This window comes from Phlebotomus argentipes, unplaced genomic scaffold, assembly GCF_947086385.1.
Source record: "Phlebotomus argentipes unplaced genomic scaffold, Phlebotomus argentipes genome assembly contig_54, whole genome shotgun sequence".
In the NCBI taxonomy this organism is placed as follows: domain Eukaryota; kingdom Metazoa; phylum Arthropoda; class Insecta; order Diptera; family Psychodidae; genus Phlebotomus; species Phlebotomus argentipes.
The window spans coordinates 10,315-72,014 of record NW_026776152.1 but is presented as its reverse complement, the minus strand read 5'-3'; the positions used below and the strand labels follow the sequence as shown (position 1 = coordinate 72,014).

Below are 61,700 nucleotides of genomic sequence, written 5' to 3'. Positions count from 1 at the left end.
ATGCGAGTGAAATTCATTCCGTCTTTTTTGCTGTTTCCTCAAGACTCGCGCGGTTAAGAGGAAATATGGTAAATATTTGGCACTTTTTACCTCAGCGCGCTCTGTTACTAATGAATTCCACTGTGTTCACACCTAAATCACTGTCCATCAGCAGCTATGAGAGGTGCCATTTTCAATGCCCGCGGGAACTGAAAGTGGCAGTGAAAATTTTGTATGCAATTGAAAGTTTTTTCTCTCTTCTTTTTATCTCCCACAAGTTGCGTGAATGGAAAAAATTTGAGGCTGTGCAGAAATACTTGATTAGCATCGCAAGAGATGATGAATCAGTGAAAATTTATAACACTTTGTTGAATGTTGATTTTATTTTCCATTTGATTTCATAGTGAGTTCAGCAATCAATTAAACTGTTCTCAAATGATACGCACTCGCGGGATTTTTTTGCTGTATTTTCTTTTCCATTCGCCAGAAGATGAAACAAAGAGCTGAAGAAGGAGCGAATTAAACTGAGATGTGAATGGAAATGAGACTCATTTGAATTTCATTGAAATGAAGACATTTTGTGCAAATTGGGCGAATAATTTGCTCCCTCTAATTATAAAGACAACAGCCATTTTAATATTCATCAATCACGACCACCTATGAAAGTTTTTTGCTGTGAAAGAAGTGCCTTTTCGCGTTGAAACGCGATGGCTTTTCCCGCCAAGAGATTCCAATGAAATTGTTCAGTGATTATCGTGATTATAGACAGTCGTTGTTCAATGAATTTGTGAGCAAAGAGTCGAAAGTTGGAAAGTAAATGTTTTGTAATCGTTTTTAGGGGGAAATTTTGAAGGGTTTATTATATATATAGCGAAAATAGTTTCAATCTTTGAACCACATTTTTCTACCATTACGAATCTCATCAGTGATAATTTGCTGAAGGAAAAACAACTGTGACCTTAACGGTTTCATTAACTCGAAGGAAATCTCTACGATTTTCCACCATTTAAAGTGTCTGACTCATGCTTTTTTTGGTTTTGCGCGCGCGTGCAAGAAAAGCAACGCAGTGAGTCAGAGAATGGCGCGAAAAGTTCTCACAATTCATTTCCATCTCCCCCCAAGAAAAAAGATATGTTTCATTGCAATGGGTTGTTATTTTCTAAGCTGGAGAAAACTCTCTTTGTCTTCCACATTTAACCCTATTCCCATGCAAAGCGCCTCGCTGCTGCAGATAATGAGATTTTTATATAAAAAACACAATGATCCTAAACACCATCATCTTCAGGCGGTGGCGGCGGCGAGAGAAAAGACACGATGCTCAGTGGAGCCAATAAATGCAAATGAGCTCCGAAGCGATCACTCTTATTTTCATCTTCAATCCCAGAAGCATGAATAATTCACCCGCGAAACACGATTAAGAGACGCGCAATTTCTTCCAAATTTCCGTTCGTTCTGCCCAAAAATCATGTGACTTCTCTCGACATTCAATCCTCGAGCATAACATGTTTACACCAGGCGATTGTGCGGTTATACAAGACGCCAAAATTGATTCACTAGCCTAGAGAGGGAATTTATGATCGTGTGAAGTTGTTCATATGTGGAAAAAGGAACGCGCCATTAGTCAGCGGAAAAGCTTTTGCAAATCTCGAAAGAGATATTTCAGTGAATTATTTCACAAAACACCCCAAAATTTCCCATGAAAAGCACTCAAGGCCTCCCAGAGTCTGCAGAGAGCCGAGATCTCTCATTGTCTAGCCACGAAAAAGTGGCACCAAACAGTCCCAGATGGTCACGATCGTCGAGTCGTGCCTCTTGATTATAATTAAGCGATTGGCGCAATAGCACGCCAAATTGCTGTGCGCTCAGACGAATATTCTTGAGCCTTCCGCGAGTCAGAAGAGGGCAGAAAAGTGAATCTGATGGGAAGAAAATGAGAAAGTTACCCAGAGGAGTTTCACTTTGATGAATGGGAAGATTCACGCAATGCCATTCAATTGAATCCCACCAGAGCGATGCTGAGAAAGTCTTATGTTGGTCAGGCACCGAAGAAGAAGAAAAAGGAGGGAAAATTGGGAGCGTCTCAAGACGCGCAACTATAGAGAAAGAAATCCTCCAGGAAGTGCGGCGCAACGTGTGACGCAATTTCACTCTCCGCTTCACACAATGCAATTGACTAACACCCTTCCCTTCCTGGGCTGTCTTGCAGGCCATGCTCAGAGGCATCATCGCACTCAGCGTCCTCGCCGGCCTGGTGACGCTGGGCGCCGGACATGGGCGCATGATTGAGCCGCCGAGTCGAGCGTCCGCCTGGCGATACGGATTCAACACGCCGCCCAATTACAACGACCACGAACTCTTCTGCGGCGGCTTCTCGCGCCAGTGGCAGCGCAACGACGGCAAGTGCGGCGTCTGCGGCGATGCCTACGATCTGCCAGAGCCGCGCGACAACGAGCTGGGCGGAAAGTACGGCCAGGGCGTCATCGTGAGACGCTACAATCCCGGCTCGGATTTCCTCATTCGCATCGAACTCACCGCCAGTCACTGGGGCTTCTTCGAGTTCAGACTGTGTCCCGATGCGGCCGGCAAGCAAGACTGCCTGGACGAGAACGTCCTGGAGATTCTCAGCGGTTCGCCAGCTGTGCTGAACATCGACGATCCCGCCACGCGCTTCTATCCCAGGAATGGAAGCAGAGTCTATGAGATCCGCGCTAGACTGCCAGAAGGTGAATATATTTCAAATCCAATAATTGCCTATTATGTCGCGATGAATGGAAGACTTTGTCATTCCTCATGTTCCTCGCGAGCTGGACAAAGAGCCATTCTTTCTCAAATTCTTCCCAAGATTTTTGGCACCGTTATTTTAGTTTTGGTCATTTTGCTTTTCAAGCCTTGTCTCCTGAAATTTACGTTTCCTTCTTGTCAAGAATATCACTCAGATACACTCTGAACACTCTGAATTAGTCTTATGAATCCAAAGCTAAGTCAGAGCTTCTCGATAAATCTTAAGATTAAGAGCTTTGAGAGAGTTGAACGCCTGAGAGTATGCAGAACTAATTGCGCGGGCTTTTTTCCCTCTCGGCAGACTTGAAGTGCGAGAGCTGCCTTCTTCAGTGGATTTACGTGGCGGGAAACAACTGGGGCATGTGCGAGAACGGCACGGGCACCGTGGGCTGTGGCCCGCAGGAGCAGTTCCGGGCGTGCGCGGACATCAGCATCGGCTACGGAGCGCCGCCGCCGTCGCTGCGCCCCATCCGACCGGGCACGAAGACGACGCCCAAGACCAAGATCTCAGAGGCCACGCGCCTCCCGCCGTCAGGAGCTGCCGACGAGCCACTGCCCGAGGGCCCCAAGTACATTGGCGCCCTCATTGCCATCGTGTCGCTCCTGCTGGTGCTGTGCTGCCTGGCGGTGGTGTATCTGTACCACTATCACGGCCAGAGGATCAAGCACCTCATGCGGTGGCAGCGCACGAAGGCGCCTGCTGCACCGTCTCACCTCACCTCCGTGGAGTCCGTGCCAGTGCCGCCGCCCAGGACGAAGCGACAGAGCCAGAGCGGCGCCGAGATCGACGCGCGCGAATCGAGCATCCTCACGGGGAGCAACTCCCCGCCGCCGGGGCCGCGCAGCGGGGGCACGAGGCTGCTCAAAGTGTCCCCCGAGTGTGCCTAAGACATTCCAATTCCTCCCAGCAAGAAGACTCAACAGCCACTTGTCCAGCGAGTGCGCTTGTGTAATAACTAAGTGAACGACAAATATCATTTTAATTACTTCCACAAATATTAATTACAATGGAATTTGTAGGTGGCGAAACTTCCCTCCATTTCTCTTCCACGATAGAAAGAGAGAGAGAAAAATGAGATTTTCCCTTAACAAATTGGTCGAGTGTTGAGCAGAAATTGTCTAAAGAAAGTCATTTTGTGATTTTATTTATTTTATTTTCTGTATGAATAAACTATTTCTCAGAATAGCAAACGCTCTTATCTGTCTTGGGGGCCCTCTCTTCATCATCCTCAGCTGGCAAATGTCACATTTCGCACTTACGTAGCTGCCGAACAAGTATTCAAATGTGATCATCGTAACTCTTTTTGTCTAGTCTTTGGATGTTTTCAGTCAATATAATTTCAGCGCTTTGGAAACTCACGTTTTTTCCCCCCTTGAACGAAAGCATTTTCCCCACGTGAATTCATCAACAGCGAGAGCAGATTTTCCAATTGCATTTGTGGAAAATCCTGAAGAATGGATTTATGCTGGAATCTGTTTATGTTCCAGTATTGGAATCTCTGGTAAGTATTTGTGCACGACATTTATTAATTATAGTTTGCTAGCGTTGCTTTACGGAAGGCGGGGCAAAACAATCATTTTACGCCGCATTCATAGCAAATTAGCCATAGGGGAAGGCCAGGCGGTTTGAGAGTAATGTGAAACACAGAAGGAATATTATCTTATGTAAAGATTACAAAGATGATGTCAAAGGAAGTCCAGGAAGTTCCTTGAAAGCAGCGGAACAAAGAGAAATCCACTTCAATATTTGTCTATGCAAATGTACTCTTCGGAGTACACTCACTGTCCCCTAAATCGATCACACCTGATCATTTGATCACTATGAACTTTGATAACTTCATGCACAATCGCCATCCACTCTGTCACTGGGAGAGAATCCGTTGGCCGAAGAGCGCGATGATGATTGAGTGCAAATGGCGCGAAATACCAGATCGCCGCTTGGAGTGCAGCCCAATCCATCTCTGGTCACTGCTGCTCCCACCACATCGCGAAGATGCTTCTTTTGCATTCCGGAAAGTTGTCCTACCTGGCCAGCGCGATCACCACGACTGCGTCACAGCGCGAGTGTGTTCAGTCGTCGTGGTGATCGCGTCGCACGCTCGTGTTGGTCTCTCGCCTTGGCTTTCGGAACTGTGGTCTTCCCCGTGCGCGTGTCGGTCCGAATCAGGAGGTGTGGAGAGGTGGTGGACACCAGAAGCATGACCCAAGAGATTTCGCTTCCTCCCAAAATACCCAATTAGTCTGCTCCAGTCGCTCCGGCCGTGAGCATGCTTTTCTGAGTGCCCCTCCGCAGTGCCGAGCTGCGTCGCAAGTCTCAAGTGGATAACAGGTTTTTCCTCTTCTCAAGTGCTTCTGTGCTCCCCACAAAGAAGTGTGGAAGAATAGCTCGTTGTACATTTTGGATAGAGAGACAAATATTCCGCATTTCAACCACAAGCACAGCCATTTAGAGACACTCGTGAAATTCGCACTGGAGATCGCTATGAACTCACTGTGGTGCTTTGCTATCTTCCTCACTGCCGCCACATCAAGTTCATCTGGCCAGGAAGTGCCCAGCACGCCGTGTCCCTCCACATTTCGCTACCAGTTCGATGGCGGCTCCGGCGAGTGGATCGGCATCGGCAGAATCGCCAACCCGCCCGTCGGCGAGGACATCATGCTGTTCGTCACGCTGTCCGTGGGCACGCAGCTCACGTCCTCCTACGTGGGCGAGGTGAAGATCCTGGGCCAGCCCAGCGAGATCGCCAATCGGATATACAGCAACCAGCCGCTGAACTTCGAGGTGCGCTTCCCCATCCAGAATCCCTTGCCCGAGGTGTCCTCGATCACGGTGAACGAGAATGTGATCTGCCGAGCGGAATACAGTGAGAAATCCCCTGTCCAGCCTCCCCGTTCCCCTCTCAACCGACTGCCTTCTCTCCCCCCGCAGCCACACAGTACGAGTTCACGACGAAGATCCGACTGCAGTACACCTTCAAGCCACAAGGAGGACCGGTGCACCTGAGCCAGACTCGTCCCAGCTACAGCCAAAACCAACAGCCCAACTACAACCAAAACCAGGCGGGCATCAATGCGGGCCTAGATCTCGGCGGTCTAGACTTCGGATTGGGCAGTCAGCTGCCCTTCTCAGACGTCTCGCTGGGTCCTTTCCAGCTTGGCGGAGACAATTCCCAATTCTCCTCACCGGAAGTGCAGCAGCCGCCGCAGCAGCAACACCATCACCATCAACAGGCGCCGCAGCCGATTCCTCAGCCACAGCCAAGACCCACACGACCGACACAGCCTCCACAGAGGCCACGACCTCAAAACACACCGTCGTCCATTGATAACAAAGACAGGTGAGTGCCACGCCCACTCGAAAGGCCCGCCCAGAGCGCGAAAAGATGAATGAACTGAAGTGGCACGCGACTGGGAAATGCCCAAATGCTAATGTCTGCACTTCAACTTCACTTTGCAAATGGGTTTTCTAGTGTTTCGGGTTTAAAGGTGGGAAATTAGAGCAACTTTCGCTAATTTCGGCTCACAGTTTATTCTATCCTTTTCTAAGCGCTTTCCTGAGTTGAAACCTATTTAAACTGTATGAAATTCTTTCGCAGTGGCAGTTCTTCGGTCGTGTGCGGGAAACCAGATCCTCTGGCCACGTTCACGCCGCTCATTGTGGGCGGAACGGCGCTCCAGCGAGGAACCTGGCCCTGGCTCGTGGCTGTGCACGTGTACAAGGAGCACACGCTGGCCTTCCAGTGCGGTGCCACGCTGATTTCCCAAAAAGTGGTCATTGGAGCGGCGCACTGCTTCGCCGACCGCAATGGCCAGAAGCTGAAGACGGAGAACGTCGTCCTCATCCTCGGGCAGTACAATCTCAAGAGGCCCCAGGAAGAAGGTGAGAGAATTACCACACAAACGCACACACTCTCTCAAGTTGCGTGATTCACTGTTTTGTTGACCGATATCGCGGGGAATTCCAAAGGCACTTAAGTATCGGAGCAGTAGAGAATTGTCGCTTGTCAATTTTACCATTGAAGTTGAAGCTGAAGGGTTTTGCTTGCAAAAACAAAACGGTTCGGCATGTGAACTTTCCACAACAGTCGAGAGGGCCAACAAAGTTATTTTTGGGGAAATTCGCCAGCACTTCATTAAAGTTGTAATCATCATGTTGATGTATTCATACAAAACGAGTCTCTTTGGATCAATCTCTGTATAGATAGAGAGACTTAATATTCAACACCAGGTGAACTAGAAAAAAAAAGAATCTATCGCAAAAATTTCCTGGGGTTTCCAACTATGGCTTATAATGAGAATCAATTTAATGTGACATTTTTCCGGTATAATATTGATTACATTCTCATGGGGTGATCTTATAAATAGGCCCAAGAAGAGGGCAATTTTTGTGTGTGAGCGAAAGAGAATAGCAGTAAATTCTGTGTGTAAACATGGCACAGATGGCAAATTTCACCTGAAGAATTTCTCTCTCTCGGCAGGCTCGCAAATCGTCTATCCGGAGAGCATCAACAACCATCCGCAGTACATGAGCGCCCACAAGATCGACTCGGACATCTCGGTGGTGGTGATCGCGCGCCAGGTGGAGTTCACGCAGTTCATCCGGCCCGTGTGCCTGTGGAGCGGGCCACAGACGCAGGACGCGATCGTGGGGCGCGTGGGCGTGGTGGTGGGCTGGGGCCGCGACGAGCACGGCAACGTGAACACGCCGGAGCCCAAGAAGGCCGAGGTGCCCGTGGTGTCGGACGCCACGTGCCTGCGCAGCAACGAGGCCTTCTCCAAGATCACCACGGACCGCACCTTCTGCGGCGGCTGGCGGAACGGCTCCGAGGGCCCGTGCAACGGCGACTCCGGCGGAGGGCTGATCTTCGATGTGAACGGGCGCTGGACGCTGCGCGGCATCGTGTCGGCCTCCCTCTCGGACATGCTCACCAGCTCGTGCAATCTCAAGGAATACGTGGTGTTCACGGATGTGGCCAAATACTCAGATTGGATCAGGTCGTTCTTATAGCGGCCGCGGCCATCCTCAAGTCACGTCGATACAAAGACAATCTCTTAGAAGGAATAAATTTTTTTTTGATTAAGTATTAAACTCTCTGCGAGTGTTTTGGGATCATCTCTCTTGACACGATTGACGCGCGCTGTTTGCAAAAACCTCAATTGATGTCCCGGAGTGTGAAGTGGAATTTCGGAGAGAAAGACTTCAACGCGCGCTTAGGTGACGAACCCCATCATTTTCTGCCAAATTTAGCAATTCCGTTTTGGGACAAAAAGCAATGTTGGAAATTTGATTTGAGAAATATTGCGATGATCGCAAAAAGAAGTGCTACAAGTTTTCATAGAAAATCCGCGCTATCCAAGCAAAAACACACGAGTGGAAGCAATGCAGATCAGCTTGTGAGCTTCAATGATTTCTGCACGCATTCGGGAATATGACAAAGTCGGTGAGATGAACTGAAGTTGTAAGAAACATTGAAGAATTTCACTAACCAAAACACAGTGAACAATTGTAATTGGATTTTTAGGAATTTGCAATACTTCTTTACTGCATTATCATACTTAAAGTTGAAGTGATTAAAGTTATCGACACTTACCGAGTCTTATCGATAATAATTGCGTGCAATTAACTTGTTTTTAATACATTTTCAGGGGAAAAATAAGACTAACATGGATTAGTATTACTTAATTAGTCTTCAGACTGTCGAATTTAACTATTTTTCCCTTAAAATTATGCTACAATTTAGTGAAAATTCACTGTCGATAACTTGAATCCAGAAAGAAGCAAATGTGAAACTCCTTTACATTCATTTCCTGGTAAATTTTCTTATTTAGAAATGATTTTAAATTTTCCCTCAAAGATTTAAGACTCCTAGAAGAAATTTATTCATTCAGTTTTACGATTTTTATGATTTACACTTCCTCTCAACCTATTTTCACAGCGATGCTTTTCTTTCCGATCACAAAAGTTGAGGCCAATACGAGAATCAGTCAGGAAACTTCTCAGCTCAGGAAATACACTCAAATACTATCGATTGGCTTTGTGTTAATATTTTTTCAAAGACTTTATCAGACAATGTCGAAATGTGCCGCATATTAGCAAAGCAATATCGCTTCCACAGGCACAGAAGTATATAAAGCCCGAGGTGTGATCGTGGTTGTGGCATGCGACCAGGCGATGTTTGAGTGTCTCTTGGAAGAAGAGGAGATTGTCATTAGTATTTCCCCCACTGTCACCTTCTCCACTTCCAGACACTCGTCACGCACCAACTGGACAAGTTCTCATCAGTGATTTCTGCACCTCCGGCGGCTGCGCATGGACTTCTGCCCGCTCGAGACACCATTTTCCGGCTGTGCGACGCATCGCGGATCAGTCCGTGGCAAAATATATTCCCCGTGTTTCGTTATTAATCATCAATTCAGTGCCGTGACAGAAACTATGAATAGAAAGAGAAGACACTTTGTGGCTGAAGCGAAAAATTCCCTGTGATTCAAAAGCACAATCAATTAAATTCCATTAGAGACAAGATGATCACATCACTCAAACGCCTTCGCGTGCAAGTGGACATTTTCCTTGTGGTGATTTGTGCGCTTCCCGTGGTCAGGACTCAAGGCAGCTCACCCTGTCCGAATCTCTTCCAGTATCAGCACAACGGATACGAGGCTGAGGGCGCCCTGGAGGTGCCCGCGCCGCCCATCGGCACCAAACTCGAGCTCCACGTCTTCCTCACCGTTCCTGTGCAGTTGCCATCGGTAGCTTTTCGATTCTGTCGCACTCTGGCATTCCTCATTTTCCCCAGAACCAGTTTCCCATCTTTCCATCTTCTCTCTTTTCCCCACTTTGTGAACGCGATTCCTAGGCATAGGGGAGCGCGGGGGCCACTGAGCCCCGAAATTTAACACCACACTTTGGCGGGGTTTTCCCAGAACTCCAGTGGAAGGAATTTCAATTGCCCCAATCAAAGAGAAAACAGTGAAAATTTATTGTGCTTCAAAGCACATTGTGTTACCGAGTTATTCCAATAAGATTTCTAGCGATGATCTGAGCAAATTAATCTGAGCACAGATTTTTTAAGTCATTTTTCTACTTAATTGTGGGGTTAAAAGAGTTCCAAACGAAAAGTCATGAATTAAGACATAATGACCAGCTTTTATGCCCTAAAAGAGCATTAAAATTTCCTTGAGTTGCTCAAAAATTGGCGGTTTTTCTTGCTCAGTTGCTATTAAATCAACATTTTTAGCTTCCTTGAGAGAAGGATCGCTCTTTTCTCACTTGAGCCACTCTAGATCCAGCAGTGTGATCAACTGAGCAAATTAACACATATATTGAATGTCTTCGCGCCTTTTATAGCTTGTAATACACATCTGCCCCACGCTTCTCTATGACAAAATATGTTCATAAAGAAGCGCAGAGAGACGCATTTATTGCCAAAATACCATCAGCGCCGACCAGTTGGCGCGAAAACGATACCGGAATGATTGGTGTCCCTCCCAGAGATCGTCAGAAGCGTGCCAAAAGCGTCACCAAACGCTTTTTTCCCCCGCCGTCACAGTCTCAATACAGTGACGCACTCGAGAGAAGCCGCGAAGAATCAACAGCGGCGTCTGTGGCATTCACACGCCGTCTTTGAAAGTGCTAATAAAGCTCATGTTTTCTCTTGGGGATTCCCGCAATTGGTGTTTGAAGACAGTTCTTCATCGCTGCGTTTTCTCGTGCAAAATTGCACTTTGCTTTTCGATTAAGTGATCTTATCTGACCGACGATGGCAGCTTCGCGATCATTGGCGAAAAAATAAGCAAAACTTTTCACATCGTGTTGTGTTTATGGGTGGAAGAAAAAATCACCGCGAAGGCTTGGCACGTTTTTTCTGCTTGTATTTTGCGCGACGGTTGAACATGAAAATGATGCCACAATTCATATCCTGAAGATGGGCTAATTTTAGAACAGTTCGCAGAAAATTCAAGTATCAAGATGATCAAGACATGATCATTCAAGAATTAACACTGTATTTACCAAGAAGCTTTCATTCATCAGCTTCTTCAGCTGTTGGAACTTCCCTTCAGCTCTTTCTTCTGACGTGAATCACTGCACGCGTAGAATTTCCGCGATTGTCACCAATTCAAGAGTGCATTCGTCAGTGTAAAAGAATCACGGACGAGTGACGTATTTTCCCATTCATGCTTAAAGTTCATCTCAAAGAAATAAATATAATAAATTGTGAATTTAGTGCGCATTTTCGACAGCGCTGATGTCACTTATTATTGGCTAAATTGTGTCTTTTCTTCTCTCTAGAGTTATGTGGGTGCTTTGGAGCTGCGTGACGCGCAAGAAGTGGCTTTGGATCGCCTGAAGAAGAGCCTCCCGGTGCGATATCGCGTCAAGTTTCCAATCTCAAATCCCGTTCCGCGCCTCGTGTCGATCACATACAATGGCAACGTGATCTGCCAAGGAGATCGCTCAAGATTCCCCAACAGAGGCTCTTACGTTACCAACATTCGCCTGGATCACACGCTCACGACGAGGCTCACGAACGAGCCTTACGATGACTATCCAGCCCGACCCGGCGGCGGTGGCTCTTATCCTCAGCAGGACAACTACTACAATGACTACCAGAACTACTCGAATCCGTTCTTCGGCCAGAACGACGCCTACAATCCCTACGGCGGCAACAATTTCATCCCTCAGCAGAGTCAGACTTCCACACAAGCGCCCTACTATCCGCCCTACCAGGAGCCCCACACGCAGGCTCCACCGCCGCCGCCGCCGACGCAGCGACCATCGAGGCCGTCAAATCCATTCCTGCCCGCCGCGAATCCCGCCCACACGCCCGTCAACCGCTATGGAGACGACGGCGTCGGCGTATGCGGCAAGATTGAGAGCCGCTTCACCATCACGCCCCTGATATTCGGCGGCGAGGAGTTCCCCAAAGGCTCCTGGCCGTGGCTCGTGGCCATTCACGTGTACAAAGGCGCCCAATTCTCCTTCGTCTGCGGCGGCACTCTCGTGTCGCACAACGTGATCGTGAGCGCGGCTCATTGCTTCATGGATGGCCGCGGCACAAACTACGAGGCGGCCGATGTGATTGTCTTCGTGGGGAAGCACGATCTGAGGAGACTCAAAGAAGACGGTGAGTTGGGAATGTTTGCACTAAATCAAGTGATTCAGATTGCAATGCGCGATGACGATTGGGTTTATCTTTCATCTCTCTGTGCAACTTTGACGAGTGATTGATTGATTGGACTGCTAATGATTTAGTAGCCAATTCAGATGAGAAGTAAATGTCGTCGAATGTTTCCACAACATTCTGATTATTCTAAATTTAGCACAATTAGCACGCAGAACTGGAATACCAGCGATGCTTCTTCGCTTCTTGAAATTAGTTGGGGAAAAACAGAAATGGACTTTTTTCTGTGCCTCGATAACATCTTTCACTATTTTCTTGCTCCAATCCTCGACGAAATAATCAATTTAGCGATCGCAGCGAGTCAAGTGTTAAAACACTTCGTGAAGGTGTTGTTATGAAGACAAGCGTTATGAGATGAAGATTAAACAAGCATTTGAATAAATTTTAGCCTCTCTGACATTGATTTTCTCCTCTGCAGGAGCCACAATTTCCGAGGTGCAGGACCTGAATATCCACCCGGAGTTCCTGAGCGATCCGCGAGGCTCCTTCGACGCCGACATCGCCGTGCTGGTGCTGAAGGAGAGCGTGGAGTACAGCGCCTACATCCGGCCCGTGTGCCTCTGGAGTCTGCCCACGGGCGAGGAGCACTTCGTGGGGAAGACGGGCGTGGTGGTGGGCTGGGGACGCGACGAGAAGGGCAACCTCGTGACGTACCTGCCCAAGAGGACGCAAATCCCGCTTGTGTCCACGCAGGAGTGCATCAACTCACGCGACGATTTCGCCACACTCACGTCGGCGCGCACCATTTGCGGCGGCTGGCGGGACGGTGTGAATGGGCCGTGCACGGGAGACTCGGGCGGCGGCCTGATCATGTACGAGAACGGCCGATGGCAGTTGCGCGGCGTGATCTCGATTGCCATCAAGCATCCCGTGACGGGCGTGTGTGATCTGCGCGAGTACGTGGTGTTCACGGACGCGGCCAAGTTCACGAGCTGGATCCGCTCCTTCATGACGCGGTAGCCAAAGCTGGGAGTAACTCTCGAGGCGGACAGAGTGACTGTCTTTCTGTCGATACTCAGGTGTAAATTCAAGGGAAAAAAGCCTTGCGACTTTGTTACTTTACATTTATATTCACTGTATATTGCAAAACTCTTATAGGACAATAAAATCATATATATCATACTGAAATGCTCTTTGCAACTCATCCTCGGCCGTGGTGGTGTCTACTGGCCAGGACCAGACAGGGATTTGTCCATGAATTTCTTCTTGGCGAAGCACAACCACCACTTACTTGGCTTTCCGTCGTCCCCGCAGAACACCTTCTCGCACACGCGATGCCCAGTCTCTTGGCGGATTTGGAGGAAGTACTGGCGCATCAGATCCGCCTCCTGGCTCGTCGCCGGACGCGCGTACACGGAATTCAGCGGGAAGCCCGCCTCACCCGGAATGTCAAACTTCGAAATGGCCAGCGAGTACATCTCCTGGTGGCCCTGGTTCTTGTTCGAGCACCTCTGCAGCTTCTTCAGGCACTCCGTGATGTAGAGAGTCACGTAGATCAACACCCGGTCCACCTCTGACTTGATCTCGAACGTCCGGAAGAAGATGTTGGCTTTGAAGTAGTACAGCGCCTCATCAATGATGTCCTGCTCACTGTTGGTGCCCGGCGCGGGGCCCCTGTGTTGCGTCCTCAGTGGCAACAGGGCCATGTTGCCCAGGGACTGGGAGTAGTCGCGCAATTGTGAGTGGTAAGCCTGAGAGAGAGATAAGAGAGCCTCCATTGACACACCCTCGCAAACAAGGTGAAATTCACCGGGAAATTTTCAGTTTATCCAGCCAAATTCACTGTGTTTCACTCACCGGCATCTTGACTGTGCGTTCTGTGATAGAAAAAGCGTGCTAATTACTGTATCTTAAGTAGATTTCAGTGATTTTCTGGAGCGCAGAATGAATGAATCAACTGCGGGGGGTCAACAACTCTATTGTGGGACAATTTGGGTGGATTTGGGACACTCCAAAGTGAGGTTATGAGAAATTGTCATTTTTCCGTCAAAATTGCTGAAGCGAATGGGAGTTTGTTGAAGTTTGTTTACTAAAGATTAGAAGGAATCTTCCTGAGAAATCCTTCATTTTACACTTTTGTACGACAAAATAGTGCCTTGTCTGTTCATTCACAATGTTCAACAATTTATTTGGCAAGAAACCAACGGTAAAAGGTGAGTTTTTCACGTTTTTCATGGTGGTAATAAATCTCTTTCCTGAAGATGAGTCATGTTTTGAGTCATTGGTTGATCTTGAATCTCTGCGTGTGAAAAATCTGTCTTGCAGAGCAACAGCGCGAGAATGACAGGGCGCTGAGGAAGGCCGGGAGAGACATTGAGCGGGAGAGAAAGAAGCTGGAAATGGAGGAGAAGAAGCTGGAGATGGAGATCAAGAAGAATGCTCAGGCGGGGAATAAGGAAGCCTGCACTCTGCTGGCCAAGCAACTCATCCAGCTGCGGAAGCAGAAGAATCGCACGTACGCTGCCAACAGCAAGATCACCAGCGTCGGCTTCCAGAACAAGACAATCGGCGCGAATATCGCTCTGTCCGGCGCCATGGCGACCACGGCCAAGACGATGGGCGACATGAACAAGGTGATGCGTCCGGAGAAGCTGGCCGGCGACATGAGGGCCTTCCAGCAGGCGAACATGAAGATGGAGATGACGGACGAGATGAGTGAGTTGATGGCGCAGAGATTGTCCGGATTCTTTGGTGCTGAAAGTCTTCTTTTTTGCAGTTAACGACACGATGGACGATATTTTGGCGGAATCTGGAGACGAAGAGGAATCCGATCAGATTGTCAACAAGGTTCTGGATGAGATTGGCATCGAAATGTCCGGCAAGATGTCAGAGGCTCCATCGGCAATCTCAGGCACCATTGGCGAATCCTCCAGAGCAACGACTGAGCGCGATATTGAAGCCCAACTGGCGAAATTGCGATCCGCTTAACTTCAAGCATTCCGCGTCCTGCTTCTGTACATAAAATCCTCGTCCAGCAAATGCACAAATTCACACCGCGAGTCAAAGAAAAAGAAAAGATCATGTCTGTGAGTCAAATTTGTATTGTTATTTAAGAGAAGGGATAGAATTTTACCTTGAGATTTTGATATTTACAATGTAGACAACAAAGAATGTTAGTCAATATGAAATTACCAATGTTTTTTCTCTATAGAAATCTCCTATAAATTATGCAATTATCCAAATTTCTCTCTTCTCATTCTGCAAATATTATATTTAAATAAGAGTTCTACTCTACAAAACTTTGTTAAATCTTATTATTCACTTCGCTATCGCTTCTACAAAGTCAACACTAACCAATTAATTGTAGATAACAAATTCATTTCCATCTAAAACGCAACTCTCTCTCTGCCAACCTATCAAAGAATGTCTTCTGTAAGTTCTCTCACAAAATTGCTACATTATTGAATCTCAACGTATTTCTGCCACAGTCAGGACAACATTTAAACAAGGGAATCAATCATCATTTGGCTACTTTGCTCTCTCTCTTCGTTCTCTTTCTCTTCTGCAAAAGGACGGAAACTGTTTCACTGAAAATCGCTCGAAAAAAGTCTTCCGCACATTATTTAAAAATCTTTCGCAAAAATATTTTCGATTGATCAGGAAAACAGACACAATTTTCCATTAATTTTTTTTTTCTCTTCAACACAATTTCCTGAGAAGCTTAAACATAGAAACGGATTCAATTGAATGACATATTGCTCAAAATTGCACACAGAAAGGATATAAATGAGAACTTTTTGCTAAACATTATGCACAATTTCCTGCATTTTTGTATTTACATTAGGACACAACCAGTACTCTCAGGCTTTGGCAAATCGTTGAAAGATAACACAGAAGAATTGGCTGGATTGGATTGAGTGGATTCCTCACGATCGCTGCTAATTGACTCAGTCTGCGCCGCTGTGCTTCTGTCCACGCTGTTGCTCTTCACCAGCATGTGATCGAACGTCTGGTGATCCACTTTAATTGACGATTGAGTCTGCAAAAACACCGAAAGTCAGACTGAAATCCTCACAAAATCACCCTTCAAATGCTCACATTCTTTGTTGCCGGATCGACTTTGTCAGAACTGGGAATTTGAGTCATTGGGAAGCTCTGTGTTGGACTGTAGGAGACGAACTGCAGTGGCGGAATGGATTCCTTCTGCAGCACAAACTTGTCCAGTTGATAGATTTGCGGCTGAAGCGTGATGGCGAAAGATCTGTAGCCCAGACTGAAAGAGGAAGCAAAGTCAGCTTAGGAAATCACTGGAAGAAGCAAATGATCTCTCACCACTCTTGGAAGCTCCATCGCATGATGTCCTTCAGGCCGTTGCGCAGCTGTCGACAGAGCTGCAGAGATCCCGTCCGGACGGCGGCATTTGTGATGCGACAAATCGATGCTGCGTCCAGCAACAGAATCGACAGCAGGAGAGAAAACTCCAGACATCCCGCCTCAGTGAAGATCTGCAGCAAATACCGCATCTTCACCTCCAGCTTGTGTGACACAGTCTTGAGCTTTGGCTCCTCCTCAACACTGGGCAGCTGTGGATTCGCAAAGGCCTGATGCTCGATGTCCGGCGTGAAGGCATTGGAGTTCTCGTCGCCCCAGAACGACACCTGCTCCGACGTGACGCTCATATTCTCCATCATTGGCACTAATTTCGCCTCAGCCTCGGAAATGCTGGGCAATTTGGGCTTCCGCCCTTCGACGTTATTGTTGCTGGCGCTCGGCTTCGCCTCCACACTCACAGTGGCGGTCTTCAGGAGCAACTTCGAGCCACTGTCGCGACGATGCACCTTCAGATGTCCCTCATCGCACGACATGGGCATCTCCAGAGACGTCTGCTGGCCAGGAAGACTTGTGTATCCCGAATCGCTAGCACCCAAATTCGTCTCAATCTTGAGCGATTGCAGCGAGTAACTCGGACTCTCTTGCGTCTGATTGGACTTGTCAGCATCGGGATTGAGTTTCAACTCCAGACTCGGCTTTGGCCACTCCAGATCCTCGTGTAGTTGCTTCAGCGCCGCCACGAAGTCCTCAATGCGCGCCGCTCTGTCCTTCTCACGCGACAACCAGCCCACCAAGTGGAAGTCCAGCGCAGCACTCATGTAGCCCAACTCCTCCAGCTTCCGCTCCTGCAGCAATCGCCTGGCGTGCCGCTGCAGGATCACGTCGATGAAGAAGTCCTCCGCCGTGGACGAGTCCTTCTCCTTCTGCGTGTGCGGCATGCTTTTCTTCCTCTTCTGCACCGTCACCGAAGACGGCGGCGTCTTCTCCTTTGTACTGTTCGGCGATGTGTTCAGATTCGGCTCTCCGGGCTGCTGTTTGGGATTCATCGTGGTGGAGAAGCTTCGACCGCGCGCCATTGAGCCCATAATCAGGCTCAAATCCTCCGCATTGGGACTCACGGGAGTCGTCGGTGAGCTGAGGCCCAACTTCTGGCCCATCACGAATGACGTTCGCGGCGATTCCACATCATTTGGATCTGCAGAGATGAAGAAAACACATCAAAGACTGTGTTTTTCGCATTCTTTGGGCTGCAAACTCACCAATTGCTCGCAGGAAGCGCACCAGATCTCGCGCCAACTCCCACTTACTCTGCTCCAAGGCCGTGTCCAGCAGCAAAGTCGCGTATTGCCGACTAATTGATGACGGCTCTAAATTCTGCAACAAACAGTTTTACTACTTTCAACCAAGCGAAATATTTATGACCATCTTATGAAATAATCATTCACAAAACTGCAAATGCTGCAAAACAAGCATCGAAAATTTTGAGAGGATTTTTTGCAATCACTTTTAAAAAACAAATAAATTACGCACTTATTGAGATTATGCGAGAGTTTTAACATTTTTACGAAATTAATAGCCACACAAGAGCCAAAAAAACAACCACATTTCCTGACGCATAACTCAAAAATTATAACTCATAAAATTTCACATTAAATAATTGGCAATGAAGGTTACATAAAAAAAAATATCTTCTCTTCTTGAAGGTCATGCGCACGATGCATTAACAAGAAAAGTAGATCTCCACGATTTACACACAAACACACACAATAATTTGAAGATCATTAAATTCATTGCAACCATTTCGTTATGGTTTTACGTAAAGAAAGAAAAAAAATGTGAATTCAATGAACAAGAGTGGTAATTTTGTTGAAATATATCGCAAATAATAGCAAAACGGCCATGAAATGGGTCAATTTGGCAGTCAGTGAAGCGCCAAAAAGGGACTCACTTGCAGGATGATGAGATAACTGGCCGCCGTCTCGAGTTGCTTCGATGCCAGACACTGTTGAAAGAGATCTTTTGGCTTTCCAGCAGTGGCAAAGAGATACGGCCAGAGGGCAATTTCCGTCTTGCGAGCACACTGAACAACAGTCTGGAAACAGAGAAGTGCAATTTGTGGTTGAGAAAATCACACCAATTTGCGCCCATTTTTGGGACAATCCATCAAAATATAGCCTCGAATTATTCGTGTGAAAATTACAACTTTTGGCAATCCTTCAAGCGTCATTAAAAATGTATGAAGGCCTATAATTTACCAAAATCGTAATGCATCTCATATTTATGAGCCCCCGCCAAATTTTCTTTACCTGCAAATAGACGGGAAACTCTTGTATGAACTCCAACACACTGGGCAGCAGGGCGTCAGGAATGGGCTCCTTGCTCGTGGCCTCCTCCTCGAGAACCTGCAATTAAGGCATGATAAATGCACACTCAATTCCCCAGTCAATTTTCCATCCATTTGCACAATAGATAATCATCAACTCACTTCGTGCAAGAGTAGTTCCAGAGAATGCGGAAAATATGGCAAATTTGTACAACTGCGGGCAATCTCCCAGGCATTGTAGCCGAGATTGCGTCGAATCAATTGGCGGAGTATCTGATGCAAATATACTTGACTCTGGAGAAAAAAGGAAAGTCAAGAAGCACAAGACACATTTGTGAATACAAATCAGATTAAAACAGTGCTCAGCTATGGATCATTACCGTTCTCTCAAGTACGCAAAATGGGAGGGAAAAGTGAAGACTAGAGTCGCTCGTGTACAGAACTGTGTCATTCTCCACGCCCAGAATTATTGCATCTTCGAAGAGGATCACTGGAAATTAGGGGTTGAAAACATAAAAATTTACAAAATTCTAAGATCTCAAAATTGAGATTAAAACTGCTAAGGTTTTAGCGTTGTTCTGCTTAATTCTGAGCAAATTTAGTAAGAAAACTAGCGATATTAGCGGTGACCAGTCAAAGTTCTGATGCGTACTTAAATACATAGATGTCGCATCATGCAAAACCTTGCCAGAAAATTGCAAGAAGCCATTTTTGTATGAGAACCGATACAATTAAATCAATACAATTTGCGCTGAGAAATTAATGGTGAAAACGTAGCTTTTGTCATTGGACAATTGTTTTAGTTCATCTCTTTCTTCCCCACACGAATCGTGTATTTTCCTTCCTGCTCACAACATTTTTATATCAAGTGTGTGCCTGCAGATTTTACGTTGGGCAACCCGCGCTGAATTTGAGTTTGACGTGTCTGACAATGCGCTTGCTGTCAAAATGGTCAAAATAGACAAATTTCATACGGAAAATCGAGGAAATCGTCAATGAAATGAATTTAAGTGTGGAAAAAACTCAAAAATTAATTGATTTCGTCCATAATGAGCCATCATTGTGGAGAAAATCGGATTGTGTGAAGGCGCCAAAAGTTGATCTGCAGACCAAAATTCTGAAGGGAATCTGACGGGACCGAACCGAGATGGTATGAGCAAAATGCTGTGTTTTCACCATAAAGATTCTTGTGTTTAAAAGCATTTAGAGGAAATAAATAAATATTTTCAGGTGTTTATTGTTCTTTATAAGACTGAGACCCATAAAAAACTGGGAAAAATATCGAGGAATCGTGTTTTGATCAATTAATTCGAACGTCTTGCAAGTCCCTGGGTCCAGAAAACAGCAGGAAATTGGATATCCTTATCGATTCCGTTTTCATACTTCGTCTTAGCACTTTTTGCTCAAGGTTTGCTAAAATCTCAGCACTTTTAAGCTAAAATATCAGCTTAATAAGGGATTTTTGCCACTCACCCAGTGGATAAACACGCAGCGTGAAGGAGAGCATGATCCTTCTGGACATGAATGTGTGCCTGTGACTCCGATGGCCAGAGTCGCCTTCGCGCCGCGGGAAGACAGGCAGCCACACTCGCATGCCGTGTCCGCCGCAGAAGAGCCACAGAGACTCCTTGAGGTGCGTCTTGTGTGAGTCCGACAGCCAAATGCACTCAACACACGATGCCAGGCAAGTTGATGTCTGGCAGAAGACAATCAATTAATGATATATTATGAATTTACAGCAATTATTCCATTATAAATATATTACACAGATGAAAATGTACACAAGCGGTGTGGAATTCACTCAATTAACATTCCACAGCGAAAGTGTTATGTTACCCATTAGGGCCTCTTTTGAGTCTATACAGCATAATGCAATTTGGTCAGCAGTACCACAAAGTGAACCATAAACCTCTAAAATACAATAACCACAATATCTTGCACCTCCACTTATCCGGCATTATGCAATCTCCCGCGCACATGCGGCGCTCTTGCAAGAAGAAAGGTTCCGTTGGAGGCCATAAAATCAGGCATTTGGCGTCTCTCTCTCGGCCAGGAGGAATTTCATAATTTCAAATTACATATTCTCTTGTACTTTATCTTTATGTATCATTATCTCACTTTGTGTCTACAAGAGATCATTTTTTTCTCTCTCTCTCTCTGTGCACATAATTTTCGTTGTAATCCAGCAGAAAATACTACAAGCTCATGCCCACACTTCGAAATGACTTTACAGATTCTTGGGAGTCTGTAAAATCCCCCAATAAACATTCCATATATAGGGTAATAAGTGTGTTAAATTTTTTTTTCCTTCACAACAACACTTGAGCCATGGCTGTGAGCTTTTTTACCCTCACTTTTCCTATGTTAATCTTTCTCAATTCTCCTTCGGACTCATTAAAATTGACTCACTTTCTCAAGAATATATAAACACAAGTCTCTCAATGAAACAAGCTTTTAATCCCCCATAAAATGCATTCCAATGCCCAGAGTGTGAATGATTAATCTCTTCATTTGCCCACAAGAATTGACCATTCTGCAGCATTGCCGCCACTTTTGCTGCTGCATCATGATTTGATTCACTTCCACAGCATGCAATATATGCATAAAATAGCAAACTCTGCCATGTAAAATTGCAATTGTGCCTCGGCATTAATAATATATCGACAAATTGCCAATTTGTCGATCAAGTATCTCGATATATATGTACATAAAATCACGTGCTTCAATTCATCCAAACGAAAAAATATGGTTCACTAGTCTTTTATCATTATTATAACACACTGACTTACATATTACATATTATGCTAATAATATCCACTGGATTGCATAATGCCTTGACATAGGATGTTTGCGCGCAACCCTTAGAAAATGTGGGACAATTCCCATAAACTTCACCAAATAATCTGCCAAAGTGTGTTGCTTTCACATGGAAATTATGTCACAAAGTATGCTTCTTCTCCCAAGTACGACCATCGTTAATCATTATTTCTGCCAGTGACATAATTTTTGGGAACTCTAAAATTTTCACTCACAACATTATTCAACATGATAATCATAATATTCTCACGCAGTTTCTCTGTCCATGTTTTGAGCTTTACTTTTATTTCGGTGCATTGCACTGATAAAACACCTCTCAAGATCATGTAAAAGTGCCACAGAAAGTCTTTTTGCCTCTCAAAACACTTCTTTTTGCATGTCACATTGTTTGGTATTTTTAGCCATTTTTCCACTCATAAGATATTATTAAGAAATCAACGAAAATAACTAATTCGACACAGAATAGAGAGAAGAAAAAATTAATTAGGTGACCACACACTGAGCATAATTAAGGTACCCACTAAAATACAGCCCATGGAACTTATGCAAGTCAAATGATACATGCAATGCCATGAAGAGGCAAACGAAAAAATAAAGAAGGAAAGAAGCCAGAAAAACAATTAAATGTAATAGAGATTTTTGTAACTTTGTGTGTCTCTCTTTCTCCATTGCCATGTAACGATTGAAGGAGGAAAGCGATTAATTACATATCGAGTGTCATGTTATGAAGTGGAGAAGATGAAGTACACACAATATCTGTGGTGCCCAAATCCGTAGATCAGTGCACACTTTACGCCTCACTGAAGCATAATCGCGCTATGATCATATTCCGTGGTGTCATATATGTTGAGGGGCGACTTTCTTCGATGTCAATGCGATAATACACTTTGTACAATTGCATGCGCCACTGTTTGTCCGCATATTACGTGAGCAAACACTGCATTAACTCATGATTGTCAAAGCTTAGGAAGTTTATGGTGTTGTTACCCTTTGAAAAGTACAAATTTTCCAAGACAGTCAAGGATTCTTGTTATCTTGAAATCTTGATTTCTGGTTGATGTCTCGGATAAAAGCCTCACAAGAATCTTTTTTAGGCACTCAAGGATATCCCAAAAGCGTTCCAAGCTTTCAAAGTGGAATTACAATTGTATAAGAAACGTGAGGATTGATTTTGGCAATAGAACAATAAGCAAACTTAAGCATGACATCAAATGTATTGAATTTGGCAAATGAAGGACTAATTTTCTGACACTGTCAATCTGGAATGGGTTAACTTATTGTTAATATAGTTCAAGAATTGTGTCTCCGCAGCCGATCTGGATGAACTGACGAAGAAAAACCATTGGCCACAAGTCGCGTTGTGTTACATTTATCGGATGTGTCTCCTTGGGAATCGATCGATATTGTGTGGCTTTGGATTCTGTGTTAAGGCAAAAAGCCAAACAAACAGAGACCAAAACACACACAAGAAGTCTTATGCAACTTTTTTGAACTCAATTAAAATCATTTAATAAGAAAGAGAGCAGCATGAGACAGAGAATACAGTGTCTGTGCGCAATGTGTGTGCCAAAACACACCAGCAATTCTCTCTCCCAATCGAATGTATTTGTACAACTTCCGATAAGTCCACGGACGGCTGGACTATTGTCTGAGAGTGCGCGCGCGCTCGCAATATATTATTTTATTGCCAAGTGTATTTCAAAACTTTCTATGCTGCTGCACAACGGACATAATCTATGTGGTGTATGTTAAAATTCACTCTCCTCCGTTTGGGAACCAAACGTTGAAAAACACCGACTTTACAGGTATAAAAGCACTTGTACGTGTTTCCATCAAAACAGTCAAGTGTCCGCATCGGAATAGTTCACAACTAAATCACACCAGCGTGCGCAAAGTCTTGTGTTAAAATAATCTTGCCAAAATGCAATCCTATCAGGTGAAGAGAACTCTTCTAGTGGATAATAGAATCTGGATTTACATTGAGAGAAGAGGAAGTCGAAGGAACGCTCAAACAATTCTCTTGCAGGTCATCTGCTGCTTAGTCCTCCTCGCCGTGGCTGTGAGCGCCTTCCCAGGACACGCCGAGAGCTACGCACACTTCAACCAGCACGTGGATCATCACCACGGCGGCTACGGTGGATACGATCATCACTACGATCACCATGAGGACCATCACGTAAGATCACAGAGTGTGGTGAATTTGCAGGATAACAATCACGGTTGTTTGCTCGTTCGCAGGCTCCTGCCCAGTACAAATTCGGCTACGCCGTGAAGGATCCCCACACCGGTGACCACAAGGAGGCCTGGGAGCACAGCGACGGACACCACGTCACCGGCTCCTACTCCCTGTACGAGCCCGATGGCACCAAGCGCGTCGTCGACTACACGGCGGATCCTCACACCGGATTCCACGCCACGGTGAAGAAGGTCGGACACGCCGTGCACCACTACGTTCCCCACCACCACGACTACCACGGACACCACTACTAGGCGCGCCATCCCTGCAGATGTGATCACTAGCTTGTGTTCTACTTGTGATAAATCACTCTCATTACCCACTCTTCAGGCCTATCGACAAATCCTTCGAGCATTCTACCATCTATTCTTCTTCTGTATCCCAATACAATACTCTCTTTTTTATACTTGATGATAAAAAAAAAATACGAATGAGAAAAGCGTAAATAAAAAAAGGACATATCAATCTCACCAGATGTTCACATGTATTCCCATTATTCTCCTTCTGCACCATCAACAGCCGCCCCGAAACGTTCAAGATCAGGGTCTCAGATTGTTGACTCGCTGAAAGACACAAACAGACACAAAATGCATAAGATAAGCATCTGCGAGGTTTAGCTTATGAGGAGCTGAGATTTTAAAGTGTCTCAACTTGAAATGGAATATCAAGATTGGCATTTTGCAAGAGTTTTTCTCAATGTGACTAAAGATCAAAATTTAGCGTTATTAAAGCTGCGAAATTTGCCAAATTTACTTCAAAACGCCTTCAAATCGTCCGATAAAGTGCAAATATTGCTCTGTATTTATTATTTTGTGAATATTTCAGTTGATTTTATTTGTATTTATTAGAATTTTTGACTAAAATATGGCAAAATTAATGGAAAATCTGAAAATATTACTTTCCAAAGTCAATTTTTAATAGTTTTCGAGTTGATTTTATCCAAACAAGTTCTAAAAAATCAACTTTTCATGCTTTACAAGTGAAAAGAATTTAAAAGATATGAGAAATAATCATTCAAAGTGTAAAAAACACTTAAGGATAATTCAGAAAATCAAAAATTATTTCCTGAAAAGGCGTTTTCTGCGTTTGACTGCAATTTTTGAGACATTTCAAAGAATAAATAAAAAGCTTTTCAAAAATTCATAAGACGAAATCTATAATAAATTGACTTTTAGGTACTTTAATTGAAAAAAAAACACCCAAATTAGTTCAATAACATGCTTAACTCCATATAATTGCTCATTTTCCACACTCAGTTTCATGATTTCGCGACATTGCTTCGCGTTGAAGACAAGAGTGAAGCTGCGAAGTAACATTCCAACAACTCAAAAACACTCTCTCGCTAATGCAGTGTGTCTCACCTCAAGCGCAATGCTCGCGCTTAACGAAAGGAAAAGTGTAATTATGGCAAAGGTATTCACGGAATTGGGTCAGTTGTAGGGCTTCATATTGTGCTGCACGACTTTATCCGTTCGGAAATCTTGTTTGTAAATGATTTGTATCAGCGTTTCTCTGATTGCTTCTTGCCCAATTTCACGAGCCAATTTGTCATGTGGTAAATCATACAAGATATAGGCGTGTAATTGAAATTTTTGTGGCAATCATTTCCTTGAGATCACGCAGAGAATGTTCAAACACAGTCTCTCTGCCTCTCTTAACCTTTAGACAGAGGCAAGAGTTGACATTCTAGAGTTGATAGAGTTGATATTCTAACAAGCATTTTAAGGGATTTCTCACCTTGATTGACTCGCGGAATGCTTTCATTTTTCAAATTGGTCATCGTCACTGACACAATGCACGCCGGATGGACGCAAAGTCCTCTGATATCGTACAGACGGAATGTTGTGAGATCCACAGTTTGGGCATCGTGGCGTGTTATTGCGAAGCTCGTGACGAAGCCGTCATTGGTGAAGACAATCAGTTGATCCTTGTAGAGATTGATCAGCACCACCGGTGCACTGGAGGGAATGATCTTCGCGAAGCGATTGTCCAGCTTCGCGTCCTTCGGATACAGTCGCAACTCGTCACTGTGGCCCACCATGCTGTAGCATCCCATGATGATGAACTCATTCCACCACAGCAGTCCCCCGGTGACGACAAAGTCCTTCTCCTGCGTCTCATTGCCGAACAGCTTCCACTTGCGCGTGCCGAGGGAGTAGAGCGCGAAGCCCAGTCGACCGGCCACAGCCAAATTCACTCCGCTCTTGTCGATTGCACTGTACTGTATTTTCGGGGCGGGAGAGAAACAGAGAGAGATGAATTAAATCGTCAAATTATATGTTGTCGGCATGCAATGTATTATATTCCCTATCTTAATCATGGCGAAACTCACTCGAATTGGCCAATTGCTGGCCATATAAGCTGTGGGAAGTTGCACAACGATCCAGTGTTTGCTCTCCGACAATATGCTGGTGACTTGCAGTGATTTTCCCAGCTCATAGTCATCCGAATGATACATGGCATCATCATTGGCCACACGCTTGATCTCACCATCGTTTATGTAACTCGTCGTGCAGATGCTGTAGGATGTGGCGAAGAAGTTGGTCTGCTTGCAGCCCGTGTAGAACGGCGAGTCGAATGTGCGCAGATCTGTGCCGTAGCTGCGTGAGTTGTAGTGAATATTGCGGAGACTCTCGCCCTGATTCATGTACAGCTTGTCGTCGCCCTGCAGCAACAGGTGCGAGTGGAAGCTCATGCACGGATTCACGGACATTGAGCTCTTGACAAAGTCCAGCACGAGCAGCGATCGCGAAGGCTCCGCCGTCGATGCGTTGTCTCCGTCCACTTCCTGGGCATTCGTGTGTCGCACCATGAACAACTGATAGCCCTCCGTTGACCAGTCCATCGACTGGATGTCCAGGGGATTGTGCTTGGCCAGATCCACATTCAGTCCATAATCCCAACCCAAGGAGCACATGAGCGTCGACCCAAAAGTGCTCCACAGCGAAATCCCGCCTTTGCACCACGAAAGCACCACTGCACATCCATCCGGAGTCCATTTCATCTCCCGCACGGCGCCAGGCGAGCCCGGAAAGTCTTTGGCACTCAGAATTAGAGCATGCGACAATTCTAGGCCACCAGTTAAGTCATCTATCGTGTACACAACAGCCTGCGAACTGCAAGAAACAAATTAATTAGAGACAAACTGACGAGCAACTAGTTGACATGGACAAATTACTTCTTGCGCCCGAACGCTATCAAGCGGTATTTGTGATTTATCGTAGCGCAACTCGCATCGTCGATGTTTTGAGCCCATATTCCTTGAACTTGCTGCAAGAGAAAACAATGAGCTTCATGAAGGCATTTTCATGTACATCGAACAATAGATTATTTCACGTACGTTTGGGTCAAACTTGAGGTTGTTCGCCGTGAGAAAAGCCGCTCGACCATCGTTGAGTGTGATGGCAAAACCGCCCACGAGTGGCGAATAGTCCATCGAAGTTATGTGAACTTTATCCTCTAAAATTGGCACAGCTGCAAAGGATAAATACACTAAATTAGCCATGAAACTCTCTGAATTACTCTGCAGCACCAGGAAAACTTCCTATTAGGAACGGATAATGTTCCAATTGGAGTAGATTTTGCAAAATTCATGCATTTCTCCTGCCAAGAATCACTGCTCTCATCGATTTTCGGCCTGGATCTGAGCGAAAGTTGATTCTCTTCTTCTCCTGGCCTTTAACTCACCGTAGCTAACTTGCTGGTTCACACTGAAGGGGATGCGCTTGAGGTCAAGCGAGAAGTCGCGCTCCTCCACGCCATCCCAGCGGATGCGCAGCACCTTTCCGGACTCCGTGGCGACCATCATCTGGGAGATGCTGACGCAGGACACGCAGGTGACCGGTACGAAGAGTGCCACTTCGTGGGACAGCGTGAGCGTGAGCGAGGGAATTGTCTCCTTCACGAACAGCTCGGCGCTGTCGCGGCGCAAGTTCTGGAACGGCGAGTCGATCTGGTTGTAGATTCCCTTGGGCGTGTCGACGACTCCCAGGCTGAAGAGCAGCAGCGTGCCGTCCTCTGTCTGCAAGCAGGGGAAAAGAGGGTCACTCTGGGGCCGTGGCCAGGCGGAATGCACTTCCGGACTCACCACAATCACGAGCATGCTGGAATCGGGCTTCCACTCCACCAGCATATTCCGGCCATGTTTCTCTATCGATTTTGCATCCCGACGATGGCAGACAATTGGGACGCACGGCTGAAATGGGGCGCAATTACTCATCATCTCTACGTGGCATGGGAATCTCGCGGACATTACCTTTGTGTACCATATTCTCAGGCTGTCTTCCGTGAGAATGGCAAAGAGAATCTTAACTCGGTCACAACAAATCTTCAGCAATTGACAACCATTCGCCGTTTCCGCGATATCGAGTATTTTAGGCCAGCCAACCGGGAAATACATTGTCGCGATTGTTTATACAACACTTTCCACACTCCTATTGCAGGGAAATCACATCTTTCGTTACAATATCACTTGCACACACGAGAAAACCTCTTTATTTATTATTGACACCACTTTTCTTGCGAAACCCCGCAAACAACTATTGCCACGTTCCTCGACGGTGTGCGAATGTTCCGCTCCAGTCAGCGGAAGTGTCTAATGTCTTTGTCAACACGAAGATGTGGGAAGAAAGTTTTCTAATATAATATCATGATGTTTTAACTTTAAGAAAATGAATTCTACTCGTTATCTTATCTAATAAGAGACATTGATGTGAAAAAAAATCACATGATCGTTGGAAATTTTTCATATGAAAATTTCAAGAGGATTCTTATGGGGTCCGCAAGTGCTGCCATCACTTGGATGTGAAAGAAAGACATTGAAAATAAGCATTTCTGAATAAAGAAGTATCTATTTTTGCAATTATCAATAATCACATACACAAGAAGTCTTCCTAAAGTCATTAACTTATCCATTGATGGTCGAGAAAAGCGGAAAAGGGAGAAATTGAAGGAAACACGCACAACCGTTGCTGTTCAAAAATTATCCCTCTTTCGGACGACAATTTCCGGAGTTGCCGCCCTGTCATCGCCTTGTCATTCCGCACTCTTGATGTCCGCTTTGGAAAATAATAACAAAGTGTATTTTGCATATCCTCGCGGTGTTTTGACGCTGTAGAATCATGGTCAGGCACAGAGAGCATCAGGAGAACGTGCGCCTCGTGCGGCTGGTGAAGCAGAATCCCTGCCTGTACGACTTCGGGATGTCTGAGTACTCGGACAGGGAGTTCATTGAGAAAGTGTGGAAGAAGATCGCCGACGAGATGGGCGACAATCGTGAGGCTCTCCCACTGCCTGGAGGAGGGTGCAGGAGTTCAATGTGTGCTTGTCATTTCAGCCCAGAACATCCGCGACAAGTGGCGGAACCTGCGAACGGTGTTCCTGCGGAAGCTGAAGGCGGAGCAGAACGGACAGACGCTGAAGTGTCGATACTATCTGATGGACGAGATGAAGTTCATCATGCCGTTCGTGAAGATGACCGTGCCGTATCAGGTGGTGAAGAGTGCCGCGGACGAGGAGGACAATCTGGACAGCAAGAACACAGATGAGGAAGAGGAGTCGGCGAAGAAGCGCGTGCTGCGCGGCCGACGAGTGAAGCCGGATCCGAGCGAGGAGCAGCGCGACTGCGAGGAGTACGAAGTGGTGCTGGAGGAGCCCTACGTGCAGTCCTCCACCACCACGCCCGGCGACTCCACGGACAAGAAGCGGCTGATCCGCAGCATCATGCAGGAGATCGACACGGAGAACGAAACCTACTCAATCAACCTGAGCGAGGTGAAGTCGCAGAAGCGGAAATTCACCCCCGAAACAGAGAATCCGCGCAAGCTCTTCCTGCTGAGTCTGATGCCCGAGATGGAGCAGATGACGGACAAACAGATGAGTGGCTTTCGGCGCAAGGTGCTCGCGCTCCTGGACGACATACTCTATCCCGATGAGTAGTTTATGTTTAAGTGTTTCCCTGGTTTTCTTTCGTCTCTCGATATAATTTATGTGTAGAACTGAACAGTACCAATACAAAAGATTGCGGAATACAACTGGTGTTGAAGGAAATGCCTGTGTGTGTGTCTAGAAGCGCTTGAGGAACTCCTCAGAGCAGATCCTCGCCCTGGCGTTCACGGCCAGCTTCATCTCGCTGATCTCCTTGTCGATTTCCTCCATGAAGTGGATGACAAAGTCCACGAGCTTGTGCTTGTACATCTGCTCAGTGTGGAAGTTGGTGATCAGGAAGCTGATGTCGTAGCCGTCGATGGGCTTCCGGCGCAAGATGATGAAGTTCTCCGCGCGCATCATCATGAAGCGCGTGAACTTGTGGCAGAGGATCTTCTCGATCTCGTCCGCCTGCTTCACGGCGATGCTCACGCGCACGGAATTCACGCTGGTCTCAATCAGCACGCGCTCCTTCTCGTTCCGCGAGATCACCACGGGCGTGAGCAGCAGCTCCTTGCTGCTCTTCACCTCCACCTCGGGCTTGTTGTGCCGCTCCACGACCTGGGAGGAGAAGTTGGACAGACACATCGCCGCCGTCAGCGTGTGACGAACTGTGCGGGAGGCAAGAAAGCCAAGTCAGCGGAGGGATTTCGACCTGGACACGAAGGCACACTCACCGGCGGTCAGGTAGGGCTTCAGGGTGGCAGCCATTGGGCTGTTTCTCAGGCTCTTTCACACAATTTTCCACCACACCTCGAGAGATACGGGCTTCCGGAGCAGGTCAATCCCATGAATGACACACACTTTCGGAGAACTTTCCGACTTCTTGCTTTTTACAAACACGTCGCAAATTCACGCTGTGAAAGTGTAGAAAAATATTTTGGATCAATTGAATGGATGAATGAATAATTCTGGGAAATGCTTAGATGGAATACATTCTTCTCCGCTCGCAAGATGCCGATTTATCAGTAAAATTCACTCTTCGCAAACTGTACAAAAATGCGTGAGACTCTCGCGGGTATTTTACGCGTAGTGAATTGCCACGCGCTGGCCGTGGGACGTCAGAACATGGCGTTTTTGTGGAAAAGAAAGTTGGATAGCGCGAGTGATTGCTTCTGAGTTTTCGTGGCTTTGTGGGGAAAATGAGTGAATTCTTCAAGTCAGCTATAGGATACTTTAACACAGGGACGAATGGTGGTCAGGAGAATGAGTTTGTGGGCCAAGTGGTGGAAGTGGGCGCCCTGAAATTGCGAATAAAGCGAGTGATCGCTGAAGGTGAGCGTATTTTCACTTGCACAATTTTCACTTTACGCCCTTTAATTGGCGTTTGTTTACCTCATGTCGCCTCCAAATCCCTTCAATTTGTGACCATTGATCGGTCTTTGTGGCCACAATTGAGGCTGCGGAGAGTGGCAAGGGGTTTTCCGCTGGGAAATTCCCTGCCAGAACTTTCTTTCCTGGCTTCGACCGCAGCTCCAGAGCGCATATTCACTGGTCATTCTTAAGACTCTCTTGCTCAATTTCGTGAGCGTGTGTTTATGAATTGGAATAACTTTTGCTTTAACAAGGCAATTGAAGTCCCGCACATGAGTGTCAGTTGTTTATTTCCTGGCCAAAGGCCATCATGCGATTACGCTTTGTTTGACTCCCGAACATTGTGGAAAAAAGTCTGTCTTCCGGATTGCAATGGAGGCTTTTTTCAGGGCGAAGTTTTCTTTTTCTTTCTTTGCCACTTTGCCCAGAAATAGCTGAAGGAGAGAGTGTCTTATTTCAACGATGATACCCTTCATGCTATTTGATTCCTCCGCCTCCGCACGAGAGACATAAATCAATTTGCTCAGGACGAAAGATTTGCGGCGCTTTTGCCTGAAAAAATCACAGCTCTTGCGAGCTTTGCGAGATTCTGTGGCAGTTTCGAGGCCAATTCGGCGCAAGTGCACACTCTGCCGAAGGGCAGGGAATGCCTTATCGCGTGCTAATGCTCGTCTCTCTGCCCACGTAGGCGGATTCGCGTTTGTGTATGTGGCGCAGGACACTCAATCTGGCGCTGAGTATGCCCTGAAGAAGCTCATTGGCGCCGACAAGGAGGCGTGCAACACCATCATCAAGGAGATCAACATCCACAAGCAGCTGTCCGGGCATCCCAACATCGTCACGTTCGTGGCGGCGTCATTCATCGACCGGACGCAGAGCGCCCAGGGAAATGCGGAGTATCTCTTGGTCACGGAGTTGTGCAAAGGTGTGTGGGGATAATTTATCACTCAGCTTTCGCGGGCTGGCTTATCAGCGCGCCTTTGACTCTCATTGTGTTTGTTGTGTGGAATATTTCAGGCGGCACGCTGGTCGATTGTCTGGGCAGCGCTCTAGAACCGCCCACAGTTCTCCGTGTCTTCTATCAAGCGGCACGTGCAGTCAGTCATCTGCACTCGCAGCATCCACCAATAACCCACAGAGATATAAAGGTAATTCCCCTGTGTAATCCTAGTGAGAAACTGCGTTTCTAATTGGCCACTAATTGGGGGCAGATTGAGAACTTCCTCCTGGCCAATGACGGCCTGCTGAAGCTGTGCGACTTCGGGTCCGCCACCACGGACATCTACACGCCGGACATGTCGTGGTCGGCACAGCAGCGGAACAACCTGGAGGATCAGCTGGCCACGGTGACGACGCCGATGTATCGATCGCCAGAGCAGCTGGACACTTGGGCCAACTATCAAATAGGCCCCAAGGCAGACGTGTGGGCGCTGGGATGTATCCTCTACTGTCTGTGCTTCCAGAAGCACCCCTTCGAGGACTCCGCGAAGCTGAGGATCATCAATGCCAACTACACGCTGCCCGGAGACTCACGCTACGTCTGCTTCCACGATATCATCAAAGGATGTCTTCAAGTGAGAACTTCTTTGCCCTTTTCTTGCAAGATTGTCATCTAAATGTTATTATTTGGCTTTTTCCAGGTGGATCCCAATAAGAGATTCGACATTTCCACTGTGCTGGAGAGATTAGCTGCTATTTCCGAGTCGATGGAGTGGTCGCTGAAGGGTCCGTTGGGGCTGCAGGGCAAACCTCTGCACACGCCTCCGAGTGAAACACCGAATCCGAGTCCTGTTCATGCGCCCAACCGTCCAGCGCAGCCTCCGCGGCCGACTCCACCTCAAGCATCACCCGTTCCGCCGCATCGTCCAGCGCCTCCGCGTCCCAGCGAACTTCCCCGGCAGCCAGCACAAATGCCCGTCAATCCGGCGGATCCTTATCAACATCACGGCGGCGGAGGGCTGTTCTCGTCGCTGCGCGGCGGCGCGGGAAGCTTCCTGAAGAACCTGAAGGACACGTCGTCCAAGGTGATGCAGACGATGCAGCAGACAATTGCACGCACAGACCTGGACATTAGCTACATCACATCACGAATAGTCGTCATGCCGTGTCCGTCGGAGGGCCTGGAATCTGCCTACAAGACGAACAACATCGACGACGTGAAGCTGTATTTGGAGAGTCGACACTCGCTGGCCAAGATGAGCATCTACAATTTGGGTGCGCGAACGTGTCCGCGACTTCCGCCACCTGTTCGGACGGTGGAGTGCAGTTTTATGTATTCGCCGGCGCCGCCCAAGGCGCCTCTTCTGCACGCCATGTACTCAATTGCCGAGGACATGTACGGATTCCTGAGTGCAGATCCCAAGAGTGTGGTGATTATTCAGAGTACAGACAATGGCAGAGCCACAGCGGCCACAATGGTGAGTGCTCTGCTGATCTATGCGAGTCTCGTGCGTGAGCCTGAAGATGCCATGCAGATATTTGCCGTGAAGCGAACGCCGCCGAATATGAAGCCGTCGGAGCAGCGATATTTGTACTATTTGGGCGATATTCTGCGCACCACTCCGCACTTTCCACACTTCAAGCCCGTCACTCTTGTCTCTGTCACGGTTTCACCGGTGCCCAGGATGACGAAGGCCCGCGATGGGTGTCGAATGTATGTGGAGGTGACTTGCCATGATCGCGTAGTCTTCTCCACGGTGCAGGAGTACGAGAAGATGCGTCTGTATCACGCTTCCGAGGGAAAGGTGTCCATTCCGCTGAATGTGACTGTTTGTGGTGACATCACAGTGTCTGTATTCCATGCCAGGAATGCCCTCAAGGGCATGGGACGACCACAAGGCCTGAAAGTATGTCAATTCCAACTCCACACTGGCTTCATACCGGAAGAGGAGACTCTTTTGCACTTTGACAAAGCGGAATTGGATGATGTTCCCGATGTGGAGCACGTGCCGATGAAGTTCCATGTGGCGTTGAGCATCTTTGTGGGTGACATGGAGAGAATGCCGCAAATCACCTTGCCGTGGATGACAACTAAGCCGGCCAGAGATCCGCTGAATCTCTTCAGCAATGCTCTGGAGTACGAAGAGACGGTGGATAATTTCATTTCCAAGCCGAAATCTGGTCCAGGCGCTCCTCCGCGTCCTGCTCCACCGCCGGCTGTGGCTCAGCCGCCGCCTCGTCCGCCGCCAGCTATGCCACAGCGTCCTGACATTGAGCCGGTAGAATTGTCGGACACTGAAGAGGAAGAGCCCGAGCAGTTGTCGAGCATTAAGAATGTGGATCTGCTGAATTTGGCCAGGGGCGAGCGCAGAGAGAGTGCAGAAGAGCCGCCGCCTGTGCGTCAGGAGGCCAGTTTTGATCTTCTGGGCAGTTTTGACTCTCACGATGCCGATGGGGATTTGCTGCCGCCCACAAATGGCATGAAGAATCCTATTCCCGATCTGTTGGGCAACACGCAGAACGCTTCATCGAATGCCAATGGACTGGATGACTTGTTTGGCTCAATTAAGACGAATCAGCAGCAATCTAGTCAAATGCCGGAGGACTTGAATGGATTGAATTTGAACTTCAACGCAAATTTCCCGCAGAAATCATCGCCCAGCAATGGCGGGGAGACTTTTGATCCCTTCGCGGGCAACTTCACGGCACCCACAATGCCTCTGCAGCCCAACAATTCCGCCTCGGCAGCGCCGAAGGAGCCTCAAGCGGCGCCACCACAGAAGCCGGATCCATTCTCAGATCTGGGCAACTTGGCGAGTGGCTTGAATGTGAATTGGGGCGGCGGAAAGACGAGCACAACGCCCAGTCCACGATCGACGCAATTCTCCAGTCCGACGCACCAGTTTGCTGCGACTCCGTCGCCGCGGGCGCCGTCCACGCCCAGCCATCAGACGGCCAAGAGTCCGGGTGAGCAGAAGCCGGACTACAGCCGGTCGCACTTCGCCGAGACGCCGCCGAATGCGGGCGCACAGAAGGGGGCGAAGAGCAATCCGGGAAGTGGTGACATTTTCGCTGACATTCTGGGGAGTCAAGGCTACACGTTCGGCAGCAAGAGCTCCCAAGGGCCGCGTTCAATCAACGAAATGCGCAAAGAGGAAATTGCGAGAGATATGGATCCGGACAAATTGAAGATTATGGAATGGGTGAGTGTTTATGCTGTTTTTATGGTGCTATTTTTGCGTCCATTTGACGTGAGATTTAGTACTTTTGGCCTATTGTGTGCAAGATTGTCGAAATTTAACAATTCTTCATGATACATTTTGGTAGCAAAGAGAGAGAGAGAGAGAGAGAGAAAGGCCATAAAAGTGCTTTCTTGTTGTGTGATGAATGAATGGGAATGAAGAGAAGAGAGTGGGAAAGGATTTGTGAGCTGAATAGAGGCGAAAATTGGTTAAAGTTGTTTCTGAGAGGCGAAAAGTAAAGATAAATTTGGCTTTAAAATGCTGAGAAACATGATAAGTGGGCGTGGCAAGCGAGTGGGAGGAGTCTCAATGTTTCCCCCTTTTGGCCACTTTCAGACGGAGGGGAAGAAGAGCAACATCCGGGCTCTGCTCTGCTCGATGCACGCCGTGCTGTGGCCGGATGCGAAGTGGAACAAGTGTGAGATGCACCAGCTGGTGAGCGCGGCGGATGTGAAGAAGGCGTACAGGAAGGCCTGCCTGGCCGTTCATCCCGACAAGGTGAGTGTACAGAAATCAATTTGCAATGTGTGTGACCGCCTGTGAACTCTGTCTTCTTTCCACTCTTCCGGCCGACACAGCAAATGGGAACTGACAATGAGAAGATAGCGAAGATGATTTTCATGGAGTTGAATAATGCATGGAGTGACTTCGAGAATGACGCATCTCAGCAGAATATGTTTCCAAATTGAGATCATCGAGCGGAGAGAGAATTGGCTTGAAATTATTAACTTCTTTTGCCACGTTTAGAATTTATGATTCCTTTTTTTCAAGTCATTTTGTGGTTGAACATTTTCTTTTTCTGAGATTAGGCAATTTTTAATTTAATTAAACAATCACACAAGTAGTTTAATCCTGTATGAAAGATATAATTTATATTGAAATAGGATTGACTGTGATGAAATGTTAATTATAGAGAGAGAGGGAGAGGTGCGAGAAGGACAAAAAGGTGGAAGGAAAATGCATTTAGGCGCGTGAAATGCAGATTGTACTCTTTTAGGTAATTATTATGAATTATATTTCTTCCCGCCCTTTTTGACTTTTAGGAGAGATGCGCTAGGAATGAAGTTTAGGAAGAGGATGAATCAATAAACTATTATATTGTGCATTCCAAATTGTATTTTCAATTGGATTCCTTATTCTTGGCTCTTATTTGATTATATCTAAATGAAATTGTACTTAAAGTATTTGACTGATTATTGCAATGCGAGAATTAGGATGTAATTTATAATTTTATGCAATTGGAGAAGTATTTTATCAAAATGTTCTTTCTGAAATGAAGGCAAATTCCACAAAGAAAAATCTTCGAGGCTGTTTTCATTGTCTCACAAAAAGCCGCAAACATGTTATGCTTTACCCATGAAATTGTTGAAAAAATTGATAATACAAGATATAAAAGATGAAAAATTAATTGGGTTAACAATAACAAATATACACATAAATATATTGAAAATAATAAAATGTGTTATATCGATAAATTTTTGCGTTTTATCCTTGTAAATTGTGGAGATCGTCCAGAATCTCTTATCTTAAGAGAAGTCGTTCGCTTGAAATTGTAGTCGCGATTGAAGCGCCAACGAGAATGCTGGGAATTAGTTTGACGTCAAATCTTATTTACACCGTGGCAAAAATAATATTGGCGAATTGTCCTGCAATTGTGCGTGAATTATCCTTATTTTAGCCCTGCAATGACTATTCTCTGAAGACCCAGACTTGCCGTATTGACTGATTGGATAGTTGGTGTGTGTTTGATAAGTGTTTAAGTGGTGAAAATGGGAGCCAATGTGAGCCGACAGGAAGACTTCGCCAGCAATGATTTTCTCAGCAAGTTCGTGGGAAAGGATCACGTTCCGGTGGAGGATTCTATGTTCTGGGAGAGCTTCCTCAAGTTCCACATTGCATTCCCCACGAACAGGTGAGCGTGGCAATCTGTCCGGAAGCAGGTGGCTTGTGTTATCGCGTCTGTTGTGTTTCTTTTTCAGTCAGGAGCAGCTGAGCTTGGATTCTCGCCTGGAGACGACTTGCCAGAGTTTCATCAGCCACAATCTCCACTCCGGCAATCTGGGATCCCTGATCTCGGTGTTCCTGAGCAAGGTGACGGAATTGCTGGCTCTGTCTGACCAGGAAAGCACTCTGCATGTGTGGCAGAGCTTCAACGCTCTGTTTATCATTCGCTCCCTGGTGAAGTACATCGTGGAGACGGGATCTGAGTATCAGCTCCTGCAGCACTTCGAGGCTGTGCCGGCGGCCAAGAAGGAGTCCGTGGAGAAGCAGGACGAGAGTGTGGCTGTCGAGGACAGCTCAGAAGCGACCAGTGTGACTGTGGATGGCTCAAAGTTCGAGTCCTTCCTCGAGGCAATTGTTAATATTATCGTTGTTATCCCGGTGAAGGACTTTACGTACCATTTGCACCTGGAGGCGGTGAACAATCTCATCACTCTCCTCTCCGTGCATCTCTATTCCTCCCAATCCACGGAGAAGTCTTCAATTTACAGGTGAGATTTCAAGATAATCCACAAATTGATCATTCTTCAGCCGCTTCTTGTCTCTGTTTCAGGGCAATTTACAAGTGTCAGCATGGGAATACACTCATGAGCGCTCTTCTGCACTTCGTGAGCCGCAAGAGTCAGATGCCTCAGGGGATGTTCGGCTTCAACTCCGGCGGATCCTTCGTGTTCGGCATCGCAGAGTCGCTGTGGTCAATGCTCACGTTCCGGAAGCCACAGGACGTGCTGGCGAATCCCGACCTGCCCAACACGTTCAGAGAGCACTTCCCGCTCGCCAACCAGAGCCTCCTGCTGATTCTCATCCTCACGAATCACCACACTGGCAAGGAGAATCTGTACCGCTTCAGTCTGTTCAACTGCGCCAATGCTTCAGGTGAGAAATCCACTCGCCAGCCAAGCTGTTGCACTTTCGCCACGCGCTCGCGCAACGCTCTAATCTTTATCTAATTAGTGGCTAATTGAATTTTTTTAGCCAGACATTGTGCAAAGCTCCCAATTTTCACGGGTGCTTTGGAAGACATAAATCATGCTCGTTAAATTCGCTGATCATTCGCTGAGATACACAAAAGTCGAAATGCACAATGTTGACTCATTGGCTCACATTCTCTCTCTCTTCTCGCCCAAGAAAAGAGGATTAGATTTGTGTGATGTTGTTTTTATGGGTGAGAAAAGGTGTCTGTGCTCCAATTTACTGCAGAGCTGGAGAATTAGGTCACTTTCAATCTCATTTCGTGAGCACGATAATCTCTCTCGCTCTCTGCTGGGTTTGTATTACCCAAACACTGCCACAGCGAGTCTGCAGATAATTCTACAACTTGTTAGCTGAGCTTATCAATGAGCAGGAAATTTGTTTCGTTATGCTTGTGAAATTCGTATTTGAAAAAGCGTGTGCTTTAAAAAATTCCAGTGGAATTTTATTGCATTTTTCAATGTTTTTTAAAAGAACAAATTCCAATTTGTTCAGAGCAACGATTGAGAATCAAAAAATGAAGAAATAACTGATAAATATAATCTGTAATTGGATTATATTGTTATAAATTTTCATTTCTTTTCCACTTCATTCACATTTTGCTGAATTTCCTGCAGAAAATGACCAGTCAAAGGAGGTAATCAGCTTCAAGATTGACTTCTCCGTGCTGTACAACACTCTTTGCCAAATAATCACCATTGATCAGGCCACGCTTCTCCTCTACTTGCTGCTGCACCGCAATCAGCGATTCTACAAGTTCGTGATGGCTCAACCGGATTTGCAAAATCTCGTAAGTAGATTAAGACAGACTTTATTCGAAAGGTGAATCGAAAACCATGAAGAGTCAATTTTTCATAGTTTATGACTTGTTTTTTTGAGAAGCTTTTTATCTGTTCTACTATGAAAATTTTGAGATTTGTATATGATGAGAAAATAGTAAAAAAAAGTCTTAGATTATCAGAAATATCCTTAAATGTTCCTAGACTTTGAATTGATATAAAATTTCTCATGTCTTTTCAATTTTTTCACTTGAAAACCATAAAAAAATACATGTTTTTTGATTAAATATACTCAAAAACTATCAAAATCGACTTTGGAAAGTAATATTTTCAGGTTTTCAGCCAAAATTTCCAAAGAATGCCAATAAAACCAACTGAAATATTCACAAAATAATCATTATAGAGCAATTGGAAGGTGTTTTGATGGTTTTGAAGTAAATTTGGTAATTTTCACCGCTTTTTAATGCTAAATTTTCAATTTACTCTCTTGAAATCTTACAATTTTGACTCTTCATCGTTTTCAATTCACCCGTCGATTTGTATTACTATTTTTTCGCTGAATTCTTTGCAAGAATGCGAAGTGAATTCGCTTCCTTCCTCACTTCCACAAGTGTTGCATAATTGGAGAGATGCGCAGCGGCGAGTGAAGTTAATTAATTAATTAGTTTTAAAGTCCTCTTATGTGTTTATTGACTTTGGTTACACGGAACGCGCAAGAATCAATTAAATTGTCTACACATGATTGGGCTGGACAGGGGAAGAAGAAATAGAAGAGGGGTGTGGGTGTTGAGGTACGGTTTCTGATGACTGTGGGTCGAATCCGGGAATGACTAAGTGAGTGGATGTGCTGGATTGCTATGGCCTTAGTATCCTTCCTCGTGGTGATGATGATGGTGGTGCACCTGTGGATGGTCGGCGTGTCCGACGCGCTTCACCACAGCGTTGAAACCATTGTGGGGATCGGCGGTGTACTCCACAATGCGCTTGGTGCCATCAGCCTCGTGGAAGGAGTAGGCGCCCTTCACCACGTGCCCGTCTGAGTGCTCCCAGGCTTCCTTGTTGTCTCCCGTGTGGAAGTCCTTCACGCCGTACTCGAACTTGTAGGGCGCTGGGGCCTGAGGGAGAGAGAGAGCGTCAGTGATTGGGATTAGAGGGATCGTGGCTGAGCCTACATGATGGTGCTCCTCTTCGTGATGGTAGTCACCGCCGTGGTGGTGGCTGTTGTGGTTGGCGTAGCTCTCAGCGTGGCCGGGGAAGGCGGCGACGGCAGCTACGATGACGATCAGACAGAAAGCACTCTAGAGAAGCCCCAAAGAAAAGCGGAGGGAAGAAGATTCACGTTAGTATTTGCACAACACTCTTCTGATTCCCAAATCAGCTCCACCTTGATCAACTGCATGATGATTGCTGGATTATTGTTGTCGGTCTGATATGAAATATCACTACTCGAATATGAGTCTGTTACTCCAATTGTTTTTGGATTGAAGGCACGAGGTGAACTGATTTCCTAGCGCCCACACTGGGGCTTTTATAGTCAAAAAACGAGCCCCCAAGACAGTCGAGCGGTCATCCATTGAAAGCGCGCCTTGAGCACTGTGTGTTTTCTCTCTCTCTTTCTCTTCTCCGCGAGCAGCCATAACAGACAAATTAGACAGCATTGTTACATATATTACTTAATATTATTAGGGAAATTAATTTGATTATTAATTAAGAGTGACGGGGCGCGAAAGTAAGACAATTGTGGAATATTTTGCCGGCCAGACGCATAATCAGACTTGTGTTCTTTAAGAGATTTCTCGTGTGCTGCTGAAGAAATAACACGCGGCGGCCATCAAATGATATCTTTGAACAGTTTCTTAAATCAAGAAATCATGTCACAAGGCGATTTTTTAGAAATCTCAATCTTCTCTAATCAAATAATCAATTATTTGAGTTGAATAATTAAAAAAAAGATTATTTTCTCAAGTAAAATGGAAAAATAATCAAATTTTAAATAAAATAATAGAAAAGGTTATTTTCTTATTATTTTATTATTAATTTGCACGAAAAAATCAATTTTTAATCAAATATTCAGAAAATAATAAAAAATAATCAAATTTTTGTATGAAATAATCAAAATTTGATTAATAATCACAAATTATCTTTCAAATCTTCATCTTGAAATCTTGTTTTTTGGTTCTTGTCTCGGATAATAGAGATTTTATATATTTTTTCCTTCAAATTTGTGCAACAAATTGAAATTTCAACTCCACGTAAGCTAAGAAAGTTCATAGTTTTAAGTCATATTTCGATCAGTAGCGTAAATAGTTAAAAAATTCCGTTTGGAATGTATGAATTCAAGTGATTTTTTCGTATGCATTAAAATAATAAAACAATAAAACGCCAGTCATAAGAGAGTAAAGGAGTTATATAGTAATTAATTGTGCTCTGAAAATTGAAGTCAAGATTCATGGTTTAAAAATTCAGAGTCTTTTATAGTTGATTTTTGCTCATTTTTCATTTAATTGTATTTGCTTTTTGCCGAATTTATTCGGGTGTGAATAATTTTTGGCTTTTTTTTCCTTTGAAAGTTTTGAGTACTGTTAAGAGAAAGAGCGAGAAATGTTGGCATTGAGCGTGTCTCTCGTTTGCAGGTGATTCCCATCCTTCAGACACTTTATCATGCGCCAGATAGTACGTCTCATCATATTTACATGTCGCTGATAATTCTGCTGATCCTGAGCGAAGACGACGGCTTCAACAAGAGTGTTCATCAGATTGTGAGCTAATATGGGGAATTGAATGGTGTGTGTGACGTTGTTAACTCATGACATCCACTTGCAGATGCTGAAAACCATCAGTTGGTACACGGAGCGCTCAATCTCTGAAATCTCCCTCGGCGGACTGCTCGTGCTCGTTGTAATTCGCACCATTCAGTACAACATGCTGAAGATGCGTGACAAATATTTGCACACCAACTGCTTGGCCGCACTGGCGAACATGTCAGGTGACTTTGGGTGGTGTTTTTGGCTGTTTGTGTCGGATTAATTGGTGGTTTTGCAGGGCAATTCCGGTATTTGCATCCGTACGTGGCGCAGCGAATGGTGAGTCTGTTCGAGACGCTGGCGCGCAAGCACTCGCGCCTGGACAATTTGCTGAAGCAGCCGGCGAACGGCGTGAGTCTGGACGTGCAGACGTCCAAGGAGGAGATGCTGCAGGATCTGTCGGTGCTGGAGGAGGTGCTGCGAATGGTGCTGGAGATCCTCAACTCGTGCCTGTCGCATCAGCTGCTCTACTGTCCCAATTTGGTGTACACGCTGCTGTACAAGAAGCAGGTGTTTGAGAACTTCCGCTCGCATCACGCCTTCCAGGACATCATCCAGAACATCGACATGGTGGTGGGCTTCTTCTCCTCACGCTTGCAGCGCGTGCAGGAGCAGCGCGGCGAATTGGGCGTGAATGAGGTCCTCGAAGTCATTTCCAAGGGTGCTAGTCAGTGGTCCAGCGACAGACTGAGGGTGAGTGTCGATTATAGATTTATCTTTTCCCACACATAATGCGATAAATTTATCTCTCAATATGCAGAAATTCCCCGACTTGAAGTTCAAGTATGTGGAAGAAAATGAACCACAGGAATTCTTCATTCCCTACGTTTGGACGCTGGTCAGTAAATGTGGCTGTATACATTTTAGCTCGGAATCAATGAAGGGAATAATCACAGAAACAATTGTGAATTGTTAACACGAGAAGCTAAAATATCTCAACTTCTTTTCTGTTCATACAATTTTCTCTCACATTTAAAAGAAAAAAGGAAAAGAACGGATGAAATGTGAACGAATTATAAACTAAAGAATTTGCAAAATTCGAGCCAAGATTGTGTAATTATTGCTAGAGGAAGAAGAAGAAGAAAAAAGGGAATCGCATAAATTGACTCCCTTTTTCTAGCTTAGGCTAAATCGCTATTTCCACAAAAACACACACAGATTTACACATTAAACACAGAAGATTAAAACAGGACGGATGAAATTGATGAAGATAATAATAGTAATTAAAACGATATATTGAGAAGGTGAGAATACATCAATAAATTATTTTTACTAATAAAACCACTTTTATTTTCAATACAGTTTGCTCTTCAATGCGTGAAATTGCATTAATTCTCACTCACTTTTGAAATCATTCATCAAACAAATGGATTTTTCTCAATCTTTCGCTTGCCTAACAGACAAGAAAAAACCGTGATTCTGTCCAGGAATTTTAAGCACACGCCGAAGGAGACTTGCTTTCTATGGAAATGTTGAATAAAATAAAGGTTTTTGCGTCACCCCGAAAAAAAAACAGTGAAATGGAAACTTTTAGCGTTTGGGAAAGTCATTTGCAAAAAGTAATATTTTTCAGTCTATAAATCTCAAAATTTGCCAGCAATATTACTCAATATTCGTTCGGAATAAGAAGTGCATTACGTGTTGTGGACTTTTAAATTATACTGTGTTAATTTCTGCCAATGACTCGAGCGCTGCTCTGCCATTTTGGACTCACACAAATTGCTTTTCCATCCGACTTCCACTCACCAATGTAGGTTTGTATTTCAAAGCCACGCTCTCTTCCCTGTCAGAGCACATGTTTTTTTTTTCGCCACTTCCACGCTAGGAAGTGTGAACATTTTGATTTTTATATCGAAAATATAAATCATGCTAAGCTCGTCTTTGTATGATAAACACGCCTTTGGCGATTTGCTCTTGTTCTTCCGTTGGTTGAATCATCAGAAAGTAGTGCAAAGGGCAAAATTGTGCTCAACATTGTAATGCAGAAATGGATTTGAATCAAAATTACAGCTAATTGCACCGATATTTCAACTGAAAGCATTTTCAACGAGGGTTTTAATGGCATTTAATTAGTTTCCCGAAATCATTCCTTCAGTTATGTGTGTCAATAGGATTTCCCAAGCAACACAGCGAGTTGAAACAGCATGCAATCCGACCGTCTAGCAGCCTTCTGCATTTATACACTAAAGTCGAGAAGTATTACAAAAAGATGCCCAAAAATTGGTCGATTCTGGGTAATGGAGCATACATTTGTCGGTCATATGGAATACTCACACGATTCAATTCCGACCGGGAAATAGCACACACGATTGCCATTGGCAATGGCAGTTTAGAACCATTTTAGATAATGCATTTTTGATAAATGGCAAATTGCGTAAAAGTGCAAACTAACATGCGCGTTTTTCTGCATTTCATGCGTGAGATATTTGTGCAAATATGCACGTCTTGATGAGAATATTTTTCTACGTCTGAATATTGACATTCCATCTCGGAAAATGAAAAATTTCAAGGCTGACCGAGGAATTAGACTTTTCAATATGTTAATCAAACATCAAACTGATAATTCATAAGATTACCTGAAATCTTGATAAATCAATGCCAGAGGCTCTGATTCAATGCATATAAAGCGCAAAAGTTTTAATTTGATTTCCTCGAAATGCGTTCAAGATGGCGGCGCTTGCTCAAGTGATTTCGTAGTCATTTGACCACCAATTTTTGACCAATTGTCACATTTTCCTGTCTGGTCATCTGATGTCACTTGGGATTTCCTCTCGGAGCCAGTCTGAAAGTCTCAGTTTCACCGCATCTTGCCAGACAAAGTGAAATGAATATGAGAGTCAGATTTGGGGAAAATTCAGCGTCTCTCTGTGATTTTTCACACCCATTTTGTGGGGGGGGGGCGAACAATTAAATTTGGGCAATTTGTGAAGTGCGGCTGAGAACAGATGCCATGCGGAGGAGAGGAACAAAGGCGGGTTTGGAGTGGAAGGCGATGGCAAAAGGCGAAAGGGGCGAAGATAGCGCAAAAGTCTCGAAAGTTGTTGAGAAAGAGTTGAGCTAGAAGTGGTGCTGTAGATTGTGTGCGGAGACAAAAGACATACAGAAATTGAATTAACATCATATCACCATTTTCCACATGAGTCCTGACGGAAAAGTTGTCACTCGGTGGTTGAAGTTGAGAGTACATGGCACGGTGCAAGGCGTACAAGAGCTTCCTCTTGAACAAACAAATCAATCAGAAATGGGAACAATGTTTGGCTGCTAGTGCTGAAGCTGCGGGAGTTGAATATCAGCCGCAATTCACTCAATGCCGCGCATATTAACAGGAAAATACAGCCAAGATGAGTGTTGGCTTTTTGCTGGTGAAAGAGAGTGAGTTTAATTCAACTACTATCGCAAACAAGAATCAATTTCCCACATTGTCTTCGACTGAGGCGCAAAGTTTTGCCGCTGAGGCAAAAGAAATCCCAACCGTTTTCATATGTTGATTGCCACACTTGGCTGCACTTCTTCCCCGCGCACAGTGGAGATTCGCCAAGGAGGTTGTGGGGAATTTTGTGTAAGACACCGAGGGAAGTTGGGGAATTGTCATTTAATAACTTAACAAGCGCACACACCTTTGTGCCGTCCAGTTGGGGCATCTTAATGGAAAACGTGTTAAAACTCAGCAAAGAATTTGGGGATTCCCACTGGTAATCTATTTCTGGGATGGAAAGTTCCGGTCCATGGCGATGCGGCCGCTGTTAAACTGTTGCGAAGGGATCAAGGGCTCTCTCTGGCTGTTGGTGCGGTGCCTGGGAAAATGGGGGGATTATTCGCCTCAATGGTATCAAAATCGCATTATAGTTTTTCACCCTAAAATGAGAATGAAGAAGAAACGATAAATTTTCCTTTCTCACTGCATGTCTCTTCTAATACGCTGGAGAATTGAATAGGATATGAAAGTGTGGCGTTGTAGTGAAAGTCTTATTCGAGTGCTTGGTGGAATTTGGGAAAGAAGGATAAGAAATTGACGGAAATTGAAGAAGGTAGAGAAATACAGGCGCGCTTTTGGAGTTCATGGATTTGTTAATTCATCTAAAATTACTATTTTTCATCAATAATTTCACTGCAATCTTTGTGATCTTCGGCTCCGCCTTTTGCGCCCATAAACTTTCCCTTGTGACGCTGGAGTGACTTTCTTACCTCGTCGCGGTGTCATTTAGATGGCATTTAAGGATATTCCCACGCCACTTTCCAGCCACTCAAAGTCATATTGGCGGGTGTGTGTGTGTGCAGAAAAATGAGGGGAGCCACATTACAACAAGTCCCATTAACAAACAATTCTTCCTTCCTTCCACCCAAAGCCACCCCCTGATCTAATACACAAGGCACACATTTAAATCTTGGCACAGCACTCAACATTTTGGGGGCCGTGCTGTGTTTGCTCACCCCTCGTCGTTTGGGGAGGCCTCAAAATGCGCCTCAACCCTTCATGCCGCACATTAGCTGGTGTATTGCTTATTTGTACACCGCACTCCTTGCCGCGCCCGCCCACTTCCTCCCCGGGACTTTCTCAGCACAGCAGGAGGACAAGGGGCTGCAGAATTTTGCGGAAAACACCCCGTCGAAGCTCTTCCTCATCATATTTCCATGCTGGAATGTCACAAGCACACACTAAACACCATCTCGACTGGCATTTGTGCATTTACCAGCGGCGCACCTTTGAAATATCAGCTAAGATGCTGATTTTTAGGCCAATTTGCACTCACAACCAAGGAGCAGATATTAAAGCTTCGATTTCAATCAATTCTATTGCCTTTTCTAGGTTATGTGACTGATTTAAAACAGATTCTGACGATTTAATAACCCTCAAAGTCATCAAATTTGTGCTTAATCTGGGAATATTTCTCTTTTTCTACAAAGAATTGAGCATTTTTGATCGAAAAAACTTGATATTGACTGAGAAAAAGCTTAAAAGTCAATCATAACCTCAAAAAATCCAATTTTAGTCTAGAAGAATGTTTCTTTGTTTGGTTATTTCCGCGGTTTTTGCTTTAAAATGAAAAATTCCACCTCATTATCTAGTAGAAGCACTCAGAGATTCACTGAATGGATTTTTTAAGTCGAATTCATAACCTCACTTAGATTAAACTCAGATTAAATTGTGATAAGTCAGAATTGAGTGTGAGAAACAATTGAAGGAGTCTAAAAAGCGATGAAAAATGTCTTTGAAGACGTTCAGAAGTGTCTGAAGTATTGAAGATTCTGCAGAAGCATTCTTAAAGTGTTTTGAAACATACTATCGCCCCCTTGCTCACAACTTGGCCCACTTTTCCACCCTTTTCCCGCTTTAGGCTTCGTACATTTCTTCACATTGCATTCAAGGAAATTTCTCAGCTGTGAAAGTTATGCGCGAAGAAAAAAATCAAATAATAATTTTGAGAGAGGGGAAAAGCACTCTTTTTTACAGCTCTCAATGAGCCTCTTTATGCCGTGTCGGCTTTAATATAAATGCAGCATTTATATTAAAGCTAGTCCGACATGGACTTAAAAGTCGGCTCAAACTGCGCGGTGGCGCATGCGTGTGGGCTGTCAAATTCTCACACACATCCTCACTGAACGTCATTCGTGACTGCGCGTCGCGTTGGGCCATGATTCGATTTCAGTTTAAGCGCGTGTGTCCCGGTATCAACGCCATGGACTAAAATAAAGCCGAATATTGTTAAATGCTACTTTAATGATAAATTTAGCATTTAACTTGGCCCGGCATAAAGAGGCTCAATTAGGGGTAAGATGCTGATTTAATTATCTATTGTGAAACACACATTTGCCCTGTCACTGCGCACGATGTTTCCATGCGGCTGGCAACATTGTAGTTAATACTGTTTAAATTTACTCTCTGGTTTGGTTTTCGTGCTTTGAAACTAATTGCATTACTATTAGTGGCGTTTGCATGCTTTATGTTCCACTTTATTTGAGGGTAATTGAGAATTTGTGTGCGAATTTTGGTCAAAACTTGAGGTGTTTGTGTGTGATTTTTTAATTAAATTTCACCACCATTTCCGGAACAGATTAATATTTCCAAACTGACTGAAATTAAGCGCGAATTTAAAAGGAAAATCTGGTAGCGTGACTTAGCTGCCGGTTATTTGATTATTTATTAAACTATGTGCGATCTTGTGTGAATTGTGATCCTGAGATTCAGGTCAAGACTTTGTAATGCAAATGAAAACATGGCTGGAAATTCTCAACATCAAGGGTGGAAAATTTCCAAAGGCCTAAAATAACACACAATTCCCTGGCTGTTGTTTGGAATCATATGCCGATTTAAGTTTTCTCCACTTGCTGTTTGAATATTAATAAATACACATTTTCTCCCCATGAGCTAAATTATGGATAAATAGAAATTGGATTTCAGTTTATAATGATTTCCCCATGTCATGTGGATCTGGGGTGACAATTTATTTGTGTGTTACATTCAAGCATTTCCCCCGGTGCCACCGCCTGGGGATCACCACCCCCTCATCACCCCTCGCACGTCACCCTTTGAACCCATCGGCAAGCGGCGGAGTTCGATGCTCAATTTCGCCGCCCACGAATGAGAGGCAAATCCAGTGAACGGAAATGTTTTCCACGTCGAGACGACAGCCACAATTAAGACGCAAAGTTTATGCCACAATGAATGGGCATTTTGACTCTGGGAGTGGATGCAATTTCCACCCCCAAACTTCACTCCTGAGACTCACTCTCGCTCGCCTTTTTGCATGTTCCACTGATGGTGCATGCATTTTGGCTACTAAAACATGCAACTCACCCAACACAGGGGATGCACAAGTCCACCCCCTTTCGCCCATAAGACACACACACACACACGCGATAGAAATGCAATTTAATCTCTCTCTCCGTCTCTCATCTCGCGCTTCTCGCCCTCATAAAATTACTATAATAGTCTGCAATGAGGGTGAATGGCATGATTTCAATATTCACCCAACACTCATCGTCTGAACATCTCATCTCCGTTGTCTTCTTAGTCGAGAGTGCCGGTGCGACGGAGATGTGATGGGAAAATGACGAAAATGCTTCTGCCTTTCATCCGATGAGTGTGAAGAATTAATTGTGACTTGTCGCGATGCTGTTAAGTTTTCAGCGGCGCAAAATTGGAAAGAGATTCGCAAAGGAGTTTCACTAGAACTGAAAGTACACATTTTGGGTTAACTCAACAATCGTCCTTAATAAGTAATTCCCTATCTAGTCCATTTTCCACTAGTAAGAAAGATGTGATGTGTTTGGGCGACGGAATTATGCTAAAACTGCCATATTTTATTGAAAGAATATACAGAGTTATTAAAACTCGCCAAATTTGTCATATAAAAAGCTAAAATAAGATTTTATGATGCATTTGCTTTTGCAGTCGAAGTGTCTGGATTTCTATTAATTTAATTCAGTGTTTAATAGACAATTGTGAGGTTATGTTCCCCATTTTTCCCGATAAACGAGGAAAAAGGCTATGAAATTGTTCCATGTGGACAATGGAACACATTCACGGCGAAATTTGGTCGTGAAAGGTGTGCAGAGTGTGAAAACTGTCACTTGTGTCATTCTTGCCTGAAAATTCGTCTAATTTCCTCAAAAATCAGCGTAAATCGCCCATGAGTCAGAAAAGGCTTCATTCAAGATGAGGAAAATAAAAATATCAGCGGGAATTGAGAGTCGTTTGGACACTGCAAAACGACACGGTAAAAATAGGGCACTTTTAGCATAATACCGCCGCCGAAGTGTGTCAAGAAGAAGTGGGTGTTGTAATTTCTTCCGTTCCGCAACTTTAAATACATAATATTCCCATTTTAAACTTCATAGAGATGGTGAGTGGAGTTCGGAAGCCGGTGGTCCTGAATCTCTCCCACTCCATCGAAGTCCTGAATTGTGTGTATGGCGATGTGAGTGGTTCGTATGCTCACGAAGTACAGCGCCAAACGTTTGCCAAATTGAACCTAGAGAGAGAGCGACCCATAAATGCAAAGAGGTTCATTCATATACACGTACAGGGCGAGGGCGGGGGCGTGAGGGGGGGTGGACAAAAGTTGTGGAGCACTGGGTGGATTGAAAATGAGACGAGGGACTCTCCGCTGGCTGTGCTTGTGCAGAGCAGGTGGCACAAACAGAATCAACTCTCAAGCAAGTGAAATATTGTTGTATTAAGCGAAGGAATTTAGCTTTCATTTTAGAGACATAAATGGGCATTATTCATAAATAATAACGACACACTTTTTAACCTATTTGCCCATGTTTTTGGGAGGGCGAGTGATGCGAAGGGCGCCGCACTAATTGTTTGTGGAGTCCTTAAATGATATATTAACTCTACCAAATAATGATAATTTCCCAGTGATTTATTTGTATTGGGCGTCTCTTCAACTTTTCCTTCCTTCACTGCGGAAAAGTGGAAGAGACGAAGGGTTGGTTTTGGTAATATCACTTAAACACTTGGCACTTATACGCAAAGCACATTTTCCTCCGCAGCCGCCAATGTGCTTTCCATCCCATCTCTGGACAACACACCACAAAGTGACTAAGAGATTATAAACTGCTGTAATTACAATTTTTATGCCAGCATTTTAATAAAGCCCCACAAGCAACTGTGGAGTTGCAAAGGCATTTGCTAATGGGGCGCGCGCGGGTCAGTTGAAAAATGCGCCCTTCGAGATTTATCACTTGCAATACATATTCCCACCCTCACGAGGCGTGCATGCAAAATTGAGAAACCATCCCCAAAACCTCGTCAATCAGTGACGAGTTTACTGATTATTTCAGCAATGTCGACAGTGTGCACAAACTATCCGTGGAGCGCACAAGAGCCCATGGGATTTTCCATGGAAATTACACACTGTAACACTTTATGATGGAGTTTGAGAATTCATAATGAGATAAATTGTCACAGAAATTAATATTTTAGTTTTTCGGGGTGTATTTTACGACGTGGTTGTACATTTTTAATTCTATTTATTCCTCCCAAGAGTGCCACAAATTTCGTGGTAGAGGAAAATAGAAAAAAAAAACACGGTCTGAAGAGCTAAAGTTGCTGTGCACTGTAATTTAGATGAAATGCAGAGATTTTTATTGCGATGTTGTGGAAAATTAGTGGAATTTCTCAATCTAGAGGTTGTTTTCTTTTAAATCAATCTATTGAGTAATTCAATAGCATAATCACTTCATGTGAAACTCAATTGAAGAGAGTTTTGGGTGTTCTCAATGCAAAAGAGATCTTAGACAAGGAATTTATACTGTTTTGGTGCTCTGTTCGCCCCAGCGAGCAATTTGTATCAATCTAATGTTACGACGAAACGCTCACCTATCTTACAATTTTCGCCATTATTATATTTTCTAATATTTCCCAACAAGTCATGGGGAAGAGAGAGAGTGTGTGAGTGTCTCCAGACATTGTATAGCATTTTATCCTCTCACACCCATAAATATTCTCACTTGTCTCCGTCGCACAATCCCTTTTCGCGTGGCTTGAGAACGAAAGGGATCTCAGAGGATCTCCAAGTCTATTGTTGCAAATGAAGTGGGAGTTGGTGAGAAATGCCTTGAGGTATGGAATAACAATAAATGGTTTAGGATACCCCAGGATATGGTCGCATTGTTGCTGGTGAGGAGGAGAGCATTTTAAAAACTTTCCCATTATTATTGTTCCACGCAGCTTTTTACACAATCCCACCTAAAATCCGGTCGAATTTATAAATGTCTCCAGCGCTGTTTCCCATGGATCTGAAGGGCTGGCGGTGTTCCTTCCAATTCGCGCGCGATGGTGGATGTTGAGGAAGTGAATTTTATCTCACTACATATTTATTATTTACCCACCCAGAACACCATCAGCATCATCATCATTTCTGTGGCTGTGTAGTTATTGTTGTTGGGTGAGCAAGTCGGGCACACGATGGGAAGATTACTGCCACACACCGGCGAGAGGAGAGGGAGAGAGAGAGTGTATGACAAAGACAAAAAGCGAGTGGGAATGGCTTTGCGGTGGGAAAACACGCGGAGAACGCGCGAAGAAAGCCAGCGGGAAAAAAGATGTTCTTAAGCTAAGAAGTTAGTTGGCTTCCGCGCGGCTGAAAAGGACCCCCGCAGCCACTCACCCTCTCGCCCCCCGCCCCGGAAAAGCTAGAGTGGCTGAAGCGTGGCTCAGGATGGGAGAGAGCAGATGGTTGGAAAAATATTAATTTAGAATTTAGATACCCGTTATCCATTTCGGGATATAAATATGTAAATAGGTGGGATTTCGGATATGTATCAGTGGCTCAGGGTAGTCGTGGCGAGGCGGCGTGGAGCAGAGATTGGGGGTGGGGGTCACGGGAGGTCTCAATTGAGGTTGACGGCGAATATTGGCGTTGTGCGGCAGAAAAACCACGCGTTGCCCACCAACATTGAGTCGCGTCGGATTCAGTGAATTGAAACCATTCCATCGGTCGCTCGCACTCTTCCGCTGCACAGTTTTAAATGGAATGCGGTCGGCCAGGGCTCATTACATTTCATCGTCAATCAATTTGATTCAATTGTTATGATTTAATTACATAACATTTTTCCACCGATTGGTAGCTGCTTAATTATAATTTGCATGAATCACACTGAATATGTTGCACCAGAGCTATGCTTTCGCATACAACATGTTAATCAAAATTCTCCAAATTTTAATTGCCATGACATGAATGATTTATTCACATTCGGACGGTAATTGGATTCCGATGGCTGATAAAATTAGCCATATGATTTCATATTTAATTATCTGCTAAACAACGCATGAAGAGTTAAATATTAAAAACAAACAGTTAAAAAAAACAGGGGCGAATCAACCACATAAAATCACGAGTTTGGAGTGTCTAGAAGACATTTTACATCAGAAAACGCCTTGATTTGGACTTCTTAACTTGCTTTTTGACTGTCTTCCGCGGCCAAAATTCTGCTCAACAATCAGTAATTAATTATTGATGTGTGGCAGGAAAATTCTGTAGCATTCAAGCGTTCCTTTGGCAGAAAAAGCCTTCATTAGTTGATTAATTGATTCACAGGTTTAGCTCAATTTTCGCTACTTTATTATGGAAATTGGTGTGAGATTTTATATAATTTAAATTTTCTGTTGCATTTTTGTCCAATTAGAGCTGAAACATTGTGAAATTTGAGAAGTATTTTCAAAATTCAATTAAATAATCCATTTTCAGATTGATTTGCAGAAACTGTTCGTGCAATTAGTGGCATTTTTCCTTGCATTCTTCGCCGAAATGTCGAAATCTGTGGTTGAATTGAATGCAATTGACAAGAGATGTGTGCTTTTTGCATGCGTTCGACCGATATTGAGTGTGCAAGGGAATGAAAGGAGGGAATTTGCTGTACACACAGTCCGTTTTGTGTGAACTCTGAATACATAGCTTATCTGTGGATCTGTTTAATTAAAACATTTTGCCGCCAAAGTGTCATCTCTACCTGTTTGGATGCGCTGATATGCGGCGGGAAAGTCATAACAAGCTCATGCACTTTCGCACACAACAACAACAATATACACTAGACACCGGAAAATTAAAAATAGAAGAGCTCAGAGGTAATCATTGGCCCCAGGTGGAGATCTGACGCAGAGAGATGGGTTAAAAAAGAAATGGTGCAATTTTTATATAAGGTACACACAGCATCACTTTATGTACACATTGTGTGCAATATGCAGAAAGCGAGGGGTTTACAAACATCCAGAAATAAGTGGGTGTGAAGTCGTAATTGTCTTGTGAAACTGCAAAAGTCCGCAGACCGTGAAACTATGCAGAGAATATATTTTTTTTGCACTTTTTCAGAGACCTGTGGAGATGAGATTTTCCGTGTTAAATGTTTGAGGAGAGCAAATAGGAGTGAAAACTTGGGCAAAAGCTCTTTCCGCTTTGACGTCATGCTGTGGAACTTCTTCGCAAATGTTGATAAAAGTCCATTCACTCGGTGGAACTGATGAACCCTTTTTCTCCGCCGCCACCCCCACAAATGAAAATACACACAAAATAATTGCCCTATAGAGGGAAAAAATAATATAGTCATGTTTTTATCCTGCAACTAATCACGAGAGACCATTGTATTCCATACTCATGATTACTCAAATTCTAGCCGGCATGCGAGAGAATATTAATTTCTTTCTGGCTCCGAACCATTTTCGTGGCTTTTATCGCAGCAGCCAAAACTATATACATACATATGTATGGCATTGTTTACACTGTGTGATGATGATAAATTAACATGGGAAAATATTCGTTTTCACAGTCACAAGAGTGAAATGTCAATCAATAATTAAGAAACGGGCAAATGTACACACACAGCATTCGACATGGCGAAATGGTACGGCACAACGTGATAAATCAAGGGAGCATCATCGTAAGTAAACACGATTCCGAGAGCAATATAAATTCTCTCTCTCTCTCTTTTCCAGTATGTTTTTCCTCGGAATTATTTCTAACCCTCAGGTCGATTGAGTATTCGACTTTCGTGCATGAGGAATGAGAAATGCGCCCCAGAGTCGCCCCCATCCATTTATTGGGGGGGTGGCCCGACAAGGATCCATAAATGTATGAGGTATCGCCCATATACAAATGGAGGAAAAATCTGCGCGTGGAATCTTCACGAGGAGTAAAACATAAGTAAGACAGATCGCTGACATTTTTGAGTGATTAAACACGGAAAAAAGGCATCCAGCATCTTTTTCTGCTCACGACTATTAAATTCTCCGTCTTCTCATCGCAAATTTGCCCTCTCACTCCTCAATGTGCCGGATAATTTTCCTGGTGAAAGAAAAGACAGAAGGGAGAGAGAGAGAGAGCGGATGGGGTGGCAGAAACCACCCTCTGGGTATCATTTTCCACCCTCTGGCATCGCATTGTGAATGGGCAAAAGACTCCAACACACTCACACACAACATTTAAAGAGAAAACACAGTGTCTCTCTCTCTCTCTGAAGATACCCACAAAATCGTGTAATCTACATTAAGCTCTTCGCGCGACCACCCACTGAATAAGGCCACCCACCGCCTCCCACAGCTGCCCCTCTCTTTGACTTAAAACCGCGCGCCTCAAACAGATGACAACAGATTTGCAAACTTTCTCTTATTTTTCACAAAACGAAATGCACACACAGAATATCCTCGGGTAAATGAGGAAAAAGGAATGAACAAATGATGACGAGAAGAGCACAGAGTGCCCAGAGTGTATTTAGAAAGAAGTGTGGTCGCAGTTTTTTATTGTCAAACATATATTGCAAAAGGCAGGAGGGAAAATAATAATAGAAGAGCGCCCGAGTTTGAAGAATGAAAGGCGAAAGCTTGGCTCGCTACTTGAAGGTTTCCTGCGAATTACTCCCTGGGCGCACAATACAGTCTGTTCCGCCAAAGCTGCACTGCTTGACTGCTTTATTGAATATTGGCGGAATGGCATGAATATTCGTGGGAAAGTTGCAGTAACATGTGAAGAACTGAAGGAAAGTATATTTCTTTACACGAGTTGACTGGATTTAAAGAGACAGCAGAGATATTGAATGGCTTTTGAATGAATGCAGGCGGGGCTTGTGAGTGGGAGGAGCTTAGGAAGCCAAAGAGATTCTTACAAATTTATCCCTTTCAATAATGTCTCTGTGTTGCTGTGTTTCTTTCTCGGTTGTGCGAAATGAAAACACACGTTCGGGAAAATATGGTAGAGTAAGTGATAAATTGTATGTGAGAAATTTAGCCAAATTTGCAGAAATTATAACATTATAAACTCTTTAATTCCCTCAATAAATAATCAGCTTTGAGTCTTGCTGCCAGAGAAATGGTACCAAAGGGAGAGTTGGTAAGCTCCAAATTAAATTCATTTTATATAAATCTCCCCGCCACTTTTACTTGCACTCTCTCTCTCTTTCTCTCTCTCTCTCTCTGGTGAACACTTGAGAGTCCTGCCAGCCCGTCGTATTACAATAATAATGCAAAGGGAGAGAGAGAGTGGACGAACCTGTGTTTCCTTAGAAACATTACTTGCATGCACTTCCACATCCTCCAGTCGACTTCAACTTTCCCTCGACTCCTGCCTAGACGGCGAATGAAGCAATAAAAATGTACATGTTTATGACTTCTCCATGCAGCATGCATTTTGCAATGTTTACCGATACATCGGGCAGCAGCCACGACTGGAATATAGACGCTCGAAGCCACTTCATGCTCCCAGAGTTTCCCGTGGCCAGAGAACTCCCAGTTCGGATACTCAGGGAGAAATGTAACTGACTCGGTCTGGAGACGTGAGCGCTTTTCCCTTGCATGCGACATAATTTGTGCCACTCACACTTGAATTACTCCATCTCGCGCCGGGTGAAAAATTAAACTTTCAACTCTGCGAACTGGCGAATGTTGTGGAGCTAAAGTGGTTTTATTTGCCCAAAAGCAATATAAACATTTTCGTCCGACACTTTTTTCCACTTGACTCTTCAAGGGCGGAAGGTTAGAATGCCCAAGGGGGAGATAATATGCCTATTGGACATTTTTCCCAATCATAACCTCAAAATATCACCAAAAGATCTTCAAAAACTCCGTTTCGAAGGTTTCTAGGTCACAAAATGATCTGGTTATTATTTCAATGAGAGTCAGAATTGTCCAGAAAGTTCTTAAAATGAGCATTTTCCAGGTCTGAATGACTTTTTTTTGAGGTTATGTTCGTGTTTAATACAATTTGCAGTGTTTCTTGGCATCAAATGTTGTGGAAAGCACTGATTATTGCATGGAAATGTTCAATTCTGCCAATGACTAGCGAATTATGTCCGTGTTTCGTCACATAACCTAAAAAATAGATTCTTATTAATGATTCTACGTAGAAATTTCAAAGGAAATCCTATGAATTAGGATATTTTGTCAGTGAAAAAAGCACTCAAGAAAGAAGAATGGTAAGCTTTTGAATATCTCCACTTCTTAAGTACTCCTGCCGAGCTGTACACCACTTCTGACTGTATTATCTCCCCCTTGAGAATGCTTTTAATGTGCCTTCAATTTGTCTTCAAGTGGAAAGTATTTTTGCGATGCAAGATCGAGTATTTCATGCAGCATTGCTATAATTACAAATTGTCACTTAAATCTCAATAAAAGCGCAAAGGCGCGACAGGTGATGTCCTTTGAGTGGAAGTGCAGATGCGCTTGTGTGATGAATATTTCAGAAATCAGTGAAAAGTTTCACGTCGCAACATTATTGTGCGCGAAATAAAAAGCTAATGGGTGGGAGGCGCAGTGTTTGCAGTAAAATTTTTATATATCCCCACTCGAAGTGTTATAAATATTTGGCGGGATGCACTTTGAAAAATTGTCGAAATAAAAATTTAAGCATTCAGTGGTGGAGAGTAGAGCAAATTGTGCTGGAAGCCAAGGCGACACCGTGAGAAATTTGACCATAAAAGTGTTCTCCTATTATGCTATGTCTCTCGGATCTCTGTGCTCTCACTCTTCTACGAATGACTGTGAAGAGGGTGGCGATGGTGAGAGGAAACCTGAACATTTTAGAGATTCAACCAAAATGGTTTCTTTCTGCTGAAACATTTATGGTGTTGTCTGTGAAATTTTCTATTATTTCTCAAACACATCACATGGATTTTCTTCTCTCCTTGCAACTCAATTCCTCTGAATTTTCTCTTCCTGCTTTGACAAGGTGATCTTAAAAAAAGAAGAAAAGAATACATTCAGCTGGCTATATTGCGTCCCATGCTCGTGAGATTGCGTGATTTTTCCCAATTTACCAATACAGCTTCCGTCCAATTGCTGGCGCGCGGCGTATTATAAAAGAGGGACGCATCGTAAATGTACAATTGAAAGTGTTATGAGAATCATAAATTGCTTCTTCCGACAATAAATATCAAAAAAATTCTAATAAAAGTAATAAATAAATTGAGCATCATAGTCTAAAATAACTATAATGCTGATCTTTCATGTCTTGAGCGAATGTCATAAGCTGGCGTCATCATATTGCCTCCGTTCATATTTTATTACCTTCCCAACTATGCTTCCCTATTTCATCTCTCTCTCTGCTAATTCATATTAAGCTGAATTTCTCGGAAGATTCCCTGATCAAGAGGGATAATAATAATGGGTGGTCAGAATTTGCAATAATCAGAATTGAATTCGATCCAACATCTCGTTAATTCACCCACAAACCCAAATCAAGTTTGCTGAGTATGATTTAACCCTTTGACTTAATTTTATTATAATTTGACATTAGGGGAGGGCTGAGTAGGTTTCTGAAGACTCAAAATCCTTCTTTCCCTGCAGGATTCCTTCAGGAATCATCATAGATATTACGGTGGAAAAGCGCGAACACAATCCATTACAATTTGTTAGAAAAGATCCGCTGTTGTCCATCAGGAACTTCAGTGGATTTTCCATAGGAAATCCCACGGAACATGATTGATTGTTCGGTAGAAATCCTGCAGGATTCCTTCATGAATGTTTTTACTGGGGTATTAGAAATTAAGCTGATTTCCAGCTTGAGTTTTCGATCTTAAGCTTCTGTTTCACACCTTCTTGATCCTTTTTGAATTCTTCACTGTTCGAAATAGTAAAAAAAAAATCTCTGCTCAGTGAAGGGTTAATATCCTGTCCAATGAATTCAGAGAGAGGCGAGGAGCCAGACAGTGAAATTTAAACCAAGTCCTGGGAGAAAAGTGATGAGGGTGGATTTCTGCTGAATCGCGAAGGGCGAGAGTGAGAAGAATGAGCTCACTTTTGCCCAGTACAGAAGAGAGAGACTTTGGAGTGTTGTGCATGAAAATCATAAATTCTTATTGCTAATACTCCTGGAGGCGCGTCGCCCGCATCCTTAACCCCGGGAGACGTATAGATCTTGTTTACCACAAATCATTCTGCAGTAATCGCAAAAATATGGGACTCCGTGGAGGATAAGCAGCATGGAAGGGCGCGCAGTGCAGCGCAGGAGATCCACTAAAGTCACTCCTGGGAAATGGGCTGGCGAGGAGGAGTGTGTGCGTGGATCCCAGTGATTATCTCAGAGGTTAGTAATATGTTCATTTTTCGCTAACAAATGCACCTGGGCAATTCCTCGGACGCGCCAAGGAAAGACGTAAGACATGATGTTGTTCCGTGATGGCTTGCAAAATAATAAAAACGGACACCAAATGGAGTCGTTTGATCCTCCATGGTTTTTACAGCCGGAGCAGAATGTCCTGAGGAGGCCGTTTTGTGGTGGACCACATCACGGAGTCATTTGTGTAAATTGTTAGATATGAGAATGTCTCCATCCGAAAACGCTTTATAGTTTATGTCTTGTACCATTCATGACTCTCTGTGTGGGGTGTAAAAGTCAAGGAGAGCATATTTTTCCCGTGAAGACATGCTCGATAGTTCAGGAGGAATAAAAGGCTACACTGAAAACTTTTCCGGGGGACTTTTTTGCTGAGGAATGAATATGAATTTTCCTCAAGGAGTTCAGCTTCTCCGGCAACCATAAATGATTCACTGGAGCGGATGAATATCGCACGAGAGTGAAATCTTATTTGGCTACCTTCGCCCAATGCACTTGGCGGGGGATGAAGAGAAAGGGCGCAACAATGAGAAGAGACAGAGGACATGAGACAATTGCAGTGGAAATTGTTCAACAGTGTAACCGAATTTTGTATTACATGGTATGAAGAGGTGAAATAAAGAAAGTTTTAGGATTCTGCAGATACAATGCATCGTGGCCGTCGTCAGGTTTTATATGGAGACGCCTGGTCATATAAAGCATGTTCAATATTTCACGTGGTATTTATTTATTTAAAGCATTTATTTTATGTGGCCCAGCGAGAGAAATACGACTCTGTCGAACAAGACACCACCAAAAATGTCTTGGCAGCAATTTTCCCACCGCAGCAATTTCCATCCTCGTCCCGGGGAACGACGGCCCGTGAATTGGGGCCCGCGCACGTCGTGAATTTCCTCCCAATGTTCGATTGGCAGTGAAATAATTTGCGTGCAGAAAATTCCTGCCGCACCAGGAGATGTGGGAATATTTACATGATGCTCAATGTGTACCGCATATTCCATACATTTGTATATTAATTTTTTATGGCACTCACTCACCTCTCTTGGGTGTCCAGGCACGTATCGCACGATATTTATGGGAATACATAACCAAAATTGGAAACATAAGTTTCATTGAATGATCCCAGCACTTTCGATATTGGTCGATTTTCAGTGTTACCTTCTCCCTTGCGGCATCCACCTTATCTCATTTCGCCACCCCCTCTGCACACCCCCCGCCTGGCGGCGGTGATATTTCGGTGGGGACCATAAAGTTCCATGATATTCATGACACGCCGAAAGTGCAGAGGAAATGTCACAAGTCGAACGACAACTGCAATGAGAATTCTATCCAGCGTCGCGCGCGCAAAAACTATCGCATAAAAATACAAGATAATGGGACATTTTGCGCCATTCTCATGTTTCCCCCCACCCCAAAACACACACACACATTCACAATGAGGTGGTGGGAAAGTTGGGAAAACTGGTAGAGTTGTACATTGCCGAGTGTGTGACTTCTTAACCCCCTTGTGGGATACAAAGTTTGATGCTTTCACATTTTCTTTTGGCGGAATATCTCGCATGCACATAATATTTACTCCTTGTCGAAATAAATTCAGAGTGAGTAATATTTTCATAAAAATTGAAATAAAAATTGAAATTTACGACTTCAACTTGTTTCTCGTCCATTTCAATATTTCCTCCATTTAATATCTCATATTTCTTACATTTTCTTTATTATATTTTCCTACCTTTCCACGGATTATCTTTCATCTCCTCAATTGGGCGCCTAAAGAGTGCACTGAAGGAACTGCAAGTGTCGTTCGAGAGAGAAAAAAGAGTCAATAGGGGAGAGCGGGGACAGATGATTATTCCTGCAAAACTTCAATGCCTCAATAAATGTCTTATAATCACTATCTTCTCCCCTAAATTTCCATGTTTATTCACTCCGTCATCTTATCCTCCGCTAATTGTGTCACTCGCGTTTATACACTTTATGGGAAACAGTATAATTGCAGATTAATTGACCATTAATGCTGACATTAAGCGCGGTGAAATCATCCACGCGATGCTAACACTTTTCTCATAATTTCACGGTGATTCGCTGATGGATATAAATAAAGTTGAGATTAATTTCGTATCGCCATTTCATCGGGTACAATCTTTCCTCATTGGAGTGACAGGGCGGCGGCTTCGGGGGTGGATTTCTGGCTGTTGCTGTAGTGTGGTAAATTGTTCTCATGCCTCGAATGCGCGCGGGGGTGAAAGAGAGCAATTTTTGGGGGGGAGAGAGAGCGAAAGAATGAAAAGCGCTCTCTGTCGAATTTCCCACCCACAATACAACTGTAAATTCAATAATTCCGTATCGTTTCACGTTTCTCGCTATTATTAAGCTTTGGAAAATTGACGTTAACAACTTTAGCCAGAGTTTTGGTGTGTGCAGAGGAGATGGGAATGGAAAAACTCTCACATCATCCCATTCGTACTATTCATCACACACATTTTGGGGCTGTTCGCCGAAGGGCGGGCGCGCGGCGTTGGGAATTTTATGTATAGAAATCAAATATTTCGCCGTCTCTCGTTGGCACCCACACACGGCACAATTGCTGTAATGTGAACGAGAGCGGGTACCCCAGAGTGACGTGGGGTGGTTTTTGGGGGGCGACGTGAATATACATAGTATATATGGAGTCGTCATAAAGTGGCGAAAACCATACGCTTTATCGCGTTCTCAACTTCCTATTTCCGCTCTCTTCCGGTTTTCGAGAGTTGTGCCACACACACAGAACGCAGCTCCTGTTGTGCTCTGCGGCGCCCCGAAAGCTCCATCGTCTCCAGGAGGTGAAGGGTTGGGCGTGGGGCGGATGGTGGCTACGTGCAAGTTCCCTCGAAATGGGCCACACATTCACGGAGGGACGAGAGCCGGGCAGAGTAAAGCCCAGGCACGAGTTGATGGCTCCTGTCTGGGATAATGTAGTCAAAAATTTACACAGAACGACACCCCCAGCAGGGACCGTGGATGGGAAAGTGTATGGTATTTATGCTGTTCCTCAAGTTTAAATATTTAACTAGACCTCATCGAGCAACTACCACTTTTTTATCACTAACTCA

The 61,700-nt window shown here is 44.6% G+C and overlaps 10 protein-coding genes and 1 long non-coding RNA gene across 11 annotated transcripts; 6 read left to right on the top strand and 5 right to left on the bottom strand.

Moving 5' to 3' along the window:
• The first annotated feature begins 2,188 nt into the window (after nt 1-2,188).
• Nucleotides 2,189-3,856, top strand: LOC132261658 (uncharacterized). The gene is made up of 2 exons (XM_059760560.1): nt 2,189-2,702; nt 3,062-3,856. The coding sequence occupies exons 1-2, from the start codon at nt 2,189-2,191 to the stop codon at nt 3,646-3,648; spliced, it is 1,101 nt and encodes a 366-aa protein (XP_059616543.1). The 3' UTR covers nt 3,649-3,856.
• A 33-nt stretch (nt 3,857-3,889) lies between these two features.
• LOC132261640 (uncharacterized) lies at nt 3,890-4,626 on the bottom strand. The gene is made up of 2 exons (XR_009468431.1): nt 4,121-4,626; nt 3,890-4,024 (listed from the first exon to the last, which is right to left on the bottom strand). It is a non-coding gene; the product is annotated as an uncharacterized LOC132261640 (long non-coding RNA).
• Nucleotides 4,627-4,872: 246 nt separating this feature from the next.
• LOC132261647 (uncharacterized) lies at nt 4,873-12,922 on the top strand. The gene is made up of 7 exons (XM_059760548.1): nt 4,873-5,624; nt 5,690-6,098; nt 6,357-6,640; nt 7,239-7,755; nt 9,276-9,507; nt 11,048-11,882; nt 12,358-12,922. Exons 1-7 carry the CDS (start codon nt 5,243-5,245, stop codon nt 12,897-12,899), a joined length of 3,201 nt encoding a protein of 1,066 aa, XP_059616531.1. The 5' UTR covers nt 4,873-5,242; the 3' UTR covers nt 12,900-12,922.
• A 67-nt stretch (nt 12,923-12,989) lies between these two features.
• On the bottom strand, nt 12,990-13,870 carry LOC132261589 (actin-related protein 2/3 complex subunit 3-like). The gene is made up of 2 exons (XM_059760470.1): nt 13,737-13,870; nt 12,990-13,630 (listed from the first exon to the last, which is right to left on the bottom strand). The coding sequence occupies exons 1-2, from the start codon at nt 13,740-13,742 to the stop codon at nt 13,103-13,105; spliced, it is 534 nt and encodes a 177-aa protein (XP_059616453.1). The 5' UTR covers nt 13,743-13,870; the 3' UTR covers nt 12,990-13,102.
• Nucleotides 13,871-13,935: 65 nt separating this feature from the next.
• Nucleotides 13,936-15,070, top strand: LOC132261578 (charged multivesicular body protein 2b-like). Its single transcript, XM_059760458.1, has 3 exons — nt 13,936-14,092; nt 14,205-14,594; nt 14,656-15,070. Exons 1-3 carry the CDS (start codon nt 14,053-14,055, stop codon nt 14,865-14,867), a joined length of 642 nt encoding a protein of 213 aa, XP_059616441.1. The 5' UTR covers nt 13,936-14,052; the 3' UTR covers nt 14,868-15,070.
• A 246-nt stretch (nt 15,071-15,316) lies between these two features.
• Nucleotides 15,317-28,121, bottom strand: LOC132261568 (guanine nucleotide exchange factor subunit Rich-like). Its single transcript, XM_059760446.1, has 17 exons — nt 27,843-28,121; nt 27,675-27,782; nt 27,275-27,608; nt 26,928-27,061; nt 26,766-26,857; nt 25,920-26,703; nt 25,325-25,808; nt 24,059-24,150; nt 20,008-20,230; nt 18,915-19,024; nt 18,697-18,828; nt 18,518-18,613; nt 18,160-18,303; nt 17,471-17,585; nt 16,212-17,406; nt 15,978-16,152; nt 15,317-15,918 (listed from the first exon to the last, which is right to left on the bottom strand). The coding sequence occupies exons 1-17, from the start codon at nt 27,984-27,986 to the stop codon at nt 15,715-15,717; spliced, it is 4,566 nt and encodes a 1,521-aa protein (XP_059616429.1). The 5' UTR covers nt 27,987-28,121; the 3' UTR covers nt 15,317-15,714.
• A 482-nt stretch (nt 28,122-28,603) lies between these two features.
• LOC132261604 (uncharacterized) lies at nt 28,604-29,531 on the top strand. Its single transcript, XM_059760495.1, has 2 exons — nt 28,604-28,861; nt 28,923-29,531. The coding sequence occupies exons 1-2, from the start codon at nt 28,708-28,710 to the stop codon at nt 29,522-29,524; spliced, it is 756 nt and encodes a 251-aa protein (XP_059616478.1). The 5' UTR covers nt 28,604-28,707; the 3' UTR covers nt 29,525-29,531.
• Nucleotides 29,532-29,535: 4 nt separating this feature from the next.
• LOC132261614 (actin-related protein 2/3 complex subunit 4) lies at nt 29,536-30,323 on the bottom strand. Its single transcript, XM_059760507.1, has 2 exons — nt 30,190-30,323; nt 29,536-30,123 (listed from the first exon to the last, which is right to left on the bottom strand). The coding sequence occupies exons 1-2, from the start codon at nt 30,221-30,223 to the stop codon at nt 29,651-29,653; spliced, it is 507 nt and encodes a 168-aa protein (XP_059616490.1). The 5' UTR covers nt 30,224-30,323; the 3' UTR covers nt 29,536-29,650.
• Nucleotides 30,324-30,532: 209 nt separating this feature from the next.
• Nucleotides 30,533-36,482, top strand: LOC132261596 (cyclin-G-associated kinase-like). The gene is made up of 7 exons (XM_059760484.1): nt 30,533-30,787; nt 31,515-31,751; nt 31,844-31,974; nt 32,038-32,400; nt 32,467-34,968; nt 35,344-35,505; nt 35,586-36,482. The coding sequence occupies exons 1-7, from the start codon at nt 30,655-30,657 to the stop codon at nt 35,694-35,696; spliced, it is 3,639 nt and encodes a 1,212-aa protein (XP_059616467.1). The 5' UTR covers nt 30,533-30,654; the 3' UTR covers nt 35,697-36,482.
• A 139-nt stretch (nt 36,483-36,621) lies between these two features.
• On the top strand, nt 36,622-42,804 carry LOC132261625 (dymeclin-like). The gene is made up of 8 exons (XM_059760518.1): nt 36,622-36,919; nt 36,987-37,499; nt 37,562-37,884; nt 38,598-38,770; nt 41,393-41,518; nt 41,583-41,745; nt 41,802-42,256; nt 42,324-42,804. Exons 1-8 carry the CDS (start codon nt 36,777-36,779, stop codon nt 42,477-42,479), a joined length of 2,052 nt encoding a protein of 683 aa, XP_059616501.1. The 5' UTR covers nt 36,622-36,776; the 3' UTR covers nt 42,480-42,804.
• LOC132261632 (adult-specific cuticular protein ACP-20-like) lies at nt 39,445-40,164 on the bottom strand. Its single transcript, XM_059760531.1, has 3 exons — nt 40,144-40,164; nt 39,932-40,057; nt 39,445-39,874 (listed from the first exon to the last, which is right to left on the bottom strand). The coding sequence occupies exons 1-3, from the start codon at nt 40,156-40,158 to the stop codon at nt 39,623-39,625; spliced, it is 393 nt and encodes a 130-aa protein (XP_059616514.1). The 5' UTR covers nt 40,159-40,164; the 3' UTR covers nt 39,445-39,622.
• Nucleotides 42,805-61,700: the final 18,896 nt, after the last annotated feature.

Bases quoted from the DNA above. Each gene is read 5' to 3' on its own strand.
- LOC132261658 (XM_059760560.1), top strand. From the start codon at position 2,189: ATGCTCAGAGGCATCATCGCACTCAGCGTCCTCGCCGGCCTGGTGACG. The intron at 2,703-3,061 runs GTGAATATATTT...CCCTCTCGGCAG, and splicing joins CCGCGCTAGACTGCCAGAAG to ACTTGAAGTGCGAGAGCTGC.
- LOC132261647 (XM_059760548.1), top strand. From the start codon at position 5,243: ATGAACTCACTGTGGTGCTTTGCTATCTTCCTCACTGCCGCCACATCA. The intron at 6,641-7,238 runs GTGAGAGAATTA...CTCTCTCGGCAG, and splicing joins CAAGAGGCCCCAGGAAGAAG to GCTCGCAAATCGTCTATCCG. The intron at 9,508-11,047 runs GTAGCTTTTCGA...TCTTCTCTCTAG, and splicing joins TTCCTGTGCAGTTGCCATCG to AGTTATGTGGGTGCTTTGGA.
- LOC132261578 (XM_059760458.1), top strand. From the start codon at position 14,053: ATGTTCAACAATTTATTTGGCAAGAAACCAACGGTAAAAG. The intron at 14,093-14,204 runs GTGAGTTTTTCA...TCTGTCTTGCAG, and splicing joins CAAGAAACCAACGGTAAAAG to AGCAACAGCGCGAGAATGAC. The intron at 14,595-14,655 runs GTGAGTTGATGG...TCTTTTTTGCAG, and splicing joins GGAGATGACGGACGAGATGA to TTAACGACACGATGGACGAT.
- LOC132261568 (XM_059760446.1), bottom strand. From the start codon at position 27,986: ATGTATTTCCCGGTTGGCTGGCCTAAAATACTCGATATCGCGGAAACG. The intron at 24,151-25,324 runs GTGAGAAATCCC...TGTGTCTTTCAG, and splicing joins CATTCCGCGAGTCAATCAAG to CGAGTCAACAATCTGAGACC. The intron at 18,614-18,696 runs GTGAGTTGATGA...CCTTAATTGCAG, and splicing joins TGGAACTACTCTTGCACGAA to GTTCTCGAGGAGGAGGCCAC.
- LOC132261604 (XM_059760495.1), top strand. From the start codon at position 28,708: ATGGTCAGGCACAGAGAGCATCAGGAGAACGTGCGCCTCGTGCGGCTG. The intron at 28,862-28,922 runs GTGAGGCTCTCC...TTGTCATTTCAG, and splicing joins CGACGAGATGGGCGACAATC to CCCAGAACATCCGCGACAAG.
- LOC132261614 (XM_059760507.1), bottom strand. From the start codon at position 30,223: ATGGCTGCCACCCTGAAGCCCTACCTGACCGCCG. The intron at 30,124-30,189 runs GTGAGTGTGCCT...CCTCCCGCACAG, and splicing joins GAAGCCCTACCTGACCGCCG to TTCGTCACACGCTGACGGCG.
- LOC132261596 (XM_059760484.1), top strand. From the start codon at position 30,655: ATGAGTGAATTCTTCAAGTCAGCTATAGGATACTTTAACACAGGGACG. The intron at 30,788-31,514 runs GTGAGCGTATTT...CTGCCCACGTAG, and splicing joins AAAGCGAGTGATCGCTGAAG to GCGGATTCGCGTTTGTGTAT. The intron at 35,506-35,585 runs GTGAGTGTACAG...CGGCCGACACAG, and splicing joins TGGCCGTTCATCCCGACAAG to CAAATGGGAACTGACAATGA.
- LOC132261625 (XM_059760518.1), top strand. From the start codon at position 36,777: ATGGGAGCCAATGTGAGCCGACAGGAAGACTTCGCCAGCAATGATTTT. The intron at 37,885-38,597 runs GTGAGAAATCCA...AATTTCCTGCAG, and splicing joins CAACTGCGCCAATGCTTCAG to AAAATGACCAGTCAAAGGAG. The intron at 38,771-41,392 runs GTAAGTAGATTA...TCTCGTTTGCAG, and splicing joins AACCGGATTTGCAAAATCTC to GTGATTCCCATCCTTCAGAC.
- LOC132261632 (XM_059760531.1), bottom strand. The intron at 39,875-39,931 runs GTAGGCTCAGCC...TCTCTCCCTCAG, and splicing joins ACGAAGAGGAGCACCATCAT to GCCCCAGCGCCCTACAAGTT.